The sequence below is a fragment of the Balaenoptera acutorostrata genome, chromosome 2, assembly GCF_949987535.1.
Source record: "Balaenoptera acutorostrata chromosome 2, mBalAcu1.1, whole genome shotgun sequence".
Taxonomy (NCBI): Eukaryota; Metazoa; Chordata; class Mammalia; order Artiodactyla; family Balaenopteridae; genus Balaenoptera; species Balaenoptera acutorostrata.
The window spans coordinates 165516292-165576296 of NC_080065.1; the positions used below are offsets into that span (position 1 = coordinate 165516292).

General features: G+C 48.5%; 2 protein-coding genes and 1 pseudogene across 18 annotated transcripts; 2 read left to right on the forward strand and 1 right to left on the reverse strand.

Moving 5' to 3' along the window:
- Positions 1–3258: 3258 nt before the first annotated feature.
- On the forward strand, positions 3259–30333 carry ZNF346 (zinc finger protein 346). 3 transcript variants are annotated; one of them, XR_449950.2, is made up of 8 exons: positions 3259–3463; positions 12963–13066; positions 13625–13717; positions 15446–15590; positions 19589–19822; positions 23602–23795; positions 26421–26514; positions 28881–28899. XR_449950.2 is itself a non-coding variant. In XM_007169757.2 (7 exons), exons 1-7 carry the CDS (start codon positions 3289–3291, stop codon positions 28966–28968), a joined length of 933 nt encoding a protein of 310 aa, XP_007169819.2. In that variant the 5' UTR covers positions 3259–3288; the 3' UTR covers positions 28969–30333. The 3 variants fall into 3 exon arrangements, 2 of the variants coding, with proteins under 2 accessions (XP_007169819.2, XP_007169820.2); XM_007169757.2 differs by lacking the exon at positions 23602–23795 and having other exon boundaries at positions 28881–30333; XM_007169758.2 differs by lacking the exon at positions 23602–23795 and having other exon boundaries at positions 19637–19822; positions 28881–30333.
- On the reverse strand, positions 11090–12389 carry LOC103012270 (phosphoglycerate kinase 1-like; annotated as a pseudogene).
- Positions 30334–47368: 17035 nt separating the features above from the next.
- On the forward strand, positions 47369–59773 carry FGFR4 (fibroblast growth factor receptor 4). 15 transcript variants are annotated; one of them, XM_057541251.1, is made up of 20 exons: positions 47369–47562; positions 49127–49280; positions 49879–50022; positions 50684–50947; positions 51037–51117; positions 51238–51404; positions 51958–52081; positions 52610–52800; positions 52931–53069; positions 53423–53616; positions 53724–53869; positions 53956–54077; positions 55585–55695; positions 55783–55973; positions 56367–56489; positions 56576–56646; positions 56880–57017; positions 57296–57401; positions 59299–59379; positions 59560–59773. In XM_057541251.1, the coding sequence occupies exons 3-20, from the start codon at positions 49932–49934 to the stop codon at positions 59626–59628; spliced, it is 2409 nt and encodes an 802-aa protein (XP_057397234.1). In that variant the 5' UTR covers positions 47369–47562; positions 49127–49280; positions 49879–49931; the 3' UTR covers positions 59629–59773. The 15 variants fall into 15 exon arrangements, with proteins under 15 accessions (XP_057397234.1, XP_007169822.2, XP_057397231.1 ...); XM_007169760.2 differs by lacking the exon at positions 59560–59773 and having other exon boundaries at positions 59299–59544; XM_057541248.1 differs by lacking the exon at positions 59560–59773 and having other exon boundaries at positions 49127–49175; positions 59299–59544.
- Positions 59774–60005: the final 232 nt, after the last annotated feature.

The following is a 60005-nucleotide window of genomic DNA, read 5'->3' on the forward strand; positions in this document are numbered from 1 at the left end:
AGGAGCCCACGCACCGCAACGAAGAGTAGCCCCCGCTCATCGCAACTAGAGAAAAGCCTGCGCACAGCAACGAAGACCCAACACAGCCAAAAAAAAAAAAAAGGAATATAAAAAAATAAATAAAATAAAATTTTAAAAATAAATAACAAATAAAAAGCTCTGTAGTGTGGGTTTGCATGCCCAAGAACACACACAATCAGTGTTTATTCAACTGAAATGTTTGCTGAACTGTGGCCAATTCCTGTCCCGTCACAAAGCCATTTCCCTGGGATTGTTCTTCTCCCATAGCAACAATACACAGTAGAACATGTTGAGAAGTGGTTCTCATTTTCCACAGGGAAGAAATAAAAAAGCCAGCCCCACAAATACAAGGCATCACCTGCACTGCTGGGTCCCAATAAGGAGTCCAGGCCTGGACCAATATTAGAAGCATTTACACAAAGCAGAAAAATGGTGACACGGGCTGTTCAGACACTCGGTGCTGTAGCTCAGGACTCTGCCTCAGTGACACAGGAGACAAATCGTGACAGCATTCATTGAAGAATAAATGGTAATTATTTTGAGCATCTAATTGGATTGGGAGTGGGGAACTGGGGATTATTTATTATTACTTCCAATAATGTATAGCATCTTAAGTATCTCATTTTCAAGATGTGCTCCACTGTGCTTAAAAAAATACATATGCTTGAGTTCTGGGACTTTGACAAAAATGCCCTCTATCCCTTGGTATTTCTACCTGAACAACTCATGCTATGCAAATATGAGTAACTAGAAATCTTCTTTAAGATGAATAAGTAACATATAGTCATTGGTTTTTAGGCTGGTCATCTGGTATTGGCAAAAAGACATGGATTTGCAGTCTGAAGACTGGTGTGTTCAAGCACACCAGTGACTGGGCTCTGTCACTAACTAGCTGTGTGACCCTGATAAAAACCTTCACCTCTCTCAGTCTTTATTGTCAAATAAGAATCTATCATAAGAGAACCACACTGAGGATTAAACTTTATAACGTATGTTAAAGGTGCTTCATAAACTATAAAGTACTCACAAACATCAGTCATCTATTGCATTGGAAGCTCCAGAGCCTGGCATGAGGCCTGACACAGAGCTGGTGCTCAGTATTTGTAGTCTAAATGAGTAAATACCACTGATGAGCTGTGTGATCTCAGGCAAGAAAAATCTCTCTCCTCCTCCTCTTCCTCCTCCTCCCCTGATACCACTGTCCCCCTTGTTCACTGGACTACAGCCATACTGTCCTTTTTCCTGTTCCTCCTATACAGCAAGCTCAGTCCTGCCTCAGGGCCTCTGCTGTTTCCTCTGCCTGGAACACTCTTCCCCAGCTCTTTGCATGGCCATCCCCTTCTCATCAGTCAGGTCTCAGGCCAAATGTCATTTCTTTAGAGGCTTTCTCTTACCACCTTAATGTTCCTCCCCTATCATTCACCCAATATATATTCGTTTTATTTTCTTCTCCTGTTGACTTGTTTATTACACTCTCCTTCACTAGAATAAAAAACACTCTACTAGAGATTCCCTGTCTGTCTTGTTTACCTGTATTCCAATGCCTAAGACAACATCTAGCTCATAGAAAACTCTCAACAAAAGTTTGAATAAATGAGGTTGGAATAACTTAATATCAAAAGTTTCATTCATTCAACAAATGTTTTGTATGTACCTATGAGGATTCAGGCTCTATTTCAATGTGCTGGGGATTCAGCTGAGAACAAAACAGACAAAAATTCCTGCTTTCTTGGGGCTTGCCTTCCAGTGGGGAAACAAACAATAAACAAGATAAAAAGCGAAGTACAAACTATATCTGATGATAAGTGTTAAGGAGAAAAAAATAAATAAAGCAGTAAAGGAGGATATGAAGTGTGTTTGGAGGGGCACACAGAAATGCGAGACTGAGCCATGAGGCTATTATGGGAGAAATACATTCCAGAAGGCCAGGGTAACTGGGACAGGAATGAAGGGGTTGGAGGCTAACAAAATAGAGGATGACGTCAGGGAGGTTAAGAGAAGTCAGATTGTATAGGGCCCTGTTGTCTAACCCAAGGACTTTGTCTTTTACAAAGAGTAAGATAGGGGTCCTTCCTGGTGTCTTTTACAAAGAGTAAGATAGGGGTCCTTCCTGGTGGCACAGTGGTTAAGAATCCGCCTGCCAATGCAGGGTACATGGGTTCGATCCCTGATCCGGGGAGATCCCACATGCCGCAGAGCAACTAAGCCCTTGTTTCACAACTACTGAGCCAGTGCTCTAGAGCTGGCGAGCCACAACTACTGAAGCCCACACGCCTAGAGCCCATTCTCCACAACAAGAGAAGCCACCGAGGGCTTCCCTGGTGGCGCAGTGGTTAAGAATCCACCTGCCAATGCAGGGGACACGGGTCCGCGCCCTGGTCCAGGAAGATCCCACATGCCGCGGAGCAACTAAGCCTGTGCGCCACAACTACGGAGCCTGCGCTCTACAGCCCACGAGCCACAACCACTGAAGCCCACGTGCCTAGAGCCCGTGCTCCGCAACGAGAGGCCACCTCAATGAGAAGCCCACGCACCGCAACGAAGAGTAGCCCCCCGCTCACCACAACTAGAGAAAGCCCACGTGCAGCAACAGACCCAACAATTAATAAATTTTTTTTTTTTTAAGTAAGATGGGAAAGTTTTGGAGAATCTGAGCACCGGGGTGTCATGATATGGCCTGTTATAAGAGGATCGCTGGGGCTGCTGTTTTGGGAATACCTGAAGGGTAAGCGAAGGGACCAGTAAGGATGCTACAATAACCACAGCCAAGACATAGTGGCTCCGGAAGACTGGGGAAGGAGCAGGTGCGGGGTTGGAAGATTAAATTTTGGCTTTTGACAGTTACTTTGGAGTGGAGTTTAGGGGGAGGTCTAGGCTGGGGGTCAGCGGCTGGAACTCAAATGGCAACAAATGTTGCCCTGCTAGTGAAATGAAGATATTCCCACATAACAGAGCCTTCATGCGAAAGAAATGAGGTGTCAAATGCTGACCGGAGCAACGTGAGAACCCTGAGCCAAGGACCGCACGAGCCTGTCCCGGAGGGAGGGGTATGCCGTGGAACAGGCGACAGACTTCCGAATCCACCGCACAAGCTCCGAGGTCCCAGCAGCGTCGAGGAAAAAGAACGGCCACGGCCAGAACCGCAACGCAGCCTACGGTACTCAAACCTCGCGAGATTTGTTGGCCGGGCAAAGCCATCCTCCCACCCACATCTCGCGAGACCAAGGCTCATGAGCGGCTATCGGCCGGTTAGGGTTTGTGGGGAAGATGGAGTATTCCGCTTTGGGCACCGCGGAGGCCGCGGACAGCGGCGCGGCCCGGCCGTACAACAACTCGGAGGAGCGGGAGGGCCGGGAACCCGACGGGCTGCGCTTCGACCGCGAGAGGGCGCGCCGCCTCTGGGAAGCAGTGTCCGGGGCCCAACCAGTGGGGAGGGAGGAAGGTGAGTCCGGGTGCTTCAGAGGCAGGAAGACACTCGCCCCCCTGCTCCTTTCGCGGAGAGTGGCGAAAGCGCGGGGCGGGGACGCGGACCAGCCCCCGGGTCTATGGTCACACCCTCTGGCGCCCGGCCCGCCCCCTTGCGTGATGCGCCCCGGGACTCCCTGACTCGTGCACCTCACCAAGACTCGGGCGCCTTGTGCCAGCTCCCCTGAAAATCCAGGCCGTGCGCCACAGGAAGCGCGCGCAAATGGTCAAGGGCCTTCTCACGCTCTGGCCGCGTGGTTCTTTACCCCGCCTTCCTCACCCGCGAGAGGTTACCTCTTCCTCAACTTGAGGACTGGAATCCTCCGGGCGTGCCGTCCACGCCGTTTCGGAGACCCTCAGAACCTTCCCCGCCAGCCTCATAACCCCTTCACCATCCCAGTCTCCAGGTTGCCCCACCCCTAGTGTCTCTTGCCTCTCTTCTCTCATGCCCCACACTTCCAAGGGCTCTAGAAGGCCTTCTCCATACCTCAGTGTTCCTCCTGAACTTGGAGACTGAGCCCTGGCTTACCCCTGTTTCTTGGTGTCACCTGTCTCCACCACTTGAATCCCTTTTCTAATATGGGGGCCAGGAGCCCGAGAGCCTGGCCGGGGTATACTATGGCTTCAGCTTGTTGTATCCCACGCTTGACCCAAGGTTGTGGAGAACAGGATAGACAAGTGCGTCTAGGGGGGGCACTTGTGGGCTGAAGCTTCCCAGCTTGTTCTGCACTTGACCTAGCTCTGGGTAAGATGGAGATAGAAAGAGGAGGATGGAAAGAGCTGCTCTGACCCCGTTTTGTGACCCCCTTCACAGTCCTTAGCAGAGCTAGCTGCTTAACTCTAACCCAGAAGTACACAAACTGGGCTTTTGTGCTAATGCTGTCAGGTAATCTGCAGGGAAATCAGATTTCTGTAAAGGTTTGTTTGCTTGCTAAGCAGACTAATCTTGGAAAGTTAATATGTTGCTTGTCAACTGATTGTCCTGGGATAAAATGGAATTTTTGACCACATCCAAGGAAGATATGTTTAAATTTGGGGTGGTATACAGACCTGTACCCTGATGTATACTTCTCCGATTTAAAAACTAGTCTAGTCTGACTCCTAAATTAATAAGAGGCTCCTATCCCCCTCACCCTCATACTTTGAAACTTGTTTGGCACAAAGTTGCCTCTCCTCCACCCTCGACCGCCCGCAATTTTCCTTTCATTAATTTGACCAACATTCACTAATGCCTGCTCTGTTCCCAGGATTGGCTGGGCATCAGAGCTACAGAGTTGAGAATAATACTGTCCTTGCCCTGGAGGGGCTTGTAGTCTAATCCAGGAAGCAGACACCAAGACAGTTGCAGTGTAATGTAGTGGGTGCAGTGAAGTGGGAAGTCTAAGAGTTGAGGGTACACAAAGAGGAAGCGACCTTTGTCCTCAGGGGATAGGGAAGGCATGCCCTGGACATTGAAGCAGAGAACACAGCAGCTGTGCTCTGGGAAGTGAACTGTTTATGTGTGTATGAATGCACACAGTCATTTAGAACCCAGTTCATTTCCCTGCTCTCCTCACTTTGTCCAATAATTTATTTGAGGTCTAGGTAGATACCTATAACACCAAGTCCTACTCACCTTGGTTTTTTATTTTCTCTTAGTTATAATTTTTGTTTTCTCATTGAGTTATAATTTACATACCATAAAATTCACCCATTGTAACTGTAAAATTCAATTAATTGTAGTAAAAGTATAGAGTTGTATAGCCCTAGTCCAGTTTAGAATATTTCCATCACTCCAATTTGTGCTCCTTTACATTAAATCCCCTCTCTTACCTCCTGCCCTTGGCAACCACTAATCTGTTTTCTGTCTCTATAAATTTGCCTTTTCTGGACCTTTCATGTAAATGGAATCCTATAATATATAGTCTTTTTCATTTGGCTTCTCTCACTCAGCATGTTTTTGAGGTTCAGCCAAATTGTAGTGTGTATTAATACATCATTCCTTTTTATTGCTAAATAGAATTCCATTGTATAAATCTTGCTTTTTTTTATTCTCTAATAATCTCTGCCTTTTGAGTGGGCTGTTTAAACTATTGACATTTAATTTAGTTGTTGATACGGCTAGACTTACTGTCCCTACTTCATGACCCTATGAAAATCAGCCCTCTATGTCACATTCTAGATCTCTCAGCCTCTGCCTGATACCTCTTCTGATTGTCTACAATATGGATACAAAATAAATCCTGCCAATCAGATGCCTTCTCATAAGATTTGGAAGGCAGAAATGCAGTGAAGATCATATTTCTACAGCTATTGTTATTGTCAAGAAAGGTCGTGGAACTATAAGATCTTCTTACATCAGTGTTCCAGCATCCATTCTCCAGCTTCATATGCTAAGAGGCATGTTCAATGACAATGGAAGCTTCTTACTTCCAGCAAGGCTGCAGTGGAGGCCTCAGAGATTGTAGCTCACCTGTTGGAACAGTTATGCATTGTTCCTAGAGACATTTCTGGAAGGCTCAACCTAGTACCTTCAGCCTTTCCAATGATTTTCTAAGCACCTAATTTCCTGTATCAAACCTGTCCCCTCTGGTAATTGGTAATTGGATTAGAGTTGTATGTGGATATCTGGGAAACAGGGATTCACATTCAGGCCACCATCTCAGAATTCTGATAATTCATACAAGTTCTTTTTCCCTCTGTGGACCTTAGCTTCCTCCAACCTCATGAACCTCTCACAGATTTTGTGAGTCAGGAATTCAGGAAAGGGTTGGCTGGACAGTTCTGACTCAAGGTCTCTTATGCAGTTGCAGTCAGATAGTGGCTAGAGCTGAAACAAAAGTGGGATGGAACTTCTGGAGGCTGGCCGGGCATCTCTTTTTTCACATAGTTTCAGGGTCTCTCCATGTGATTTCATGCATGGAATAGTTTAGGCTTCCTCACAGCTTGGAATAAAATCGCTTACATGGTAACTGAAGACTTTAAGAGCAAATATTCCCAATTTGGTTCTTTTTTATAATTTCTGTCTTCCATGTGTCTATATGTTGCTTGGTAGTCAGCCAGTGATTCAGTAAACACCTGGAGCCAGTAAAGGCCTCGGTTGGATCTGTAGGTAGGTAGGAAAGTACATTCAAAGTTCAAGCCATTTTAAAGTCAGCCCTAGCTTTTACTTTCTGTCAGGGCCTTTTGCATCTCTTCTGTGCATGTGTACAACCTCAGAGTTGGCCAGGAGTATGTGGCTAACTTGGGCCGTCTTAGATCCCCACTGCCACACAGTCTCAGCCACAAACATGACACAGCAAAGGCTATAGTAGAGCCTTTGGCCTTTCCTCCTCACCTACCTCTGAGACCATCACTTCCACCAACATTATCACTAGATAGGGGCGTTGCCCACCACTCCAAATCAAGTGATTTCCTCTTCCACAGGGAAGCTATTGGTTCTCACATCCTACCTCCTCCTGGTAGAACCTCTGCACTGACTGAGTGTGGGAGGGGATGAGAGCAGTCCCAGATTCCCGCTCTTCTCACCCGTAGTTCAGCAGATGTACAAGCATAAGTGCTTCCCAGATTGTTAAGTGCCTTTGGTCAATTTCCAGGGTACTGAAGGGATTGTTTCTGTCAGTTTTGTCCAGTGTTTTAGTTGCCTTGGGTGAAGAGGATCTCCTCACTCTGCTATAGCCGAAGTCCCACCCCCTACTCATTTTATATTCAACTTCACTTCCTCTGCCTGACTTCTAAATTTGGAGGGTCCAAGACTCAGTCCTAGGAGTCTCAATTTGTATCTCCAGCTCTGACCTTTCCCTCAAGTTCTAGGACTGAATCTCTAGCTGACTACTTGATATCTCTACCCATGTATGTGATAGACCACTCATGTTTAATATAGCCAAAGGAAAAGTCTTTAATTTCTCCTCCAAGGCTGTCTTCCTCCAGTTCTCATCTGTTAGTTGCTCAAATTCAAAACCTAGGAGTTATCCTTGAATGCTGTCCTACTTCACCCCCTACATCCAATCAAAGAAATTGGATGTCAGAGCTACTTCCAGAACATAATTCCAAATCCATCCACTTTTCTCATCTCCACTGACAGCCTGCCTAGTCCAAATTTCTATCATCTATTGCCTAGAAGACTGCAACAGCCTCTTCCCTGTTCTTCCTGTTTCCATTCCTGTTCCCATACAATCTGCTGACACAACGAACAGACTAATCTTTTCAAAACATAAGCCATATCTTGTCACCTCTCATTGCACTAAGAATAAAATCTGTAGTTCATACCATGGTTTATGAGGCCTTATACTCATTCCACATGATCTGGTAGGCCTCAGGCTCTCTCCAACTTTATTTCCTACCACTATTCTCTCATTCACCATACTCTATCCACACTGTCCTTCTCTTCATTCCTTGCATATGCCAATCTCATCCCTGCCTCAGAGACTTGACACTGTCTCAGGCTGGAAAAGTTTCCGCCAGACGTTCTTGTGGCTAACACCTCCCTAGCATGGTCTTCACTGACTATACTGCCCCATCGTTCTCTACCACTTACTTTGTTTGGTTGTTTTCATAATATTTCTCACTCTCTGTCACCATCTTGCTTATTTATTTACTTTGTACTCTGTCTTATTTGTTGACATGGCCCCAGCACTAAACCCATTGCTGGCACGTAGAAGGCATTCTGAATACATAATTGTGAACTGTGTGAGTGTATTCTCTGAGGCCAAAGAGATGTATTTCATTTATTCAGCAGGTATTCACCAAGCCCCTCCTGTGGGTTAGGGATTTTATTTTTAATTTATTTTATTGAAGTATAGTTGGTTTACAATGTGTTAATTTCTGCTGTATAGCAAAGTGATTCAGTTTCACATATATACATACATATACACATATATTCTTTTTCATATTCTTTTCCATTATGGTTTATCACAGGATATTCAATATACTTCCCTGTGCTATACAGTAGGACCTTGTTGTTTAATCCATTCTATATATGATAGTTTGCATCTACTAATCCCAAACTCCCCATCCATCCCTCTCCCACCTCCCCCTTGGCAACCATGAGTCTGTTCTCTATGTCTGTGAGTCTGTTTCTGTTTTGTAGATAAGTTCATTTGTGTCATATGTTAGATTCCACATATAAGTGATATATGGTATTTGTCTTTCTCTTTTTTAAATATTTATTTTATTTATTTATTTGGTTGCGCCGGGTCTTAGTTGCAGCAGGTGGGCTCCTTAGTTGTGGCATGCGAACTCTTAGTTGGGGCATGCATGTGGGAAGAAGGGCTGTTGCCTGGCTACATTTCCTGACCAGGGATCAAACCTGGGCCCCCTGCATTGGGAGTGCGGAGTCCCAACCACTGCGCCACCAGGGAAGTCCCTGTCTTTCTCTTTCTGACTTTACTTAGTATGATAATCTCTAGGTCCATCCTTGTTGCTGCAAATTACATTATTTCATTCTTTTTTATGGCTGAGTAGTATTCCATTGTATATATGTACCACATCTTCTTTATCCATTCATCTATCAATGAACATTTAGGTTGTTTCCATGTCGTGGCTATTGTGAATAGTGCTGCTATGAACATAGGGGTGCATGTATCTTTTTGAATTATAGTTTTGGCTGGATATATGCCCAGGAGTGGGATTGCTGGATCATATGGCAACTCTATTTTTAGTTTTTTGAGGAACCTCCATACTGTTTTCCACAGTGGCTGCACCAATTTACATTCCCACCAACAGCGTAAGAGGATTCCCTTTTCTCCATACCATCTCCAGCATTTGTTATTTGTAGAGTTTTTAATGATGGCCATTCTGGGTCAGGCATTTTATTAGATACTGGGTATACAAAGTCATAAGTGACATGGTCCTTGCCCTGTTTAGTCTTTGGGAGTCAGATTCTGAATATCCTTGAAAGGGAACCCCGTCTCCTTTAATAAAACAAAATCCATCATCTCCAGGCGAGGAGAGAATGGCTCTATCCTGACTCCTGGGTAGCATTTTCCCTTTATGGGCTTTGCATTCTGAGGAGCCTCTCACCCTCCCTTTAAAAAGCTCTGGCCCAGATGTGTTCACAGACCAACTTCTGTTGGTTTCTCTGAGCACGGCTGAGGCAGCCACAGTCTTTCACAAAAATTTACCAAACACTGTAGGAGAAAAATAGGGAAATAAACAAAAGACCCTCAGGGTCAGAAATGTAGCCAGACAACAGCCCTTCTTCCCAAAAGGGCTGGCATAAATAAGCTTTATATCTTGTGGAGTAGGGAGAGGCACCTTAAAAGTTCCCCACCAAGAACCTCCCTCCAGGGAATCTTGCCCACTTTTTGGTCCAGAGTAGAAGATAAAACACATGAATTTGCCATCCCCTCACGGTTTTCTAGATTCTACCCCTGCCTCAGATTATCGATGTCATGATAGAATTCATGCCTTGAGTGAGATTTTACTCCCTCCTCAAAAAGTAAAGCTTTGTTTTCCAGGCCCAACAATTAAGCACAGGTTAATACTGTAGTTTCCTATGGTGTGGAACTTGTGTGACACGTTAGGTAATTTGTTTTTTTGGCTGCATTGGGTCTTCGTTGCTGTGAGCAGGCTTTCTCTAGTTGCGGCGAGTGGTGGCTACTCTTTATTGCAGTGCACGGGCTTCTCATTGCGGTGACTTCTCTTGTCTTGGGAAGTCCGTTAGGTAATTTTAGACGTTTCAAAATCAGATCAAGAACAGTGAGAAGGGACTTCCCTGGTGGCGCAGTGGTTAAGAATCCGCCTGCCGATGCAGGGGACAGGGGTTCGAGCCCTGGTCCGGGAAGATCCCACATGCCGCGGAGCAACTAAGCCCACGGACCCCAACTACTGAGCCTGCGCTCTAGAGCCCATGAGCCACAACTTCTGAGCCTGCACGCCACAACTACTGAAACCTGTGCACCTAGAGCCCATGCCCCACAAGAGAAGCCACCGCAATGAAAAGCCTGTGCACTGCAGCGAAGAGTAGCCCCTGCCTCTGCAACTAGAGAAAGCCCACACACAACGAAGACCCAACACAGCCAAAAATTAATTAATTAATTAATTTTTTAAAAAACGAACAGTGAGAAAATTATTCTCTTTTCAAGTCTTTCAATTCTTCCGATTCTGTCTGGGAAGTCATCTCAGTTGGGTGCTACGATATCTTAACACCTCTCCTCACAGTTGCCACTCTCTCTCTCTCTCTTTTTTTTTTTTCTAGTTTCAATGGATATTTTTTATTATTTATTTAATAGATCACCAACTTCTTCTTGCTCCCTACCAACAATTGGAATTTCATTTTGTTTCCATGCTGAGTGGTGAAACAATGACAAAGCTAATCAGCATAAGCTACTTCATAAAGAGAACTAAGCTAACACAGCTCATTTTCTTTTTTTTTTTTTCATTTTCTTTTAACAGGCATAATATAAATATATGCACTCTAGAATGCACAATGGTTTAGTCTCTAAGAAATTCAAATAGGATCTTAAAGAATGTAGGCAAATCCAGGGTGCAGTAGATGTGAGCTGAGATGCCGTACAACTGTTTAAGGGTTCCTGGCGCTACATCTCTTGGCCACTAGCCGAATCTTGACGGGGGAAGATATTAGCTAATGCCAAGTGGAGATGCAGAAAGTGCTAAGTTGACTTAGAGGCTATGCACAGGAACCAAAAGGCAGGAAAGTACTAAACATTTCTGAGAGCATCCACCCCAGGAAGCACTTTACCTTCCAGGAGCTCTAAACTGGCACCACCCCCAGTGCTCACATGTCTGACTTTATCCTCCATGTTCCATTTGGCACAGCAAGTAGCAGTGTCTCCACCAACTATGATGGTGATGCAGCCCCTGGAAGTGGCTTTTACCACCTCATCCATGAGGGCTTTGTTTCCTCGGGCAAAAGCTTCCCATTCAAATATGGCCACAGGTCCATTCCACACGACCTGCTTAGCCCGAGCATCAGCCTCAGCACACTCCTTGCTGCTCTCAGGACCACAGTCCAAGCACATCCAGCCAGCTGGTATGCCAGAGGCCACAGTGGCTTGGCCAGTCTTGGCATTCTCATCAAACTTATCAGCAGTGACAAAATCAACAGGCAAGGTAATCTTCACGCCATTCTTCTCAGCTTTGGACATCAGGTCTTTGAAAATCTTGGATCCCAAACAGAGAAGTGCCAGTCTCCATGTTGTTGAGCACCTTAAGGAAGGTAAAGGCCATTCCACCACCAATAATCATCTCACTGTCTTTGTCCAGCATATTATTGATCAGCTGGATCTTGTCCGTAACTTTAGCTCCGCCCATGATGGCCAGGAAGGGTCGCTCGGGGCTCTCCAAGGCCTTGCCAAGTAGTTCAGCTCCTTCTTCATCAAAAAACCTCTAGCCTTCTTTGGCAGATTTACTCCCACCATGGAGCTGTGGGCTTGGTGAGCAGTGCCAAAAGCATCATTGACATACACATCCCCTAGCTTGGAAAGCGAAGCTCGGAGGGCTTCTGTTTTGGCTGGCTCAGCTTTAACCTTGTTCCCAGAAGCATCTTTTCCCTTCCCATCTTCCTCCACGTGAAAGCAAAGGTTCTCCAGCAGGATGACAGACCCAGCAGCTAGGTCAGCACAAGCTTTCTAGTCCTTCAAGAACAAAACATCCTTGCCCAGCAGAGATTTGAGTTCTACAGCAACTGGCTGCAAGGAGTACTTGTCAGGCATGGGGACACCATCAGGCCGGCCCAGATGGCTCATAAGAACAACTGACTTGGCTCCAATGTCCAAGCAGAATTTGGTGCTTGGAACGGCAGCCTTGATCCTCTGGTTGTTTGTTCTCTTGTTGTTCTTCCTAGGAACATTGAAGTCCACTCTCATGATGACCCGCTTCCCCTTCACATCCAGCTTGTCCAGAGTCAGCTTGTTAGAAAGCGACATCTTGGCAATTCAGTGGCAGCAAGAGGCCGGGGGAAGAGACTGGGGCAGTGACAGCAGCAGAGACTGCGTTTGCCACTCTCTTAATGTTCTTTTTAGAGAGAACTGCAAGCCTCTCACACCAGTATCTGGCTAGAATTGTTTCATTTTTATTGTATTTATTTTTATTGGTATTTACTTGTTTATAATTTAAAGATTCCTTTTTAAAAGAATTTACTTAGTAAAGAAAGTTGGCATAGGGACTTCCCTGGCAGTCCAGTGGCTAAGACTCCACGCTTCCACTGCAGGGGGCATGGGTTCCATCCCTGGTCGGGGAACTAAGATCCCACATGCCATGTGGCACAGCCAAAAATAAATAAATAAATAATAATAATCATTTAAAAAGAAGAAAGAAAGAAAGTTGGCGTACATAAAAGTATAAAGTAAGTTACAGGTGAGGTGGCACGAGAATATAGCATGAGTCATGAAAGCAGTAGGGGAGGGGTGGCTGAGGTTTGCCGATTTAATAGTATGGCATTCCATTACTCAGTGCCTGCGTTTGAGGCAGGGTTCAAAGACAGTACTGTCGAGGCAGGTTTTTAACTCAAAGATTTTTTATTTTCCTCTCTGTAGTGGAACACATGATCCAGAAGAACCAGTGTCTCTTCACCAACACCCAGTGTAAGGTTTGCTGCGCCTTGCTAATTTCTGAGTCCCAGAAGCTGGCACACTACCAGGTATGCCCTTGTACCTTTAGTACTGCTTTATTTTTCCAGACCCAGTGTCAAACCCCCACTTCTCCCTGGCTTGTGCAGTGAATTCCTTTTTAGCCACCCAAGTGTTGCCTCCATGCATGTTGGCTGTGACTTGAAGATTGACTTAATTTTTCTGAGTCTCATTTCTTCCATCCAAATCAGGATCATTACACTTATATGTTCCCATGCAGCTTGGTACAGTAGAAAGTACATGCTTTGGCTTTAAATAGACCTGTGTTTGAATCACATCTCTGTTACTCATCTTGGGCAAGAAACGTCACTATCTTCAGCCTCAGTTTCCTCATCTATAAGATTGAGATGATGATAATTTTCTCATAAATTATTGTGAAGATTAGATTTGACAGCATTTAAGTACTTTTACAGAGTAGGAACTCAATAAACTAGGTTTCTTCCCCGACCCTCTCCTCCTCAAAAGTGTCTGTGAGGATGAATCAGATGAAAATCTAGTAAGTGTTTTTGAGTGCCTTAGACATGAAATGGCATTTAGCTATCTTTGATCTTTTTCCTGGGTTCTTGCAGAGCAAAAAACATGCCAACAAAGTGAAGAGATACCTAGCAATCCATGGAATGGAGACATTAAAGGGGGACATGAAGAAGCTAGACTCAGATCAGGTAATACAGCTGCCATGTTGAAACTGCTCACTTCCTGATGAAGCCAGCAGGCAGGTTGGTGTGGTGGAAGGAACATGGGCTTTGAGTCAGACTGACTTGGCTTCAAATCCTGGCCCTGTCGTGTGACTTGGGCAAGTCTTATTACTTCTCTGAGCCTTGATTTCTTCCTCTATAATAATAAGGATGCTAATGTCAACTACCTTTCAGGATTTTTCCAAACTAAAATGAAGGAAGGTTTATTAAAGCACCCAACACAGAGCCTGGCACATAGTAGGGGCTCAGTAAATGGAGCCATTGTCAGTGGTTTGTTAGAGTAGGACAGCTGTCCATTCCCTACTCAAGAAGAGAAAGTGGAAGAAAGCCAGGTTGCTTGCTTTCTTGAGATCTGGGGGGAAGAGCTGAGTTCAATACTTGAATATTTGGAATAAACAAGTGGAACTTTTCCAGCATGTTTGCTTTTTGCCTTAGAAGTACTGTGAGAATTATGCTGAAACAACCCCAGTCCCTCAGGTGTACCATTATTTTTGTTCCATAGCAGGCTGTGCAAATGTCATGAGATGAAGTCAGCAGACTAGGGCCCAATACTAGCTCTACAACTTAACTGGTTGGGTGACTTTGGACAAGTCACTTAACCTCTCTGTACTTCACCCATAAAATGGAGATAATAGTTCCTACCTCTTAAGGTATTGTGAGGTAAAATTCCAATTCCTATTGGATGCTCAGTAAGAGCTTACACTACAAACTGTGCCTCCCTGTCATAGGGACCACAGGTTTGGAAGGGCCTTGCTCATCCCTTCTGCAAATTCACTGGCTCATCCCCTGGTTGCCCTTCTTGTGATTTAGGATCCAGAAAGACAAGATCAACTCTGTGACCTTGGGCAAGTCACTTCACCTCTTTATATCCCTGATCCTTCTACTCTTGGAGTGGCCCAGTAGTTCTAATGAGATCAAGGGCCCCTCCCCGTCCAACAAAGAATTATCCAGCCCAAAATGTCAATAGTACCAAGGTTGAAAAATGCTATATTAGAATGAATACTGTATTCAGAGAGAGGCTGGGAACTCTTAATATAGACTTGAAGTACATTGTTTTCTAGCCTAATCATAATCATGAAATAAAACCCAATGATCTGCTTGTTCATCAAACCCTGAACATCTGCTGTGTGCCAGACTCCAGCAGAGTGCTATGGATAGGAAACAAAGATGAATTCAACAGTCTTTGCCCAAATGTTGCACTTTAGTTCACAGAAAAGTCTCCTAAGCTGTGACACTGTCAGTTTAGGGTGACAAGCAAGTGGTATGATAGAGGTCTATTTAATGCACTCCAGGAGTACAGAGGAAGAACAAGATTAGTTCTTCCTGGAATGATCACACAAAGTGGCTTGATAATTGTTTACTGAGTAATTTTCTTGAGTAAAAGTCTCTCAGAAGAGGTAATATTTAATCTGGGCCTTGAAGGCTAAACAGACATATGCCAGGCAGTAAAGAAAGGAAGATCATTCTAGGCAGCAGGAATGGCCCAAGTAAAACAAGGAAGTAGCAGAGAACAAAATGGGGAATGGTGAGTAAAGCATGGGATGAAGTAGCTGGAAAAGAATCCAGAAAGGTAGGTTGGGGTTAGTGTGTGAAGGGGGCCTTGAATGCCCATTCTCCTTTGGGCAGTGGGGAACCAGTGAAGATTTTCTGGCCGGGCAGTGGCGTGATCAGACCTGTGTTCTTTCTCCTAACCAGAAGAGCAGCAGAAGCAAAGACAAGAACCAGTGCTGCCCCATCTGTAACATGACCTTTTCCTCCCCTGTCGTGGCCCAGTCGCACTACCTGGGGAAGACCCACGCAAAGAACTTAAAGCTGAAGCAGCAATCCACTAAGGTGGAAGGTACTGGTTTTCCTGAGTGGTGCTATGTATCGGGACCCCTCCCGTCCTCAAGGCACCAATGCCAGGTGCTCCCAGAAATGCTCACTGGGGCCACAGACTTGAAGAGGTTGAACTGCTTTTGAGAGCCCTTAAAAATATCAAAGTAGACCCAGCTTCATTGAAATGCATCCTCGGAGTTGTACTCACCTAACCTCCCTTTCTTTGGTTACATCAGTTTTTCTCTATAGAAGCTTCTTAGCCCTGAGCTTTTGTCCTTACAAATAATTATAAGTCAGGAGTGCCAAAGTCCTCCAGGCTATGCACACCAGGAGAGCATTCTATCTCCTGTCTCTCTCACTTAGATTTTTCCCTCCTAGCATCCACCTGCCCTATTGCCATGCATTCCAAGTTAAAAGCTAAATCCTTGTCTTTTTCGTGTGCTCAGGTTATGCCCTGCTCACTTTAATCCTCAAAGCTGCCTGTTCTCCCCAAGACAGGGACTTGCCTTTCGAAGCTGAATACTTCAGTGCTGCCACTACTGCCCAGCAAACCGTATTTGCAACTGCCATGAATTCATTCCCAGTGCAGTGACTTCTAAAATAGCCCCCTTTATCTTGTCACCACTGGGGCTCAGCCTTCACTTTCATCTCATTAACTCCTGACTTTCTGGGATTTTAAACCTCTGCTAACTGCAGTTAGTCAAAACTGAAAGTTCTTTGATCTTTATTTTATTTTTTTCTTGGTAATTTTTGCTTCTGTCTTTATTTTGGACCAAGAAGTAGACTATACTATCTATAACACTTGTCCTTTTTTGAATTGCTGTATTATAAAAACAAGACAGTGATGTTTTGGAAGACTTTGAAGATAGGGGAAAAAAATCACTCATAATTATACTCTCTTATCACACCCAAATCTAGTATTCCTGCTATGAAACAAGAGATTAAGTCATGGATGCCCAAGTTTAAATCCTGGCACTGCTATTTACCATCTGTACGACTGAACTTCTTCGTGCCTGAGTTTTCTCACCTATAAAATGTTGCTAATACTACTTCATAGGTTTTGAGGATGAAATAAGGTATACAAGGAACCTAGGATGTAATAAACGCTCAGTAAATGACAGTTCTCTTTTTTTTTGGCCAAGTGGCCTGCAGGATCTTAGTTCCCTGACTAGGGATTGAACCCGGCCCGGTAGTGAAAATGCCAAGTCCTAATCACTGGACCGCCAGGGAATTTCCGACAGTTCTTATTGTTAGTATTATCACCATCATCAAGATAGCCAGTGAATGGAATCCCCACATAAAATGCAGTAGTTGATCAGGCATCCACCACCTGGAGCATGTCACTGGCCTTGCTTATGGTTTGTTCATCATTAAGTTATACTAGTACTAATTGCTTTTGTTTAAAGTCAGTGTTGGTACCATTTATGGTACCAAAAAGATTAAACATTAGACCAAGGGAAATTAGCTTAAGAACAGAACTTTATATGGTCACTTATCTTTAGGTTTATCTGAGCTTAACTTTCTATAAATGGGAAAATTCCCTGGAATATGCCCGGTCCAAAGATTCCATATTCAAGGGTTTATGTTTTATATTTACTTTTGGCCCTTGCCACATAACAGGTATGTTTTTATATAGTTATAATCATAGTGCATGTACCATTTGTATCCTGCTTTAACTTTTAATTTTGTAGTTTAAGCACATTTCCATGTTATTACATGAGTTTATAACTATATTTCTGAAATTAAACATTTTTCTAATGTAAAAGTAATACAAGCATGTTGTAGAAAATATGGAAAATATAGATAAATGGAAAGAAAAATACTCATAATTTTACCATTCAAAGGTAACCACTGTTAACATTTTGGAGTACTGTTTCTCCTATAATCTTTTGTTATGTGTATGTGTGTATATCTGTGCGTATATGTGTTTTATGTATGTCTAGATTATGTGTATAAACATAAAATAGTTTAACCTTATTGTTTTTATAAAAACAACGCATACTCATTATTGTTATTTCTAGTTCAAACAATGCAGAAGGTACAAAGAGGAAAGTAAAATACCACCCAAATCCTACCACCAAGAGAGAAACACTGTTAATATGTTGGTAACATTTCAAAATACCAGTATACACATATAGATTGCACGTTATGTCTTTTAATAATGACATGATCGTATCGTGTATAATTTTCTTTTATGCTCTTTTCACTTAATATAACATTTGTATTTCCCCATGTTATTAAAAACTTTTTCATAAACATTTTTAATGACAATATCCCATCACAGCACATTTATTTAACCAGTCCTCTAATGGTGAATATTTACGTTTTCCCCCTCTCCTTTATTAATGTTTGTAAATAACACTACAGCAAACATTCCTGTAGAATTCTCTTTCCATATTTCAAGTTGTTTCCTGAGAGAAGACTCCTGTAGCTCTCATTTTTACTGGATGTCCATTAAGTGGTTCCTCCAACTTTACTTAACCATTCACCTCTGATGCTTCTCTTCAGTATCTTTTAAAGAAAGACCCTTATGTTTCAGTGATCATGATTATTTCTTTTCTGATATCAAGAATCTACATTCATTGTAGACAAGTTGGAAAAGACTGAAAAGCACACTTTTACTCAATGCTTTTGGTCTTTTTTCCACACATCACCAGTATGGTTTTTGTTGTTTTACAGAACTGAGGACATAAGAACCAGTTTGCTGTATAGCCTGCTTTTTTTTTTTTTTTTTAAACTCAACAGCACATACTGAATATTTTCTCATATTATTGAATATTCTACAACATGTACCTTACTTTTCCAGTGACTTGCTGAAACAATGACTAAGGAAAATCAATAGCCAGGGAAATTGAGATTTCCTATACTGGAAAACCATTGTGGGAAAAACCAGCAAGTTTCTTCTGGCTTGTTGAAAATCCTCAAAACTTCTCCCATTGAAGTGGTACAGAGATGAAAGAACATCTGTCTGTGAGTGCTGCTGAGCCCCACCTCTCCTCCACCTTTGGTGGGGGTTCTAGACCACATTTTTAAAGCAGTGGTTACTAGATTGACACCATTCCAGCCACGTGGACTCATTAGTGAGTCATGACATCCACTTTATAAAGCAGCAGTGCAGCCTGCAGTCAGCATCAGGACATTTGTTGGCCCACGGGAGGCTTACATATATGCCCATACCAGACTTTGATTAACTGAATTCATGGACCACAGCCAGGGATGTTTTCTGAAGGTGAACACATGGACTGTAGCCTTCAGGTCTCCGTGCCACACTCTGGCAGCCTGGCATAGAGGAGAGGACATGGTCTTTAGGGTCACACAGACCTGTATTCACTCATTAGCTGGGTGATCTTGGGTAAGTCATTTCACCCATCTGAGCCTCGGTTTTTCTCTGTATTGTGGCAAAATGACACCTACCTCATGGTATAGTTCTGAGGACCAAAAGAGAAAATATATATACAAATCTCATAACTTAATGTCAATGTCATCCTCTGCTCCCCCACTCAGCCTAGAAGGCAGTGTAGCCTAAAAGGCCCCCCTAGTATAGTGCCTTTTCTAAATGACCCTCCAGGCCCTCAGGCCCTCAGTTTCTACATCTGTGCATTGACTTCCAGATCTATAACTGGGCTACTTTGAGGATGGGAATAAAACACCCAAACTTCTTGTCCCATTTGCTGTGAAGTTCTGGGGAATTCTGAGGGAGGAGAAGATTGCAAGCATGTACATCTCTAATCTGTTGTAATTTGGCAACTTGATAGCAGAAGTGCAGAGCCCTCTCGGAATATAAGAAAATCAGGATTCATGTGCCTGAAGTAGTTAAAGCTGCCGAACAAAGTAGGTGGTCTTTGGGCTCCCCATCTCTTCTCAATTAGAGAAGATTTTCACTGTGTGATTCACACAGGCAGTGCCACACTTGCAGGTGTGATTAGCTAGTGACCCAGCCTTTCTTTGCATTCAGCATACGCGAAAGCCTGGCACCTTCTGGGTTTTTTCATTGTTTCTGTTTGAACTCTCTCACCGCAGCTCTGTCGAAACGCCTTACAAACCCTTTCCTTGTGGCCTCCACCTTAGCCTTGCACCAGAATAGAGAGATGATAGACCCAGACAAGTTCTGCAGCCTCTGCCACGCGACTTTCAATGACCCTGTCATGGCTCAGCAACATTATATGGGCAAGAAACACAGGAAACAGGAGACAAAGCTCAAACTTATGGCACACTACGGGCGGCTGGCCGACCCTGCTGTCGCTGACTCATCAGGTAAGGGGCCCAGCTCACACCCAGAGCTGGATCGGGGCTTGACTGCTGGGGTTCCCTGGACCACCAAGGCTATGCTTTTCCTCCTCAGGTCTTCTGAAGCAGGCATTGCAAACTCAAATGCCTGCAGAGGCTGGACAGGAAATTTCAATATGTGAAAGAGCGAGGAGGGGATATGATCAACTGAGGGTATGTGCCTCTCCTAGACAGCTCCAGCCAGCTGTTACCATATCTTTCAGTTTTTCAAAAGAATCTAGAAGCCAGATTTGAATAAGAATTCTCCTGATTTTTAAATGTGCAACTAAAATTTTAAAAGTTTAAACCCTATGTGAGTCAAACCTGCCTGCAAGCCAGATTTGGGGCAAGGGCCACCAATTTGCAACCTCTGATTTAAACTCCCTGTCATCCACATTTCCTGTGTGAAGGCCTCAGCAGCCTCTGCCAGATTTTATAATGTCCTCAGAATCCCTCATCTCCCAGCAGCTAAGGCCCACCTGTGTCCCTGAGATAGAGTGGTGAAGGAGACCACTCTGACTCAGAACATTAGCTACTGCCCTGACCTCCAGATACCAGTCAGCATCACAGGAGTGAGCATTCACAAAAAGTTAGGAGCCCTTCCCATCACAGTAGCTACTCACAGCCTACAGTAAGGGTGGGGAGGGGGAGGTTATTATTTTCTCTTTCAGTCAGCAAATATTTATTGAAAACCTGCTGCATTCTCTCATTGGGGTATAGTAGTGACCAAATCTGATACAGTCTCTGCCTTGTGGAGCCTACTTAAGCATTGGTGTGGGTCCCCAGGGCTTCTTCCCCAGGCCATTAAGATGCAGCACCAGACAGACAGCACCATGGCATCCAGGTGCAAGGAAGCTCTTGCTCAGAGCCATCTGTGCTCTTCCCACAATCCTGGAGAGGTGAACACCCAGATGCCATAGATGTTCCAGACCACATATGGGCAAGGGGAACGATCATGCCTCTCTAACAACCCCCCAAACCCCAAAGCACCATACAGCACAGGCCATCCTTGGGCAATGCTGACTGATGAGAAGGGTGCAAAGTGGTGGCTATGCAGCAAGGGGGAGATTCCTTTAGCAGGGTGCCAAGGATTGCCTTTCCAATGCCTTTGAAAGACCCTCTTTTAGAAACCTCTTCAAAATCAGAAAGGAATGACTAATATTTATTTACTCGTCCTACATATAGGCAGTGCCTTTCCCTTTAACAGGATCAATCCCATATGCTGAGGCATCTGGAAACTTCAGAACCAAGCTCTTCAGAGCCCTGCTTCACGATATAGCATCCAGCTAGCACAACCCAGTGTTCTCTTGCAGCTAACCCTCTTTTGCTCCAGTTCCTGCCCCAGCTTTACTCGGTCCTGCCCTGGTCGTTCCCTCATTATCTCTTTTCCACTGGCAGGACTGAGGCACTGCAGTGTTTCAGGCTGCTTACCTTAACTTGTGTCCATTCTTTTCTTTTATCTCAAGCCAAAGCCTCCTTCTTGTATTTACCCTCCTCCATTTATCTAAGCTAAATTACCATATTTAATCCTAGAACTGTATCCTGGATCCTTTTTTCTGGCTTAAATCATTTGACTTCATCACAGATCAACTAAATTCTTTCATGAAAATCTAGGTGGGGGGAAGGGGTATCACATCCCACTTTGATATTAATATATACATTATAATTTGATCCCCACAGCATTCCTATAAAATACTTGTGATTTTCCCACTTTACAATAAAGAAGATGAGACTCAGAGTGACTTGCTCAGGTCATACAGCTGATATGACCTGATGTTAATAAGTGACAGCATCAGTAGGGGTCTGTAGCTCTGTCTGGTTCCAAAACTTACACTACTTCTCCCTGCCTTCAGCTCTATGTACTTGGCTGTAGGCTCTCCCGAGTCCAGGATGTCAGCAGAGACACTGAGCTCTCTCTGACCCCCTTCTTACTCACAGAGGTGGAATGTTGACCTAGGGTGTGCAAGCAGTGACTTCTGCTGACAGGGGTTCTGCCCTAGCAAAGGATTTAGGTTGTTAGCAGCTTGGCTTTTCCCTGCTGGCTTCAGTCGACCCTTGTTCATTCGTTCTTTCAGACAGTCAGTCATCCTGCACTTACCAATGGCTGCTGTAGTCCAGGCCTTAGGCTAGATGCTCTCACATTTAATTACCTGACTTAATCCACACAACAACTCTGTTGTGCACATTTGATTATTCCCATTTCACAAATGAGGACATTAGGATCAGAAAGATGAAATTGATTTGTTCTGGGTCCCACACTAGGCTGTGGCAGCCAGCATTGAAACCGAAGTCAGGTTCTGTGTTAGGTCCAGAGAATAGTTTCCATGGGGCTTCTGGCAAGTGTCTCATGACAAGTATGGGTCAAATGTGAGATGACCTAGAGTATCCAGATCTCTCCCACCAGGGGTGGATGCAGCATCTACCAGGCAGATTAAACAAGACTTGGAGTTTGCTTTATACTCCAGGCTCACATTTCTCTCATTTACTCAAGAATGTCAAAAGTAAAACCTGCATATCATTCAGGTCGCCAAATCCTTCCAGCCACCAGAGCTCTCAGCATCCCCTCTGGGTTACATAGACAAGGTAGGTATTGTCCATATTCTTGTGGAGCTTAGAGTCTAGAAGAGAAAACAGGCATTGAGCAATGAACTACAAGTGTGGCAAGCTTTAGAAAAGGAAACAAACAGGATGCTATGAAGATAACTTAAGATGGGGGACCAGGGACAAGAGAGACAGTGTGGGACAACATGATGCTGGGGAGATGAGCAAGTATCTAGTCATGGCATTGTGGGTCATGTTAGAGATTTAGACCTTTATCCTAAGAGCATTGGGAAGCTATTCACAGCTTCAGCATTATTAGATCATTCTAGTTACAAAGTGGAGAATGGCTTGCAATTAGGGAGGAAGGGTAGTGGAGAGAGACCAGCAGTGAGACTATTGCAATAATTCATACTGGAGAATATGGGAGGCTGGACTAAGCAGTGGTAGAGGTAGACAGGAGTAGATGGATTCAAGAGGTAGGTAGGAAGTAGAATTGGCCATCCAATGTGGGAGATGAAGGAAAGGGAACAGTCAAGGATGGTGCCCAGGTTTAGTCTGAAGCCATCAGGTGGATAACCAGGTTTTGGCAGCTTGAGTTTAAGATGCCCACGAGATAGCAAAGTAGAGATGTTCAAGAGGCAGTCGGATATATAGGTCTAGGCCTAAAAGAGAGGTCTGGGTTAGAGATATTGCCATGTTGGTAGGTCAGAAACTGTTAAATATTGGTAGTTTCATATGTTTTAAGCTAATAAGTGGTCATTGAAGTCGGAGAAATAAAAGAGATCCCTTAGAGAGTTTAGAGAGAAAGGAGCAAAGGATGTAAGATTGAGCCCTCTGAAAATTCTGGCACATGCTACAAACATGGATGAACCTTGAGGACATTACGCACAGTGAAATAAGCCAGTCACAAAAAGACAAATCCTGTATGATTTCATTTGTATGAGATATCAAGAGTAATCAGACTCATAGAAACAGAAAGAATGTGGTTGCCAGGGATTAGGGGGAGGGAGAAATGGGGAGTATAATGGGTGTAGGTTTTTAGTTTTGCAAAATGACAAAGTTCTGGAGATTGGTTACACGACAATGTGAGATACTTAACATGATGAAAACACAAATTTCTCTAACCCAGAACTGTCCTTTACAATTACTGAATTGTACACTTAAAATGGATTAGATGGTAAATTTTCTGTTATTTGTATTTTACCACAATTTAAAATAATAAAAAGAAATTTAAAGAGAGAAAGAAAGAAAACCAAGATTGAGCCCTCTGGAACTGCCAGTATTAAATGGTGGAGGTCAAACATGAGACAGCAAAAGAAACTGAGAAGGAGCCACCAGAGAAGAAAAATCAAGAGTGCGGCATGCTGAAAGCCAAGGACGGGGAGACTTTGAAGAAGGAAGGAGTCACCAGTTCTGTCAGGTGCTGTTGAGAGGTCAAATATGAAGAGGCCACATAAGCATTCATTTTGTCCATTAAATTTAGATACAGGGAAGCCTCCACTGGCCTCGGAAAGAGGGCGTGTGTGTGTGTGTGTGTTTGTGTGTGTAGGGGGATAGGTTGCAAAGTAATTGAGAGACAAGGAGGTGGAGAAGCAGTTGTAGACAGGGCTTTCAAAAGTCTTGGCAGTAAAAGGGAGGAGATACAGGTGCTTTTCCAAATAAACCAGATGTTTAAAAATCAACTCTAGTGATTTATACTTCATAAAATCACAGGGGTAAACCAGAATATCAAACATGTAAAATGAAAATGGATGAGTGGGGGTACTGGACAAAGCTGGTTTTTTAGAAGCAACTTGCCCCAAATGATGATTTGAATCTAGCTTACAGATCAGTAAACTGTGTGCTGAGATGTACCTCGCATAGGGGAGTCCGGAGACCTGTGGTGCAGAGGGAAAAATGGGGGCTTCACAGACCAGAGGGCAAATCCCAGCTCTGACCCCAGGTCAACCACTTAACCTCCCTGAGCCTGTTTCCTGCTCTGAAAAATGGAGCTAATCACCTATCTTGCAGCACTGTTGTAAGAATCCAAGGGCATAAGTATCCAGAATTTTGGCATGGTGCTTGGTGCTTAATAGATGATAAGAGTGGGCTGTTGTAATCTGGGCATCAGTGACCCTTAACCATTGGTGGTTGTCACCCCCACACCAACTTCAGGTTCAACTCTGGACCTTGTGGGGAGGGTGATCCTGCTAGTCCATTATGCATCTTTTCCCTGTTAGTATTGAACCATTTTTTTTGTTTGTTTGTTTTAGTATTGAACCATTAATTCTGGCCTTCAGTGTCTAAAAAAGACCTGAATTCTGATTGCAGTAATTTTCCCCTTAAATGCTTTAAAGGGATGTGTCTTCCAGGAAATACCTGAAGATACAAGAGAAACAGATGTAGCTGGGAATGTCTGCTAGCTTATTGGATTGAGGAGATCGTTGGTGTTCTCAGTAGCTGCAGCTGCCATGGAAGGCTGGTTAAAAGATACTCTTCACCTCTTTGCCAGCATCACTCATGGAACTCGTAAGAGTGATAATAAGCCAAAAGTTCACATTTATTGCATACTTACTATGTGCCAGTTGCTTTTATTTGAATCATTACAATAACCTTATGAGGTTGATACTAGTATTAACCTCATTGTATAGGTAAGGAACCTAAGTCTCAGAGAAGCCCCACTTTTACAAATGAGGAAACCAAATCCCAGAGAGATTAAGTAACTGGCCTGTGGTCCTACAAGTAAGAAATGATAGAGCTGGGATTTGAACCTAGGTGATCTCACTCCAGACCTGTGAGACTTTAGGATGGCAAATGCAAAAGGTGTCAGAGGGGGGCTTCCCTGGTGGCGCAGTGGTTAAGAATCTGCCTGCTAATGCAGGGGACATGGGTTCAAGCCCTGGCCGGGGAGGATCCTACATGCCACAGAGCAACTAAACCCATGCGCCACAGCTACTGAGCCTGCGCTCTAGAGCATGTGAGCCACAACTACGGAAGCCCGCGCGCCTAGAGCCCATGCTCCACAACAAGAGCAACAGAGAGTAGACCCTGCTCACCGCAACTAGAGAAAGCCCACGTGCAGCAACAAAGACCCAATGCAGCCAAAAATAAATACTTTTTTTTTTTTCTTAAAAAGGTGTCAGAGGACTCTTGAAGTCACGTGTACAGTTGCCTGTCTTGCGCAGCTAGACCTGGCATGCTGAATAAGTACAGCCTTGGCAGTCAGCCAAGCTTGCTTGCCATTTACTAACTCTGTGTTCTTGGACATGTAACCATGCCTTATTTTCCTCATCTATAAGAGAATAATGATAATGGTTTTCACAGAATAATTATGAGCACCAATCAAAATTATATGAAGTGCATGGCCTATATCAGGCACTTGGTAAACAATAGCTGCTTTTTATTGTAAGTATGATGGTTGTGGTATAATTGGTTTATTGTTGAGTAAAGCTGAGGATCAGAAAGGGGAAGGGATTTAGCCAAGGTCACGTGAATGCAGAGCCAGGAGTCCAGCCCCATATCTTGGTTCCTGGCCCATGCTCTCTCTGCTAGACCATGTGAAGAAAGGCCACTTTGTCATTGGAGCAGCCCTGGTAGTGAGACAGGGTGTCTGTGAGCCCCATGGTAGAGAGACAGATTGATTTTGCTAACAGGCCTCAATAATTACTGTTACTGCAAGCCCAAAGAGAGTGGCACCTTCCCAGAGATCTCTTAGCTAAAGGCATCCTTAATGAGGCTACTTAGCACAGTCAAGGTGGAAAAGACAGTTACATCAAATGTCACCTCTTTGTTCTAGCAATCTTTTATTTACTCAACAGACAGCTACTCTGGACCAGGCTCAGTGCTGGGACTGAGGGCACAGAGGGGAACGAGGAGGTTCCCAGCCCCAGGCATACATGTGCCCCCTGAGCATTGAGGCCACTGGGATTCTTATCAGGGCCAGTCACCTAACCTCACCCCGCCCATCCATCCTCAGAAGGGCATTTGCACATGCTGTCAAAAGCAGCAGTCCCCAGGTCCCTTCTTATTGGATAACTAAGCATCTTGACTTTTATGTGTGTTTCAGCCGGGAAGGGCTACGCCTGCAAGACGTGTAAGATAGTGCTGAACTCCATAGAACAGTACCAAGCTCATGTCAGCGGCTTCAAACACAAGAACCAGTGAGTAATCATACTTTGAAATTCAAGGGTCTGCAGCAGGAGCTCAGGGCTTTGGAAGCAGAACAAAGCCATGGTACTCCTTGGCTAAAAGGGAATCCTGGCAGTCTTTTCTGCCAGTCAACAGAAGCTCAATCAGTTAACAGAAAGTTCTTCTCCCATCAGCTTCTCCCCAGCCTTTAGACCTGTTGGGCTGAAGGTTTTAGTAGAGAAACATAAACAATTCCCTTGGTGGTCTCCTAGATTTTTTGGCTGTTAGCAGTCTGACTAGGGAAGCTCCCCCACCCCCACTCACCACTGGCCTGAGGTCTTCACTGCCATCAATTATGTAACAAGAGCTCCCTCTACCGATTATTACCAAATATGACCAGGTTCTTTCATCAAATATTGAACACCCTCTGAGCGGTAGCCAAGACAGACCCAGTCCCTACTCTTGTAACCTAACATTCTGATGGGAGGAGACAAACAATAAGCATGTAAACAACCAATAATTACAAATTGTGATAAGTTCTTTGAAGGGAAGAGATTAGCAGAGTCATCTATTCATGATAATCTTGAAAATGACTAACATTCTTTGTTTGAGCTCCTGGTCTGTTGCAGGCCACATGCCAAGCAAATTCTCTCAGGTAATCCTCACAACAATCCTGGGAAGAAGGGGTTATTACTCTGATTTTACAGATAGAGGCAACCACCGTTCAGAGTGGTATTATGAGGCAGAGCCATAATTCACACTGAGGCTCGTCTCGCTCACACATGCTCCTCCAGGGCATCATGCTGACAAGGGGGTTGTGGCGTCATATGATGGAAACAGGCGAGGTCCTGCGGGGGAGGGCCCACATGGTTCTGTCCCTGCCTCTCAGAAGGGAACTGTGTAGTGTGGACAGTGTGCCACAGCATAACCTTCTGAGAGAGGAATTATCCCCGTTTTACAGATGAGGAAACAGTTTCAGGCAGGCAAGTCTGCCGAAATGATTGCTTTGACTTTGGTGATTGGTTCTGCATTGCTTACAGAGCCGAATGAATAAAATTGGTAGAAGCACAGAGTGTTGGGGTCAAAATATCCTTGGTCCTCTCTGCTCTGCCTGAAGTCTCCTCTCCCACACTGCGGCTTTATTGATAGATATGTCTTTAACTGGGAAGACTCTTGAGGGTCCTCTTAGATATGGACTTGAGACAAGCCCTAGCAACCTGGCCTGTGTCTCACTCCTGTTTCAGCATACCTCCCTTGCAGCTTGGCTGGTGGCACTTTTGTCAGACAATGTGGAACCAGTCGGAGCCCTACCCTGGGGCTACCCAGACTTGAAAATGCTAGTGTTGTTTACTGTTTTCTTCCTACACTTCCCAGCTGTGTGACCTTAGGTGAGTCAGTAAACCTCTTTGAGTCTCCAATTCCTTTTCTGTAAGATTATAGTACAATTTGTTGAACACCTAATTCAAGCTCATTAATTTGCACCAGCAGCTCCAAATTAGGACCCCACACACACACTTTACAACCCAAGGAAACCGAATGTCAGGTAGATTAAGTAACTTTGCCCAAAATCTCATAGTTACTTGGAGTCAGACCCAGGATTCAAACCTCTGACTTCAAAGCCCATTCATTTTGCTCTGCCATTTCCAAATGGAGCTCATTATCCTCACCTTATGGGATGATATAAGGGTTAGAGATAATATATGTGAAGTTCTAGTCCTGATAAGGGGAGCTGTTAGAGATAAGCTTTCACTCATTCGACAAAGATTTATTGTGTATCTATTATGTGCCAAGCCCTGTTTTGAGCACTGGGGCTACAGTAGGAACCAAGACCAATGCTGTTGCCTGATCCTTTGGATCCCCCTCTGGTGGTAGAAGCAGATCCTAAACAAGTCCATAAACATATAGACAATATCCGGTGGTGCTAGTGGGATAGGGATAGAAGAGCCACTTCACATTTCATTCCATGTGATGGGGAGAATGGTCATTCTGTACCGCCTAGGTCATGTAGGGCCCTGTAGGCAGAATAAATGATTTCGTGTAGAGGAAACACATGGGCTGCAGTCCTGAATCTACCACACTTAAAAAAAGCTTACTGAAAAAAAAAAAAAAAAGCTTACTGTGGGCAGGTCACTTATACTTTCCGAACTTTAGTTTCCTCATATGTAAAATGGGGGTGCTGGTCCCCCCCTTGCAGAATTAGCATGAGAATGAAATAGGATACTGGAAGCAAGACACCCAGCCTTGTGCCTAGCATGCAGTGGCCCTCAGTAAAGGAGAGCTGCCCTGCTTATTACTCCATGCCCTAGAAGAGCTGTACTATCATTGGAATAAGCTACCTGGAATACCATCACAACCACTACAAACTAACCCTGTGCCTTTGTTCCTTCTCAAATTACAGGTCACCAAAAACAGTGGCATCACCTCTGGGCCAGATTCCCATGCAAAGGCAACCCATTCATAAAGACTCAACCACCTTGGAAAACTAGAGGTGTTTCTGTCCAGCACCCCAGGTTGAACCAGCCATGAGCCAACTTTCTGTGACTATGGTCAGCCCTTGGCTCCTTCCTCCTCCCTTCTTACACCTGGAGAATACACAGGCTTGAGGCAGGAGTGGACCACAGAGAGCCTCTGATTGGTCCAGGCAAATCCACCCCTGCTCCTCCCCTTTGGAATGGGCCCTGTTGGTCAGGATAAGGGAAGCAGAGATCTTGACAGGACTTGGGGTCTCCCAGAATGGTAGTTTGGAGGATGACCTTTCCCCTTCCCCAGCTCCTCTGGGCTATATGTCATGAGGCCCCAGGCCTGTCTTTCCTTTGCAGGTCAGTTTTGGACCAGTCCCTGCAGCTGAAGAACTGAGCTCTCCCTGGGCTCTAGGTATCTCCAGGGAAACCTGGAGCTTTCACGCCAGACTTTGGCCTAGGCAAGAAAGGGCAGATGGAAGTGGCTGCCGCATGGAAACTTGAAGTTAATATGACACTCCCTCTCCCCCAAAAGAGTGCAAGCTTTCCTGAGCCTGGGATCAGATGCTGGCCAGTTGTACAGATTTCTGCCGACTGTGAAGTCTCCTTCTACAGCAATGACACAATCCTGGCAGAGTACTGCTATTCCTCTTACCACCCATTCTCCACAGTTCCTGAATGGTGCTAAGAATCTGCAGCAAGTAAGGACAAGCTAGAGCCGAAGGAGGCCTCAGTACCCAGTGGGATCATGGAAACCTCCAATAGAGGCCTTTCCCCTCCTCCATCAGAGGTGCTCTGACACAGGGTCATGTGGGAAGGTCCCCACATGCAAATTCCTTGATGGTTCTATACCCTTAAAAGGAAACTGCCTTGTGCCAGCCAGCTCAGAGGTTAATTGCTGCCCTTCAACCCTGCTAGCCCTCTCCTTCCCCTTGTGCAGCAGACCACCTGCCCAGGTTGCTGTGGTGCTAGTCCTCCCCCATCATCCACCAGGAGATTCTGGGGACCAAGGAGCAGGATGGGCCCCTAAGGGAAGAAAAGAGCTGGTGTAAGTTTCTGCAGTGAGGAAACAGATGTTTCCCTGACCCCACACCTAGATTTCTCTAACACTGCTGTGTTTTATGGCCTGGGACTTCACTGGGAGTGGACTTTACCTTGTAGCTTTCAAACAGGAATTCCAGGGAGAGTTACCATCTGAGGTCCCTCTTCACTGGGTCAAAGAAGCCTGCAGCTGCTCTCGTGATCTCCTCCCCACACTTCCTGCCCCTTCGCCTGTAAATGCCTTTATGTATCGTGTCGGGGGGATGGTGTGTGTGTGTGCTTATGGTCTATCTCTTGGTTACTGAAGCATCTAAATAAACAATTTCTCCAATGAGCCAGACTGCAACTTAACAGACCTGGGATTTGGATCTAGTTTGTGTGTCTTTACCTTCACCCTCACCCTGCTCAGACTTCCAGCACCCTAAATACTGATTTTAAGACTTGGGACAGAGACAGGCATCCCAGTTGCTTGGCAGCTCTGTAGAAAACTTCCAGATGCCCTAAATTCAGTACAAGCTCACCTGCTCATCCACCTCCCCCCTGTCCTGGAGGGCCTCATAGAGGTCTTTAGAAGGTTTAAGCTGGGAGTCTACTTTGTTCGAGATGCTCATGTGGCTGCTGTGTGGAGAAGGAATGCAGGGGAGCAGGAAAGGAGACAGACATACAGGGAGGCCAGAATGGCAGCGTATCCAGTATGGCTCTTTCCAGGCTAACTCCTTCGGGACAGAGACCTAGCCTCATTCATCTCCATTCCCCTAATGTACAGAGTGGTGTGTCACACAGTTTGTTGAATGAAAGAATGAATGAGGATGCATAAGAAGAGATGGCCTTTTCCCGCTCAGCTAATACACAACAGTAGGTTTGTTCCATGGGACTTACCATAGCCCTGGTGATTCTTGGAAGAACCTTTTCCATGACCCAGAAATGAGCTGGGAAAGGAGTGCATGTGATGGAATCAGAAGCCCTTTGTACAATGTTTGTTCCAGACAGCCAAATTTGAGGAGGGTGCCCAGGCAGCCTCAGCTCCCATCCTTCACTCAGCAAACCGTTCTTGGGCACCTGCTCTTCGCCAGCTGGGAGAGACCCTATGCAGCTCTCAGCTTCCAAAGCCTAGACTGCCTTAGCAATTTCCCCAGAGTCCTTCTACCCCACCCAAGATGTCACAGTCAGCCCCGTCTACCAGGCAAGGAAGTGAAGGGCAGAGAGGTGAGTGAACTGCCATACTATGAGCCCTTGACCTGCAGGACCTCTTAGTCTAATTTTTTTTTTCTTTTTTTTTGGCCATGCTGCCCATGGCATGTGGGATCTTAGTTCCCCGACAGGGATCGAACCTGTGCCCCCCGCATTGGAAGGGTGTAGTCATAACCACTGGACAGCCACGGAAGTCCCAGGACCTCTTAGTCTGGATTCAGGAGTCCTTGCCAGCTGTGTGCCCAGCCCTGTTGGCCTGGGGATGCAGGAATGAACACTCTCTTGCCCTTGGGGAGCTCATACACTGTTAAAGATCATTATGGCAATAATTAGAGGGTTATACAGGGTGCTGTGGGAATGCATAAGATGCAGGCACTAACTTAGCCAAGGGTATGAAAAAACTGAAGAAGTTGGGAAACTAGCATTTGATCTGTATAACAACCTTTTGAGCTAGGTGATGATATTCCATTTTATAGGAAAGGAACAAAGCTCAAAGAGGTATACTGATTTGCCCAAGGTCTTGCCACTAAGAAGCAACAACATAGAGAGTGGAATCTGGTTCTCTAGATTCCTAGTCAAGAACCCTTTACAGACAAGGACAGAGTACTTCCCACATGACCTCTGGGCCTGCCTCACTCATCTGGCATGGCCATGGTCTCACAGAGCAAGTAGCCACTTGGCAGGGGCAGCAGCAGAACCCACAAAACAGACTGGACAGGGCTCAATGGTTATTCTATATTCCAAGCCCCACACACACCTCTCATAATTTTACCCAAGAGTCCTGGTATATTAGACTCTAGTTATAACTGTAAGAAACTTAGGACTATACTGGTGGCGCAGTGGTTAAGAATCTGCTTGCCAATGAAGGGGACACTGGTTCGAGCCCTGGTCCAGGAAGATCCCACATGCCACAGAGCAACTAAGCCCGTGCGCCACAACTACTGAGCCTGTGCTCTAGAGCCCAGGAGCCACAACTACTGAGCCCACGCACCACAACTACTGAAGCCTGCATGCCTAGAACCCGTGCTCCACAGCAAGAGAAGCCACTGCAATGAGAAGCCCACGCACTGCAATGAAGAGTAGCCCCCGCTCGCTGCAACTAGAGAAAGCCCACGCACAGCAACAAAGACCCAACACAGCCAAAAATAAATAAATAAAATGCATAAATTCAAAGAAAAAAAAGATAAACTCTAAAACAAAAAACATATACCAAAAAATAGGCCAAAAGCAGAGCACCAAAAATCAAAGAATATAGAAAAAGAAATATAGTGAATATAACAGAATCTAAGAAAATTCAACTCAAAGCTATATATAAGAGACTGTGTTATAATAAAGTGATCCAGAATGGCTGAAAATGAAAGGTCTAGAAGATAATGGTAATCACCTAAATCTGAATCTCTCCACGTATCATCCCAGAAAAAAACCACAAGACCAACAAGGACCAGAAATAACACCATCTATGACCAATGCCTTCAGCATTATTAGGAGACAAAACATACCACAAACTTCAAATAACCAGCGAGCAGAGAAATAAACAACCAATTCTAACAGAGCTCCCACTGCTGCTGCAAGTCTGTGAGTACACAGAACAGAGAAAGGGAAGGCTTAAGAGACTCCATGAAAAATAAGAAAAAGAGATGAAAAACTTAAAGCACAGACAAAATCACCTTCAGAATTAGAATGTCCCACACCAAGTAGCCCCCACTGGCCGCAACTAGAGAAAGCCCGCGCATAGCAACGAAGAACCAATGCAGCCAAAAAATTTTTTTAACTTAAAAAAAAAAAAAAAACTTAAAGCAGTTATCTAAAAAAGGAAATTTATTGATTCACCTAATGAAAAATCCTTGTACAGGGACGGCTTAGATTCAGGTTCTGACACTGTCATCAGGAAGAATTTAATCTCACTCTGCTTTCCTCTGTGTGGCCTCTTTCCTGGGCAGACTTTCTCCAGAAGGTGGAGATGGCCACTGGCAGCTTCAGGTTTATATCCCGATAGATTGGTAACTGCAGTGGAAAGAACATCTTTCTCTTGGTTCCAACAAAAAATTCTGGAATTGACTCATTAGCTGGTTTGGATTTGTTCCCATCCCTAAACCAATCGCTGCAGCTAGGGGAAATGGTGCTCTGATTTGGGGCCTGGGAAGGAGTATCCTCCACCTAAGACACATTGACTGAAAGAGGGAGAGATGTGCATCCCTAAGAGAAGAAAGTGTGGAGCTCCTTCTGTACTAAGGGAGAAGAGTGGATGTGGGTGGGCAAAAATAACTGTTGTCAGCCGTACTCAGTGATTATCTTTACTTGACCATTTCTTTAATTTTTTGAGATACAGCATACATTCAGTAATGTGAGCCAATTTTTAGAGTACAGTTTGATGAGTATAGTGTGTACACCTGGGCAGTCGCCCGCCAGATCAAGATATAAAACATTGTCAGTTCCCCAGAAGTTTGCCTTGTTTCCCTTCCTAGTCAGTATCCCACAGAAATAAACACTGTCTTGACCTCTATCACCGTAGATTAGTTTTGCTTGCTCTTGAATTTATAAAAAGGGACTCATACGTACATCCACTTTTGCTCAATATTATGTCTGTGAGATTCTTCCGTGTTGTGCGTATCAGAAGTTCATTTTTTTAAAAAAAGTTCATTTCAGGGACTTCCCTGGTGGTGCAGTGGTTAAGAATCTGCCTGCCAATGAAGGGACACGGGTTCGATCCCCGGTCTGGGAAGATCCCTTTCCCTCTGTGAGAACTCCCTTGGCCACAGAATCAACTACTGAGCCTGCGCTCTAGAACCCGCGAGCCACAACTACTGAGCCCACGTGCCACAACTACTGAAGCCTGCGCACCCTAGAGCCCGTGCTCCGCAACAAGAGAAGCCACCAAAACGAGAAGCCCGCACACCACAATGAAGAGTAGCCCCCGCTCGCCGCAACTAGAGAAAGGCTGCGCACGGCAATGAAGACCCAGCACGGCCAAAAAGAAAGTTCATTTCTTTCATGCTGTATAGTGTGCCATTATATGAATATACCACAATTTATCCACTCTACTGTTAATGGACAATTAGATTGTTTCTAGTTTTGAACTATTATAAATAAAGCTATTGTAAAAAATTTTGTATGCGTCATTTGGTGTGCATGTGCACGCATATACCCAGGAGTGGAACTGCTGCATCATAGGGTAGGTATGTGTTTAGCTGAACTAGATAATGCTGAATACTTTTCCAAAGTGGTTCTACCAACTTACATTTCCACCTGCAGTGTAGGAGAGTTTGTGCTCCACATCCTTGTCAGCACTCGGTATTGTTGATCTTTCTAATTTTGACCATTCTGGTGGCACCCAGGAATTTGAATCCAAGGGTCTTGCCTTCATATCAGGACTCCTCTTACTCTGAGCACCCCTGAGATCAGGTTTGAATTTCTGTCGGCTGGACTGTTCTCCAGTGTGGCCCAGGACCCACAATACACAATCCAGAAGGTAAACATCAGAGGAAGCTCCTGCCCATGGTTCTGTGGCCAAGGGAGTTCTCACAGAGGGAAAGGCATCAGCCCTGGAGAGGCAGCCCAGTGCAGTGGCAAAGAACTCAGGCTCTGGAATGGGGCAGCCAAGGATCAGACCCCAGCTCTGCCACTGCAGGGCTGTGTGATCTTGTTTAGTTGATCTGTGCCTCAGGGTAAGACATTAGTACTTACCTACCTTATAAGGTTATTGAGAGAATTAAAAGAACAGATACATATGAAACAATTACAGTGACACATGAGAGATGCTATGTAAATGATGACTACTGTTTCTATCATTGGCTTGGGGAGGTAAGTCTATAGGCAGATGTCATCTGGCTCAGCCCCCTGTATTAAGACTCAGTGATTTATGAAATACCAGAACCTAATTCAGTCTGATCGAGGGAGGAAAAAAGGCAAAGGTGGTTGCCTTTTTGGTCAACATGTTGACCAAAGGCGGTTCTTCCCTGGGCTCCAGCAAGAAGTCATCTTCCACTGATACGGAACTTTGACTTATCTCAGGCACCCCAGGTGCTGCAGCCAATGACACCTGAGGAGAAGATGAAATGGAATCATGCAGGTAAAGCTCTTAGCTCAGAGCTGGATGCACAGCAAGTGCTGGCATGCAACTGCCCCTTAATGCAGATACAGAACTGTGTATGTACCCATATAGCTGCCAGGAGGAATGTCATGGAGGACACTGGTCTGGGATTCTGGATCCCTGGGCATTGGTCTGAGCCCTGTCACCAGCTTCATGTGACCTGAGGCCTAGGTATTTTCTTGTGAACTAGAAATTGGAAGAAATTACAGTTCTCAGCCAAAGTCCTAAAGAGGTGGTGATGGGCAGGGGCTCTTCCCAGAGATGGTAAAGAAGAAAGACCTTCCCTCATAGCAGCCCCTGTCAGATGAGCTATTCCAACCCCTAACCAGGCCTTCTGATGGGCAGTCAATAGTGTCAAAAGAATAGGAAAAACAATTTTTCCCTCTCACCATCTGTCCACCTAACAACCTCACCTACTCTGCCCTGTGCCAAGCCCATATTACAGAGAGGGCAGACACGGCCCTGCTCTGACACTCCCAGTCTCGTTGTTCTCCATTAATGCCGCTTCGTCCATCCAGGAGCTTCAAAACCCTGAAGAAACCTTATGGTTCTGTAAATGGGTCAACTCTATAGTGCAATGACCCCACCAGCCACTAGGTGGAGAAAGCTCCTTTTTTTGGTGGGACAAAGTAAACCAGCCTCAGGACCCTACTGTTTGTTTGTTTGTTTGTTTAATTTTGGCTGCATTGGGTCTTTGTTGCTGCGCGCAGGCTTTCTCTAGTTGCGGCGAGCGGGGGCTACTCTTTGTTGCGGTGCGCGGGCTTCTCATTATCGTGGCTTCTCTTGTTGTGGAGCACGGGCTCTCGGCATGCAGGCTTCAGTAGTTGTGGCACGTGGGCTTAGTAGTTGTGGCTTGCGGGCTCTAGAGCTCAGGCTCAGTAGTTGTGGCGCACAGGCTTAGTTGCTCCTCAGCACGTGGGATCTTCCCGGGCTAGGGCCCAAAACCGTGTCCCCTGCATTGGCAGGCGGATTCTTAACCACTGCACCACCAGGGAAGCCCCAGGACCTACTGTTTAAATTAATGCCAAAGAGCATAGGATGACTTTTCCTGAGCCCCTGTATTTGATATTTCATTTAGCTCTCAAGACTACTTGAAAAGGTTCACTTTAACAGGAGAAACTCAGAGGCAAAAAGTCTTGCAAAGCTTACACAACTAAGACATAGCATGGCGAGATAATGACCCCCCCATGCTCCCAAGTCTTAGCATAACTTACCAGGTGTCCCTCTGGATGACACCTCTGAGGACTGTAATTTAGTCACCTGCCTGGGAGTACACCTGATGTCTAGCCAGCTTATCAGCATTTCTTTTACTCTTTTCACTTGGGTAATATCTCTGCTCCATTCTTAGACCCTGTGGTTCTGAGAGACTAAACCTACTTCCTGTTTGCAGGGGTGAACCTGTGGCCCAGACCTGGGCAATCAGAATCATAAGTCTGGAGCTGTTAGTTGCCAACACATAAGGATAGTCTGCCTGATAATTAAGTCAGCACGGAGGAAAACAGAGCTGAGAGATGAGAAGAGACTGATTTCTAATGAGCACCTGGATCCAACCATGCCTGAAGCTAATACTCTTGGGACTTTTTAGTTATGGGTCAGTCAGTTTAAATTGACTTTCTATCAATACAACCGAGAGTTCTGCCTAATACACGCTCCAGCTCCCCTTATCAACCTAAAGATTTCTACTCATCCTGAGAAGATTTTTCAACTCACCCCAAGGCTGAGTTGGCTGCCCTTCTGTGCTCCCAGATGCACTGTGCCCCCTCTAGCATTACTTTTAATATTCTGTGTTATGATCTGTTTAATTCCCTGTCTCCTCTTTTTTTTTTTTTAATTAATTAATTTATTTATTTATGGCTGTGTTGGGTCTTCGTTTCTGTGCGAAGGCTTTCTCTAGTTGTGGCAAGCGGGGGCCACTCCTCACCGCAGTGTGCGGGCCTCTCACTATCGCAGCCTCTCTTGTTGTGGAGCACAGGCTCCAGACGCGCAGGCTCAGTAATTGTGGCTCACGGGCCCAGTTGCTCCACGGCATGTGGGATCTTCCCAGACCAGGGCTCAAACCCGTGTCCCCTGCATTGGCAGGCAGATTCTCAACCACTGCGCCACCAGGGAAGCCCTCCCTGTCTCCTCTTTTAAACCAGAAACTCTCTGAGGTCAGGAACTGTGTCTTATGCATTACCCTGGGTCCCTGGTGCTCAGCATAGGACTGTGATTATCTTAATAACTGCTTGGTGATTGAGTAAATTAATGGATAAGTGAATAAAAGTGGATATGGGCTGGTGTGGACCATTGCTGGAATTTTCCACAAAGATTTTTTTTTTTTTTTGGCTGCACTGGGTCTCGGTTGCGGCATGTGGTATCCAGTTCCCTGACCAGGGATCGAACCTGGGCCCCCTACATTGGGAGCACAGAGACTTAGCCACTGGACACCAGGCAAGTCCCTACACAAAGACTTCTTGAAAGAGCTGAGCCTCTAGTGATTATCAGGGTCAAAGGAACCAGGTTGCTGGGTGGGAAGAGAGTGAAAGGACATAGAAGTTATGGGGTATAGTAGATTGTTTCAATAATGGTCTCTCATGATTCTTTGCCTCCCTGGGTCTGCGCCCTTTTGCAATGTGACTTTGTCACTCTAGGCATCAACATAGGGAGTCCATTTCCCAACCCCTTGAATCTAGGCTGGCCTCGAGACTTGCTTTGCTCAGAGAATGCAGTAATGTGACATTGTGCAACTTTCAAGACTAGGACTTAGGCCTTGCAGCTTCCACTCCTGCCACCGTGCAAAGAAGTCTGGGCTAGACTGCGTGGAAATGAGAGACCATGTGGAGAGAGAAGCCAGCAGTCTGTTCCACATATATGAAGGAGACCATCTTAGACTGTCCAGTCTAAGTGGAGCCACCAGCACAGGCGATCTCAGGAGGTACCAGCAGAACTGCCAAGCTGAGCCCAGCTAATCCACAGAATCATGAGGAATAATAATGTTTTAAATCACTAAGTTTTGGGATGGTTTATTGCACAGTAAAGGATCACAGAATCACCAAGTATCCATACCTTGTTTTGGCCTCCTCGTATCTATTTATCTGTCTTCCTATAATAGGATTTTCCTGGAGGAGCCTCACCCTCAGCTTCTGTGGTCTGGGTGGGGATGACCTCTACACTCCTGGCTTCTGCTAGAAGCTTTGGGAAAGAGTTGCCAAATAGGAGGGTCTTGAGCCCAGAGCTGTTGGTAACCTTCTTTGTCACCTCTTGGGGAGCATCTGCTGGAGAAAGGAGCCCTCAGGAAGAAAAGAGAAGAGAGAATGAGTCATGACCCAGCTGTTCCTGAAGACTGTCCACCCCTGGACTTTAAAATGCAAAAGCCAATCAATTCACTCTTTTGCTTAAGCCCATTAGAGTTGGGATATCTGTAACTTGCGCCTGAGGGCCAGGAAGTTGGATAGGAGCTGAGCAGTTCCTGGCAGAGGGCTGTTAGGGTAGGAGAGAGGTCTCTGGAGTGTATGGGAAAGGGAATTTATTTTTCCTCAGGGCCTACTGTATGCCAGGATCCTGGAATGAGACACAATCTCTGTCCTAGAGGACCTAATGGGTTCAAGTGACTAATTACAATTGTGATAAAATGCTGGGAAGGAAAATGCCCATACAGTCAGAGCATATATAGGGGGACTGAGCCTGGACTGGGGGTGGGGCAAGGGAGATCTCCCTGAGGAAGTGACATTCACACTGAGACTGGAAGGTCTGAATAGGAATTAGGCTGTGGGTGACAGGGGAGAGGTGCCGGGGAGGGGGACGTGATGTTCCAGGCAGAGGGAGCAGCATGTGCCAAGGCACTGAGGCAAGAAGATGCTTGTCACCTTGAAGGAGGGAGAGTGTGTCACCAGGTAAGGGGAGAGACTAGCAGGAGCCACGTCCCTGAGGATGTATCAAGATTTTCAGCAGAAAGCAGCAAAAATAAACTCTAGCTAGTTTAAGTTCAAGGAACTACCAAGAGCACTAAAGAACTGGGCTCGAGCTATATAAACAGCATCTTGCCCGTATCACGTCACAGAACAGGTACAGAAAGGACAGCGTTGTCCCCACCAATACTAAGCACTGGACACTGCTGCCTGTGTCCCTAGTCCAGCTAGTTCAGACATAGGACAAGATTTCACTGCCCTGTGCCCAGGAGCTCAGTCTTGTCACCACAGCACCCACCAGACAACATTCCTCCCGGGCCTCCCAAGCCCCACTTGTGGGTATCACTGGCTCTCTTCAGTGGATGGTGCAAATTGGCAGAACCTGGGCCTTAGCTGGGAGAGAAACTGGGGGAATAGCTAGCATTTTCAGCTCCTGTTCTAAGAGGTGAACTCTGCCACAGAAAATGGGGGTATTGCCCAAACCTTAGAAAAGGGTTCAGATGACAAACACCAGAGTAAGATCTGATCTTATGGTGGTTCTAAAATATGTCCATGCTTTTTTAAAAATAGTCCTCTCTTCAGGAAGTCAAGTTCAATTTCCTCTCCCCCACCCCACTCCCCACCCCAAGTGGGCTGTAATTAGTGACTAACTCCTGACAATTAGAATAACGTAGGAATGACAAGAGTATGACTCTGAGAGTAAATCATAAAAGACATGCAGTCAGTCTTTCTTGGATCATCAGCCCTGAAGAAAACCAGCTGACATGTCCTGAGGACACTCAAGCAGCCCTGTGGAAAGGCTCACATGGAGAGAAGTGAAGGGCTCCTGCCAATAGTCAGCCAAATGTTTGTTATTTTAAGCCATTAAGTTTGGGGGTAATTTGTTATGCAGTCACAGATAACTAATACAGGTCTTTATTCTAAAAGTAATGGGAAACCATTGAAAGGTTTTAAAGAAATTGGAGCAGTGACATGAATTTGCTGACATGTAAACAGATGAGTAGTATGGCCTAAGAGCCAACAGAGGATGGTGGAGACACAAAAGAGAGAGGAGAAATTTCTACTGGGGAGGATATTTATTAGGAGCCTCTTATTTATAAAGAGTTTTGAGGAAAAAGAAGTCAAATTAGGGACTTCCCTGGTGGCACAGTGGTTAAGAATCACCTGCCAATGCAGGGGACATGTGTTTGATCCCTGGCCTTGGAAGATCCTGCATGCGGCGGAGCAACAAAGCCCATGCACCCCAACTAGTGAGTCCACGTGCCACAACTACTGAAGCCCACGTGCCTAGAGCCCATGCTCTGCAACAAGAGAAGCCACCACAATGAGAAGCATGCGCACCACAATGAAGAGTAGCCCCTGCTCGCCACAACTAGAGAAAGCCTGTGTACAGTAACAAAGACCCAACACAGCCAAAAATAAATAAATAAAAGTAAATAAATTTTTTTTAAAAATCAAATTAACTTAAGAAAAAAAGTATTTGGCTCACATAAATGAAATGTTCAAAGAGGTAATGGCTTCAGGCATGGCTGGATCCAGGTACACTTCATCTTTTGGCCCTCTTGTTTCCTGTGTTGGCTTCATTCACAGGCAGGCTTACTCAAGCAGCTCTAGGCTTCCATATTCATACTTCAGTAACCTCTGAGAGTGTTAGTTTCCCATTAGTTCCAATAAAAGGCCCAGACTGGCTCTTACTGGCCCTGTTTGAGTCACATGCATGCTCACCCCAACCCAGTCACAATAGGCTGGAGATGGAATATTCTCATTGTCCAGGCCCAGGGGCACATGCCCACCACAGGAGCCAGGAAGAAGTGTTGGCTCTACCCAAACATCTCATGAATTCAGAGTAAGAGAAGGCCAGGACCTCAAAGAAAATTAAGAGGCTGTTTCCAAAGAGAAGAAAAGGGTTTAAATGTCCAGATCAGCATGGTTAGGAACTGTCTCAGAGAAGGAGGAATGCTTGAGAGGAGTTCAGAAAGCTGAATGGCAGGCATCTCGTGGGATAGCTGGAGGGAGGGAAGGAGGAACAAGCAGGACTCAGGAAGGACAATCCCAGCAACAAGAACAGCAAGTTCAAAGGCACCAAGGTGTGAAAAATCGGGCCTGTTCAGAAGGGCCTGCCTGGAGCTCAGTGCAGCTGGAAAACAGAGAGGGGAGATGGGACAGGAGAGAGCAGTAGACACCAGTTTTGAAGGGTCCTGAGTGCCAGGCTGAGGAGCTGGGGATGCCAGTGGGTGATGAGGAGAGAGTAGTTGAAGCTGAGGAGTGACTTGGTTAGGTCTGTGTTTTAAATACATCATTGTGGGGCTGATGAGGAAATTGGTGATACAGAGGCTATTATGTGCTTGCCCAATACTCAGGTACTCCTTCTTTTTAATAGACCCAGGTTTTGGGGGCTTCCCTGGTGGTGCAGTGGTTAAGAATCGCCTGCCAATGCAGGGGACACAGGTTCGAGCCCTGGTCCGGGAAGATCTCACATGCCGCGAAGTAACTAAGCCCGTGCACCACAACTACTGAGCCCGCGTGCCACAACTACTGAAGCCGGTGCGCCTAGAGCCTGTGCTCCGCAACAAGAGAAGCCACCGCAATGAGAAGCCCGCATACCGCAACAAAGAGTAGCCCCCGCTCGCCGCAACTAGAGAAAGCCAGCGTGCAGCAATGAAGAGCCAATGCAGCAAAAAATAAATAAAATAAAATTTTTTAAAAATATTAAAAAAATAAAATAGACCCAGGTTTTGTTAGGGGAGACAATGTGCCCACCAGAATGAATGTATGTACTTCCCAGCCTCCTTTGCAGCTAGGCATGGCCATGTGTCACTGTCTGGTCAAAGAGATAACATCAGAAGTTGCTGGGTGCAGATTCAACTCTTTGGGTCTTCTTCCTTCCTCCTGCCTGAACACAAATGTGATGGAAGGAGTTGAAGCTACCATTTTGCAACCATGAGGGAAAAGTCTAGAGAATTGAAGAGACCACAATCCTAATGAGTTCAGAACCACCTTCACCCACCTCCAGACTTGGGGCTAAGTGGGGGATGAATAAACCCTCATTTTGTTTAAGCCCTTGTCATTTAGGTTTTCTATTATTTGTGTCCAAACAAAATCCTACATGGTCTAGGTGGTAATCAGGCAAGGTAGGAAAGAGTGAGGGTCCCTCTGGGGCTTGTTTCCTAATTCCCTTCAGACCACCAACCCTCTAACCCTTCCTGCCCAGACTCTGCCACTTTCCAGCTATCCTGGCCTCCTCTTTTCTCCAAACAAATGTTCATGCCAAGACCCAGAGGGTGTACACCCAAGTCTGTAAAGACCTGAGTCTGGCAAACCATGAAAACTCCCAGACACTCCATGTCCTAATAAGCCAGGACACAGGCTCACAGTATCTGAGACCAGGAATGAGGGACCAGGGGTGCTGCTGAGATTCTGGGAAGTAGCAGGACTAGCCCAGATAGAGCCTCAGATCCCTCGTAGCCCATTCCCCTCCATCGCACTTGGTCCAAGGGGGCCTTCCTGAGAGCACTCCCAGACTGCCAACATCAGGGGCAGTCTCCCTGCTTCCACCACCAAGGCCCTGGGCAGCCTGCAATTCCTGGCTTTGTTGTTGCCAGAGCAGAAATTGGATGTAGATGTTCCCACTGGGTGGGGAATGAGGAGGTATGAGGGCTGGAGGAGAGGTGACCTTCACAGTCCCTCCCTTTTGGTCACAGGAGTGTATTTCCCATCCCTTGGAGCGGGTCCTATCTAGGCCCATAGTTGCTAGTATTAGTATTGGCTACTCCTTCCTGAATACAGGCTGTGTGCATGACAGTTTAGACACATCGTTATCACACTGAGTCCTCACAGAAGAGCTGTTATTCCCATTTTATGGAAAATGAAACTGAGGCTTAATGTTAAGTGACTTATCCAAGGTCACAAAGTTTTCAGCATTCAAACCCTCATCTGTCTGGCTCTAACACCCAGCCTTTCACCACTCAGTTTCTCTCAGTGTCACCTCCATTTTGCAAGCCACGCCAGACCTCCCCGGAGCCTGTGGGAGAAACCAGAAGAGAAAAGGGTTGGAAAAAATGGCAAAATAATAATAATTGTCAATTCTGAGTAGCAACTGTATGCTATTACCCTGTGTACTTTTTCTATATTTTAAAACTTCCTCAAAATAAAAATTGTTTTAAAAGAAAGAAATGAAGGAAAGAAGAGCAGAAAGCACAGGACTGGGTCAGAGGCTGGGGCCAGGCCTGTGCTGGAGTGGGGCCTGGGCAGGGGCTCAGGGCAGCCCTTCTGCACAAGAGCCCCAGTGTTCACTGGGCCCGGCTGCCATCCAAGAACAACATGGTCGGCACCAGGCAGTGTCTACCCCTTCCCCACGACTCTGCTCCCAGGCAGGTGAGGGGTAGGGCCTGGCCTCAGGAGTCCCTCCTGGCCCAGCCTTGCAATCCAGGATTCCAGAGCCTGCCAACCCCTGCCTTGGGCCTGGTACTTCATAGGTGCCCCATCAATACTTGGCCAAATGGGCAGAGGGAGCAACGCCCAGACCCATCCCCCACAAACACACTCACCTTCAGGTGAATCTCCACCTTTCTGGGCCACAGTTAAGGACGGGGGCAGAAAGTAGGCTGATGTGTTAGCACCTATCAGCCCAGCTCTGCAGAGAGTCACCTTGAGCTCTCCCTCCCCTTTTTGTTTCCAAAAGAGTAGGGTTCAAGTCTCACCTCCATTGTTCACTTGCTATGTGACTTAGGGCAAATCATTCCATCTGCCTGAGTTTCTGTTTTCTCACCAGCAAAAGGGGACTCAGGATTCCTACCCCCATTTGGCTTGAGGGAAGGATAAAGATGCAATGAATGGATAACATCTAGCCTAGCATGTTTCCTGGCATACAGTGGGAACTCAGCCAAGGTGAGGACTTCTTCCTTACTTCCTGTTCTGGTGAAACCCATTCTCTTAACTCATTCATTTCTTCCAAAACCCCTGAGGAAAAAGAAGTAGGGGGACTTCCCTGGTGGCGCAGTGGTTAAGAATCCGCCTGCCAATGCAGGGGACATGGGTTCGAGCCCTGGTTTGGGAAGATCCCACATGCTGCAGAGCAACTAAGCCCGTGCTCCACAACTACTGAGCCTGCGCTCTAGAGCCCACAAGGCACAACTACTGAAGCCCGCACACCTAGAGCCCGTGCTCCGCAGCAAGTGAAGCCACTGCAATGAGAAGCCCGCGCACCGCAACGAAGAGTAGCCCCCAATTGCCACAACTAGAGAAAGCCCGCACGCAGCAATGAAGACCCAACGCAGCCAAAAATTAATTAATTAAAAAAAACAAAAAAGAAGAAGTAGGGGTGAGCCCAATTTTCTGGATAAAGAAACTGAGGCAGAGACAGCTAAAGACAGGATCACAGGATAACAGGCTCCTGGGCCCCGTTAGGAGTGCGGTGTGTGTGTATGTGTGTTTGAAAGCAACTGTCTTTGAGAGAGATTGCAAATGTAACTGGTGAAAGATTGTTTGCAAGAGAGTGAGACCATGAAGGGGAGACAGGTTTGGATGTCTCTCCCAGACCCCCTCCGCATGTCTCCTTCTGTTCTTTGTTTACTTATCTATCTCTCCCCACTACAATGTCAGCCCCTTTTTCCCCGGGACTTAGAGCAGTGTATGCCATATAATGAACCTTCAATAAACGCTTGGTAAATGAGTGAATGAATGAATGAATGACCTTGTGAGAGAGTGTCAGACTCTGCAGAGGGTCAGAGTGAGAGGTTGTGTGTTTGGGAGGGGGGCTGGACAAATGTGTGCAGATGCGGGGGGTAGGGGCAGGATTGTCAGTCTAAAGGACTTGGGCATCTCAGGGGACAGAGATTGCACAACTTGGACTATGAAAAGCCTTATTTTGCTTTTGGCTCAGGTAAATCTGGGAAGTGCCTGGAAGCTGAACGAAAGCTATGTGGGGTCCAGCTCCTGCTGGCAGCTCACCCCACCCCCCAACAACCACATTCACTGAGGAGCCAGCAGAGGACCAGCGGTGGGGAGCTGAGTCTCTCCAGGAGTCCGGGAGGTCTGGTGAGGCCCCCTCTGGGCAGGAGGCTCCCATTTGCTGGGCGTCCCCAATGCCAGGAGCCTCATCTTTCCGGGGTGCTCCAGCAAGGAAGGACCCTGGATGAGGGGAATCAGGACAGTTTTTAAAAGATAACAAACTATTTTCTTGGAACTCTGCTCAGTATTCTGTAATAATCTAAATGGGAAAAAAATTTGAAAAAGAATCAATACATGTATATGTATAACTGAGTCACTTTGCTGTACACTTGAAACTAACACAACTTTGTTAATCAACTATGTTCCAATATAAAATAAAAATAAAAAATAAAAAGATAACCAACTATTTTCTGATTTATCTTTGGGAGGAGACCATTCTTTTGTTTGAGAAGGAAAAGGAAAAAAATAACTTTAATGGGCCTTTTAGTTATGCAAAGGGAAAGCCTCTATCTCATTGGGAGTAAGGGCAGAGAGGGCTAGACTTCTCCGCATAACAAAGGGAAAGGAAGCTGCTTCCCCTAGGGCAGTGTCTCCACCAGCCAGAGCACTGACCAGGAGGCGTGCAAGAGACCCCAGTTGAAGGGTTTCCCTTCTCCTCCAGAAGCCTTCAGAGGAGCACAGGGCTTGGACTTAATGTGAGGGTTGGGTAGAGGTCAAGGGTCGGCTAACCTAGGACATGCTCAGCAGAGATGTGCGTGCAGGTGAGGCAGACCTGAGCCTAGAGGAGCTTGGTAGAGCTATTCCGGGTGCACCTATTGTGTACCAGTCACTTGAGATATAATGGTGTGGCCTGCAGGCAGTTCCTGCCTTCTATTTACAGAATTAACTGTTTAGTTACAATGTTGGAACATGTGATGAGGAATTAACAAGTCCTAAATAATCACAGCTAACATTACAAAGCAAGTGCTATATGTCAGGTAGTGTTCTAAAGGCTTACACATAAGAACATGTCTACTTTTTTTTTTCTTTTTATTGAGGTATAGTTGCTATACAATCTAATACATATATATGCCACATCTTTTTTATCCATTCATCTGTTGATGGACGATGCTTAGGTTGCTTCCATATCTTGGCAATTGTAAATAATGCTGCTATGAACATTGGGGTGCATGTACCTTTTCAAATTAGTATTTTCATTTTTTCCCATATACACCCAGGAGTAGAATTGCTGGGTCATATGGTAGTTCTATTTTTAGTTTTTTGAGAAATTTCCATACTGTTTTCCACAGTGGCTGCACCAATTTACATTCCCACCAACAGTGTGTGAGAAGAACATGTCTACTTTTTGCAACCACTTCTTGAGGATGATACTATCATTATACCTGTTTTACTGATGAGAAAATGAAGACACGGGGATGGAGTAACTTGACAAGGCCACGTGGGATGGTGCTGAGATTTGAGTCCTGCAATTTGTGCTCTGAATCACTTCACTCTTTGCTTCTTTCCCCATGCTCACAGGAGAGGAAACGTGGAAGAGGAACTGGCAAGTTAAGAGGGCTTCTCTGGGGACATGAGCTGAGACCTAAGAATGAGGTGGAACTAACCAGACCTAGAGCGGAAAGCTCATCCCAGGAAGCGGAACCACATGTGCAAGGCCCAGAGGTAGGGTGGGAGCAAGGAAGAAGTGAATGAAGGCTTCATCTGGAGACGTGGGCGGGGCCAGGTCATGCTAAGAATCTCTATAGGAAACTATTGGGAAGTTTTGAAGAGATGGTTGTGGTTGGTACAGTCAGATTTGTATTTTAAATATCACTCTGAAGGTTGTGCGGAGAACGGATGGGGGTGGGGGCAGAGGGGTGGTCTGTATGACGATTGCGCAGAAGACAGAGGAGCCAGGTTAAGCCAAGGTCTGCGGAGGTGGCAGCTCTGGACTGCTGGGTCTTGTCCCCTGGGAGGTGAAGAGCAGGGGATGGAGCGATGGACTAGAACTTGGAAGCCAGGCCTGGGTGGGGCAAAAGAGGCGGAGTCTGAAGGGGTGTGCCAGCCGGGATTGGGCTGGCCCCCTAGGGTGCTCGGCGCATTTGGGTTCGAGGAGTGGTCTCCAGGTGGGCGGGACGCTGTGCCACCCGCTATCAGGAGCTGGTCTAGGTCAGGCGGGACCAGAGATGGGCGGGGCGCTGGGCCTTTGCAGGCCAAGCAGCTGTCAGGATAGAGCTGGTCCAGGAGGGGCGGGGCCCGAAGTAGGTGAAACCCGAGGTGGGCGGGGCGTTGGGCCGCCCGCGGCCACGCCGCTGTCGCGGGTGCATTCCTGGCTCTCCGGCCGGGGGCTGAGCAGCTCCCGAGCGGAGTCTTCGGTTCCCCTGGGCGCGGGGGTAGGGGCTGGCGGGAGCTGGGACCGGGGCCACGGAGGACCCGGGTGAGTCGGAACCTTGTGCCGGGAGCGGGGCCATCTGGAGGTTCGAGGTGAGCCGGGACCCTGTGCAGGCCCAGGCTGCGCTCCCAGCCGCCAGGGGGCGAGCGGCGGCGGGGCTCCGGGAGCTGACCCCTCCCAGCACTGGGAACCTGGGCGTCCGCTCGGCGAGGGGGTGAAGGGGACGGTAAATCAGTAACCAGCAGCGCACACAGGGCCTTTTGTCCCGCTCCGTCCAAAGAGCACCCAGGCCGCGGAGCTGGTTACTCATTGCCCACCGGGGCGGGGGCGGGCCAGCTGTCCCTGCAGCTCCCTTCAGGACCCGCTGACAGGCACTTCCCCTCAAGGTGGCCGGGTAGGTGTGGAGGAGGAAGAGCGCGCTGGTCCCTCTGCTGCTGGACCGTCTGCGCGCCCCGAATAGAGATGAGGAAGTTGAGGCTCCGAGAGGTGCAGTCATTTGCCCAGGCTCCCCAAGCGCTTGAGTGCGAGAGGCTGGAGAACACAAGGACTACTTTATGCCAGAGTCAGGCCCTTCGACCCCACGTGCGGGGCAGTCGGTCGGTCAGCTGCGGCAGGTGACCCGACTAAGGTTCTGAGGTCAGGGTAGCCTGGGGGTGGGAATAAAATCCCTGGGCCTCCCACTCCACTCCCAACCCAGAGAGCTGCCCTCCCTGCAGAGCAGAGCAGAGTGAGGGGATTTCACAGAGACGGGGCAATGGAAACCGGGGGTGGGCACAGAGACAGTGGCATCTGAACCAGCTGGAGAAGTGGGGGCAGAGAGGTATGGGCAAGAGAGAAGACATGCCCGGTTTGGAAAGCCAATGGCTTCCCAGTGCTGAAGAAGCTGACTGTGCAGCCAATGAGATTGACAAGGGCAGGGAGGGAGGCCTTGGATGCTGGATAAACAGTGTGGACTGGATCCTGCTGCACACAGGCAGCCATTAAGGGCTTGTAAGCTGGTGGGTGTTGGGGGGTGGGGGGCGGAACATGGTAGACTTGTAATTTTTAAAACACTGCTGGAGAACCCAGGGAGACGTTTGCAAAGGCCCAAGCTAGAGATGACCATAGCGTGCTCTGGGTCCAGGCAGGGAAGGTGAGATGGACTAGAGAGGGATTGGACAGGTTGTGCTTCAGCTGCGGGGGCAACCCAGGGAAGAAGCAGTTCAAAGGGGGAGATAATGGCTTTGGCCAGGACAAGCTAAGTGTCCCCTGCCTCAGAACCAGAGCTGGATAGGGGGGCAGTGGCTGAGGAGAAAGGGTGCAGTGGAATTCCCGGGCAAGGTGGATCCAGAGACACCAGTGCCACCTGACTGTTACCCAGCCCCAGGTGACAGCCAGTAAGCCCCTGGGACTACACTAGTCACCCTCTTCCCCTGCCAGCTGAGGCTCAGTTTTGAGTGTTCCTTTCAGAGGATGGAGACATCGTTGGTGGCATTTGGAGGAGGGTAACTAGATGGGGTGGGAGTGTACATCACACCTGACAGGAACAGCACCCGCAGCGGAGGTGGCTGGCCGAGAGCAGACCAAGGGTGACAGTCATGGGGACGGGGAAGGGGAAGAAAACATTCCAACATTCTGTGTGCCCAGCCCTACATACATTCTCTTTTCTCCTCAAAGCAGTCCTGTGAGGACAGCAGCCCAGAGAAGGACAGGGACTTGCAAGTTGGTAAGAGTCAGGATTTGAAGTTGGCTCTGTCAGACACTGGAGTCTACATTCTTTACAAGAGCTTGTGTGCCTCTGACGGAGCTGTGGGGACACAAAAAAACAGAGGTAACCCCAGAATGCAATTCTGGTTCAGAATGAGGAAGAACTTTTGCTTGCCATAGAATGTACTGCCTTGTTAGTAGTGAGCACCCTGCCACTGCAGGTATCCAAAGCTGGTCATGGAAATGTCAGCAATGCTATAAGGAGCGGGGGTCAGATCAGATAACATCCAGATGCTGAAGTTTGGCCTTGTATTATATTTCAGATTTTTTTTTCGGGGGGGTTGCTCTTCAGTAATAAATTCATTTATTCAGCAAAAAATAAATTATGTGTGCTGAGAGAGAGCAGAATACGTGTCTCCATTCTCTGCTTCCTTCTAAGGAAAGAATCCCAAGCCTGCCCTTTTTGTGAACTTGTGCCGGGGTCTCAGCAGGACCCAAGGAGAGCAGGAAGCCCAGCCCCGGCCCCGCACCATACAACCTACTGTGGGGAGGCCTTGGGCTCTGACAACAGCAGAGCTGGTTCTAGTCTCTGCCCTGACGCTGCCTAGCAGGGGCTTGGACAAGTCGGCATTTCTTGTCTCAGTTTCCTCATCCGCAAGATAGCGGCGTAGCGCCAACAAAGGTGCACGTCTAGCACGAGTTCTTCGCCCTCTCTGTTTCAGGAAGGCAGTCAGTGGGAGGCCCAGCCTGGGTCCCTGTGAGCAGCAGGAAGGAGATGCGGCTGCTGTTGGCCCTGTTGGGGGTCCTGCTGGGGGCACCTGGGGCTCCAGCTTTGTCCCTTGAGGCCTCTGAGGAAGCGGAGCTGGGTATGGCCTCTAAGATGGGAGAGGGTGGCAGGGGTGGGAAGAGTGGGCATCAGGAGGGGGCTGCTGGCTGAGCAAGGCTGGAGAAGATCCTGGCCCAGGCTCTGAGGAGGTGGCAGCAGGGCAGGACCAACCACTGAGACTCAGTGTCTGGCTCCCAGCAAGCATCCACCTATCTCTGTGTCCACAAGAGAGACTGGCCTTGCAGGGTGCAGGGCCCTGAGGTGGGCCGCAGAGCTGGTGGTGAGCCCCTTGGCTGTGTGTGTGTGTGCGTGTGTTGCGTGTGTGTGTTCTGTGCGCTGGGTGTGTGGCTTGGGAGGCCCAGCCAGCATGTGTGGTGTATGCACTATGAGTGTGATGTGCCCCAGAGGTGTAGGTGTGTGCCCTATACGTGGCACCTGTAGCATGTGCCTTGTGTGTATATGTGTGTTTCCTGGACAGTGGCATGTCCTGTCCAGCATGTGTGCTACGCACCGTGTGTGTGAAATGCACCAGAGGCGTGGCATTTGCCCTGCACATACCGTCTGTAGCATGTGGTTGTGTGTACGTGGAGGAGCAGCGGTGTCCAGCATGTGTCGAGGGGTGCTCCTGCCATGAGTGTGCAGCATGTTCTCTGTATGCAGGGGGCTGACCCAGCTCACTGCCCTCTGCCCTCGGCCCACAGAGCCCTGCCTGGCCCCCAGCCCGGAGCAGCAAGAGCAGGAGCTGACTGTGGCCCTTGGGCAGCCTGTGCGGTTATGCTGTGGGTGGGCCGAGCGCAGTGGCCACTGGTACAAGGAGGGCAGTCGCCTGGCACCTGCTGGCCGGGTACGAGGCTGGAGAGGCCGCTTGGAGATCGCCAGCTTCCTACCCGAAGACGCTGGCCGATACCTCTGCCTGACACGAGGCTCCATGCTTGTCCTGCACAATGTCACCTTGGTTGTGGATGGTAAGGGGGTCTGGCAGTGGCTAAGGGGTCGCTGGGGAGAGAAACTCTCTGTCCTGGGCCTCAAATGCCTCCCTCTGTCCCTGACATAGACTCCATGACCTCCAGCAATGGTGATGAGGACCCCAAGACCCACAGAGGCCCCTCGAATGAGCACATTTACCCCCAGCAAGGTCAGTGTGACTCCTCAAGGACTCATTCCCCTGCCTTCCACCTGGTCACTGAGAAGAGATCTATGTGTAAACAGGTGGTCCTCCTGAGGGCACTGAGTTCTCCCTTCCCCTCCCCGCCAGCACCCTACTGGACACACCCCCAGCGCATGGAGAAGAAACTGCATGCAGTGCCTGCTGGGAACACCATCAAGTTCCGCTGTCCAGCTGCAGGCAACCCCACGCCCACCATCCGCTGGCTCAAGGATGGACAGGACTTCCATGGGGAGCATCGCATTGGAGGCATTCGGGTGAGTCTCCGGGTTCCCCCACCGGTCCCCTCAAGTCAAACCCACAGTTCTTTCTCTACTGAGGAAGGCAGCTGCAGGGCCCCAGAAGGAGCACTAGACTGTGGACTTGGACAGCTCTGGTTCAAGTTCCCACTCTGCCACTCTCTGGCAAGTGACTTAACCTCTCAACCTTAGCAACTCCATGTGTAAAGTGGGAAGGATCACTGACCAGCAGGTATTAATATGCTTTAGCAGCTCATTCTCATGATGAGACCCTACAGGGTCAGTTCCAGGCTCTAGTCTCAGAGGAAGGTGAGACTCAGAGAGGGCAAAAACTGGTTCAAGGTGGCACAGCTCAGAAGAAGTAGAGCTAAAACTCAAGGACTCGAACTCACGGCTCAGATACTTCTTGGGGCCTTCTCCTTTGTTCCAAGGTCCCTAGCCTTGGCGTGGCCTCCCCAGGGCCTAGAGAGCTTGAGAAGACCCCCGCGGGCAGAATATAGCCTCCTCATGCTCTGGTCCCCTGGATGGGCATGGTTCGGTGGCCCCTCATGGACACTTCTCCTGCTCCCAGCTGCGCCACCAGCACTGGAGCCTGGTGATGGAAAGCGTGGTGCCCTCGGACCGTGGCACATACACCTGCCTTGTGGAGAACTCTTTGGGCAGCATCCGCTACAGCTATCTGCTGGACGTGCTGGGTGAGCGGGCGGGCGGGCGGGCAAGGCGGTGTCAGGGTGGGAGCCCTGACCCTGCCCTCAGGTGGGACCCAGTCTGGCAGGCAAGATGGACTTTTAGATGACTCACTCAAGCTACTCAAATTGCCCAGGCGGGTCCAAGAGAAGCACAGAGGATAATGTGGGCTTGGAGGAGCAGGGCTCGGCTGAGGGGAAACATGGGAAAGACATCTAGGCAGAGAGCACAGGCTGAGTAAAGGCCCTAGGCATAAAGAACACAATGCATTTGTGCGGACGTATATGCCTGGGGTGTGGCATTTAAGCAGAGAGCCAGGCCTGGAGGGTTTTTGAGTGCTAGGCTGAGAAGTTGTCCTTGACCCCAAAGACAATGGGGAGCCATGGAAGGTTTAAACAGTGTAAGAAGGGGATGAACATGGTCTGAGCTGAGTATCAGGAAGTTCCCTCCCTTGAGCTGGGTGGGAGGCTGGAGGCAGGTGACCAGGGTGCTTCTGTGGGTGCCTGGTCAGGGCTGACGGCCCGGCCCCGCCCCAGAGCGGTCCCCGCACCGGCCCATCCTGCAGGCGGGGCTCCCAGCCAACACCACAGCTGTGGTGGGCAGCGACGTGGAGCTGCTCTGCAAGGTGTACAGCGACGCCCAGCCCCACATCCAGTGGCTGAAGCACATTGTCGTCAATGGCAGCAGCTTCGGTGCCGATGGCTTCCCCTATGTGCAAGTCTTAAAGGTCCAGTCCCTGCCGGCACCTGACTCTACCATTCTCCCACGGGTGGTAGGGAGTTGTCCCCAGCTCCCTTCCTGGCCGCAGTGTGGCCCCAGGCCCTGCTGTGACCCCTGAATGTGTCCCCCTTCCCCAGACAGCAGACATCAATAGCTCGGAGGTGGAGGTCCTATACCTTCGGAATGTGTCTGCTGAGGATGCAGGCGAGTACACCTGCCTGGCGGGCAACTCCATCGGCCTTTCCTACCAGTCAGCCTGGCTCACGGTGCTGACAGGTGAGCTCCTGAGGGGGCCAGGAGAGGCTGCGGGATTCTGCTGTGGTCCCACAGGGCTGTGACCTGTTGGGTAGATAGTCTTCCTTGGCCTGTGGGGTCTGGATTTGGGATGTGGTGTGTGGATTTGTGTGTTTGATTCTGCTTGTAGCGGTCCCTCTATGCGTGTCCACATGTGACTGTCCGTGTGACTCTCTGGGGTGTGGGTATGCGGGACGGGGTGTAAATGCAGTTTTCTTGGTGTGTGTCCCTGTGTATGTTGGGAGCCATGAGGGCCTCAGTTAGAGGGAGTAGGGCCAGCCATCTGATCACTGACTGGTCAGTTTCTGTCTGTGTGTATGTCTCTCTGTGGGCAGAGGAGGATCTCATGTGGACGGCAACAGCGCCTGAGGGCAGGTACACGGACATCATCCTGTACACATCAGGCTCTCTGGCTTTGATGGTGCTCCTGCTTCTGGCCGGGCTGTATCGCAGGCAGGTGCTCCTCGGCCGGCACCCCCGGCAGCCTGCCACTGTGCAGAAATTGTCCCGCTTCCCTCTGGCCCGACAGGTACCAACCATGCTGTCCCCACCTCTGTGTCCCCGTAGTGAGGCTCTGGGCCGGCTTTCCTGCCTCAGCTTGCCTTCAGCAGACAGACCAGGTCTCTCACTTTGCAGTTCTCCCTGGAGTCAGGCTCCTCAGCCAAGTCAAGCTCGTCCCTGGTGCGGGGTGTCCGTCTCTCCTCCAGTGGCCCCCCCTTGCTTGCGGGCCTCGTGAATCTAGACCTACCTCTCGACCCACTGTGGGAGTTCCCCCGGGACAGGTATGCGGTGCCGAGGGAGGGTGGGGATCAGACTCTGGGCAGGAATGATGCCCTGATGGCTGAGGCCTCGTCTCTCTCATCTGCAGGCTGGTCCTGGGAAAGCCCCTGGGCGAGGGCTGCTTCGGGCAGGTGGTGTGTGCAGAGGCCTTTGGTATGGACCCCATCCGGCCTGACCAAGCCAGCACTGTGGCCGTCAAGATGCTTAAAGGTGAGTTTGGCAGCCTGGGGGAGATCCGGTGGCCTTGGGAGTAACAGACGGGGCTCTCAGTGCTAGCGGGTGAGCACTGAGGGCCAAGAGAGGCTACCCGATCCCACCCGTGGGCCTGGGGCCCAACTCTGCTGCTGACCCTGGCAAGTCATTTCTGAGCTTCAGTTTCCTCACGTGTCACATTGGGTAAATAATAGTCCCTGCCTCCCAGCGCAAGGTTTGTGGAAAGTGCCTGGTGCCTAAAGTCTTAACCATTGGGATGATGATGACTACAAGGGTTTAGGGTGATGGGTTTGATACCCCGTGTCAGCCTTGGCCTCAAATAACCTTGTCAGCCTTGAAGGCCTCCACCTCATTCCCCCATGATTCCCCCGCAAATCACACCCTCAGCCTCCCCCAGGCCCTTCCCAGGTCTGTCCCCCTGTGTTCACCACTGTCTTGGAGAACAGCCCAGGCAGCAACCCCAAGGGGCTCAGAGCACACCTGGGACCCACCATCGGGGCCTCTTGCTGCTGTTCCCCAGCCCCCTCTTTAAGAGCAGCCCAAACCGCTGTTCTGCTCCCCCCGCCCCTCCTCTCTGCACAGCTGGGGCCACCTGGCACTTTCTGGGAGGCAGGGATTGAGAAATGTGCATTGTGAGGTCTGGTGGGGAGGGTATGTCATTGGCCCAGGGCCACAGGTCAGCCCTGGGGGCTCAGCCCCTGGTCCTTAGCCTTCTCAAAAGAAGCTGGAGCAGTGTCTTCTTGGCCTCCCCATCTGCGCCCCACTGGCAGCTCCCTGAATTCCCAGGCCAGATGGACGCCAGGCCTTGGTCAGACAGACCTCAGGTCGCCAGCCCGCTTCCCGCCCCCGGGAGTTCTCACCCCATTCAGGGAGTAACACCAAGCCCTCCAGACAGAGAGCTTCCTTCCTGTTCAGAGCTCTTCCCTCTCTCTCCTGTTTCCTGGTCCCACTCACTGGCAGGCCTACCACTTTTATAGTTTTTTTTAATTTATTTATGGCTGTGTTGGGTCTTCGTTTCTGTGCGAGGGCTTTCTCCAGTTGTGACGAGCGGGGGCCACTCTTCATTGCGGCGCGCGGGCCTCTCACTATCGCGGCCTCTCTTGTTGCGGAGCACAGGCTCCAGACACGCAGGCTCAGTAGTTGTGGCCCACAGGCCTAGTTGCTCCGCGGCATGTGGGATCTTCCCAGACCAGGGCTCGAACCCATGTCCGCTGCATTAGCAGGCAGATTCTCAACCACTGCGCCACCAGGGAAGCCCCCCTACCACTTTTAGATCCTTGATCTTGTTGCATCCTTGAAACTGCTATGAGAGTAGGGCACAATCCATTGTCCCGTTTCATACAGGATGATCCTGAGGTTCAGAGAGGTTAAGAGATTGTTTCAAGGCCACACAGCCTAGCAGGAATTCAGGCCCAGACCTTCCTGACTCTGAGTCCAGGGCTCCGTGTCCTGTCCCCAACCCAAAGTCTCGCTTATGTAGTCACCCTGGCTGTCATCCTTACAGACAATGCCTCCGACAAGGATTTGGCAGACCTGGTCTCTGAGATGGAGGTGATGAAGCTGATTGGCCGACACAAGAACATTATCAACCTGCTGGGTGTCTGCACCCAGGAAGGTGGGGTGGGGCAGGGCTAGGGATGGGGACGGTTGGGATGCGGAGCCACAGCCTCAGTAGCTTCCCTGTCCCCCCTCGCCTCTGTAGGGCCCCTGTACGTGATTGTGGAGTGTGCCGCCAAGGGAAACCTGCGGGAGTTCCTGCGAGCCCGCCGCCCCCCAGGCCCTGACCTCAGCCCTGACGGGCCTCGGAGCAGCGAGGGGCCACTCTCCTTCCCTGCGCTGGTCTCCTGCGCCTACCAGGTGGCCCGGGGCATGCAGTACCTGGAGTCGCGGAAGGTACAGGCAGCGGGCAGCACTCTGGACCACTCCAACTGCCCCATCCCCACACTTTCCTGCCCTGCATTAAATGCCCCAACTTCTCCCTCCCCTTTTTCATTACCCTGTGTTCCTGAGTCCTTCTGTAACCCCTCAGTCCTTCTGTACACAGTTGACGCTGCATATCCCCATTCCTTCCTCACATAACTCCCTACCACACAGGTAGGAAGAGGCAGTGCAGGAGAGAGGGTGTGGGCCCTGAAGTTAGTTGGCTTAGGTTTCCCCTCTGTGAATCTTGACTTCCTCATCTGTAAAATGGGTGGATGATCCCTACCCCCAGGGTTACTGTGAGGTCCTGTGTGCCTAGCTTCCAGCTGTGTCCTCATAAACCTAAGACCCCTGCCCTGCCCCCAGTGCATCCACCGGGATCTGGCTGCCCGCAACGTGCTGGTGACCGAGGACAATGTGATGAAGATCGCTGACTTTGGGCTGGCCCGCGGCATCCACCACATTGACTACTACAAGAAAACTAGCAATGTAAGGGAGGCAGGGCAGAACTCAGTAGGGGCGGGGCACCGGGACCTGTGGGACTTAGCAGCAATGTGCACTCTTCTCCCCTCCAGGGCCGCCTGCCTGTCAAGTGGATGGCACCTGAGGCCTTGTTTGACAGAGTCTACACACACCAGAGTGACGTGTGGGTCCTAGAAGCTGGGGCCTGGGGTGTCTGCAGGCGATCATTATCCTACCCCACAGAAAGGGAAAAGCTCTTGCCCAGGGTCACACAGCCCTGGGACCTGAATGGGACTAGACTCTAAAAGAAACCTTAATCCCAACCCCCATGGTGGATCATAGCTGTGGGGTCCGCCATCCTAGTCCCAGGGGTAGTGGGTGAAGCTGTGCCCTGCTGAGCCTGGGTTCTGCCTCCAGGTGGTCATTTGGGATCCTGCTGTGGGAGATCTGTACCCTCGGGGGCTCCCCGTACCCTGGCATCCCAGTGGAGGAGCTGTTCTCGCTGCTACGGGAGGGGCATCGGATGGACCGGCCCCCACGCTGCCCCCCAGAGCTGTGAGGCCTCACCCCACTCTACCCCGCTTTCCAGTCCTTCGCCTCTGCCCTGACCTTGACCTCAGGGCCTGGCCATAGAGAGTGGTTAGCACTAACTCACTGTCACCACCTCCTCCTCAGCCCAGCAGGGAGGTCCTGGCCTGGTACCCTTCCACTGAATGGCCTCACTTACCCCATGTCAAACCCTACCCCTTCCTCACACCCCCCACCCAGGGCCGTGAGGTCCCCGCTCACCCAGGCCTGAGGCTCCTTCTGACGCTCCCCCACACCTCTCCCAGGTACGGGCTGATGCGTGAGTGCTGGCACGCAGCACCCTCTCAGAGGCCCACTTTCAAGCAGCTGGTGGAGGCACTGGACAAGGTCCTGCTGGCCGTCTCTGAGGAGGTACTGTGCCCCTGTTGTCCCAGGACCCCCTGTGCCCACTTCCCTCTGGGCCTTGTCCCACCTGACCACCAGGGCTGACCAGCACTGTTCCCCATAGTACCTCGACCTCCGCCTAACCTTTGGACCCTACTCCCCTGCTGGCGGGGACGCCAGCAGCACCTGCTCCTCCAGCGACTCTGTCTTCAGCCACGACCCCCTGCCCCTGGGGCCCAGCCCCTTCTCCTTCCCTGGGGTGCAGACATGAGCAGGGGCACAAAGTTGTATGGGCAGGCCGGCCAGCAGCCTTGGGCCTCCTGGCTGAGCCGCAAGCTGGTGGTGCTTGACCTTGGCACCCCCAGGCCCTGACCTAAAGGTACTGTCCCAGATCTCTGGTTCTGCTTTGGGGAGGTCTGTCTTTGGTCCTGGGGTCCCTAGTTGAGACTCCTGCTCTGGCCTCTGGGTCTCAAGCCAGAGTTCAACCCCAGTCTCAAGGCCTTGCCCTTGCCTTGGAATCATGGCCCCAGTGTTCTAATGGCTTGTTAAGGTTCTGCTTGGCCTCCTGGGCCTTGGCACTCGGTCCTTGTTACAGGGCTTTGGTTGGACCTGGCTGTAAGGCAGTCCTAAATCTCCCCACTTCCCTACACCAAGAAAGGTCTTGGGCCTCTGAACCCCATTTCCCCAGGCCTCCCCTGCCTCCCCTCTGCTGCTTATCCCAGCATCTCGGTGGAAGGAGCACTGGCCCCTTTGCTAGCTGAGAGGCTGGAAGCCTGCCAAAACACAGAAGCAAATGGCCTTTTATAAATTATTTTTTTTTTTGCAATAAACCACTGTGTGCCTGCCTGGTGTCTTCCCTGCAGCGGGTGGAGGGGGAACAGGGTGGAGAGATCCCCGAGCTGGGAGTTTTGCCTGGGTGACACAGACTGAGGGCTCCATGCCCGGCCGTGGGTTTACATCCACCTCCAGCTGCCTCAGGGTGGACCCAGGAGCCTGTGTGAACCTCTGTCTTAGTCTGTCTTACCAGCACCATCTTGTATATGTGATAGAGTGAACGAGCGCTAACGGGCAGAGGAGTCCACGCGGCACCACCCACTTGGCAGGACTCCTGTACCCTCTGCATATGTGTATGTGTGTGCGTACCCTGGGACTGTCCCCAAGGGAGCTGGCAGCACCCCTCCCCCATCTGCTCAGCATTAACCAAGCTGACCGTTAACACAGCGTGAAAGCCTGAAACTCAGCTTCGAGGCTGCTGCCCGCTCCCACGCTCTGCGGCTCAGGCTGGGGGCTTGTGGAGGCTGTGCCCGCCCCGTCCCACCCTGGCCAGTTTCCCAGGCAACAGCTGGTTGCCGCCTGGCTGGGCTGCAGCTGTCTCTGCCTGCCTGGTCCTCGCCTGGGGAGGCCATCATGGCCCTGTTCTCAAACACCCTCTTGGGGGTGGAGGGATCAGCTTCCCAGGGCTCTGAGCCTGGAACCTTCTCCAGCTCCATCCCAGTGGTTACTGCTGCTCTTCAGCCCCTGAATCACAAGGAGATAACAGACCCAGCGCCTGGTGCTCTTTTCTGCCCTGCCCTGCTGGAACAGGGGTGCCCATCCAGGACACATCATTTGTGGAAGCTGCCTGGATTGCCCCCGTGGCCTCCCAGGGGGTGGTGGCTGAAAGTACATACAGGGTCAGAAGGGACTGGATTTAAGGATTTGGGACTGGGGCCATCCTGGAAGACTGAGCAGCAGCTCATGGCCATGCTTCTCTTCCTACTCCAGGTCTCCTGACACACCCACTGTGCCCTCTCTGCTTCACCGTGTCCCAAATTGAACTACTCATTTTCCCCCCAAAACTGTACCTCCTCCAGGAAGCCCCATCTCAGAGAAAGCACCAGGCCTAAACCCAGGGAGTCATCCCTGACCTCTTCCTTTCCCTTAGGAGCCCTGTTCCCTAATGGATGGAGACAACACTGGACTTGGAGCCAGGAAGTTCAAAGCCTGCCACTTCCAGTGCGCCAAGGCCAGTGCTCTCACTTCTTTGAGTGTCAGTTTCTTTGCCTATATGAATGGGGTGCTCCTGCCTTGCCTACCTCCCACGGCTTAGGGTTTAGGATGAAATAGGTCTTGGATGAGCACATGCTTGGGGAAGGACGCCCTGCAGAGTTCACACGGGTCATGCCAAGTGTTTCGCTAAGAACAGGTGCTTGGGGCTTCCCTGGTGATGCAGTGGTTAAGAATCCTCCTGCCAATGAAGGGGACACGGGTCTGAGCCCTGGTCCAGGAAGATCCCACATGCTGCGGAGCAGCTAAGCCCGTGCGCCACAACTACTGAAGCCCGTGTGCCTAGAGCCCATGCTATGCAACAAGAGAAGCCACTGCAATGAGAAGCCCGCGCACTGCAACAGAGACCCAACGCAGCCAAAAATAAATTAATTAAATTAATTAATTAATTTAAAAAAAAAAAACAGGTGCTTGGCCTTTGCGGTGGCCCTGAGTGTCCCCCTCCCCGCCCAAGGTCTCCTCCATCCCCTTCCCTCCCATTCCCTTGCAGGTGGCTCTACAGGCAGCTTCCAGCTCTTGGCTTATGCTCCCCCTGCGCTCAAGAACTCCCTCTGGCTCCCTGGAGTCCCCCCAAACTTTCTGACT

Excerpts from the sequence above, each read along its gene's own strand:
- ZNF346 (XM_007169757.2), top strand. The coding sequence starts at position 3,289 with ATGGAGTATTCCGCTTTGGGCACCGCGGAGGCCGCGGACAGCGGCGCG. Across the intron at positions 3,464-12,962 it reads ACCAGTGGGGAGGGAGGAAG|TGGAACACATGATCCAGAAG; the intron begins GTGAGTCCGGGT and ends TCCTCTCTGTAG. Across the intron at positions 15,591-19,588 it reads GCAATCCACTAAGGTGGAAG|CTCTGTCGAAACGCCTTACA; the intron begins GTACTGGTTTTC and ends CTCTCACCGCAG.
- FGFR4 (XM_007169760.2), top strand. The coding sequence starts at position 49,932 with ATGCGGCTGCTGTTGGCCCTGTTGGGGGTCCTGCTGGGGGCACCTGGG. Across the intron at positions 51,118-51,237 it reads GCACATTTACCCCCAGCAAG|CACCCTACTGGACACACCCC; the intron begins GTCAGTGTGACT and ends CCTCCCCGCCAG. Across the intron at positions 54,078-55,584 it reads GGCCGTCAAGATGCTTAAAG|ACAATGCCTCCGACAAGGAT; the intron begins GTGAGTTTGGCA and ends TCATCCTTACAG.